Source organism: Haemaphysalis longicornis, unplaced genomic scaffold, assembly GCF_048455015.1.
Source record: "Haemaphysalis longicornis isolate Haplotype H1 unplaced genomic scaffold, Haemaphysalis longicornis Haplotype H1 scaffold_9, whole genome shotgun sequence".
NCBI classification, from domain to species: Eukaryota; Metazoa; Arthropoda; class Arachnida; order Ixodida; family Ixodidae; genus Haemaphysalis; species Haemaphysalis longicornis.
In genome coordinates, this window is record NW_027526460.1 from 77,759,653 (window position 1) to 77,817,801 (window position 58,149).

General features: G+C 47.8%; 1 protein-coding gene and 1 long non-coding RNA gene across 2 annotated transcripts; both read right to left on the reverse strand.

The window, feature by feature from the left end:
- Positions 1-5,109: 5,109 nt before the first annotated feature.
- Positions 5,110-36,874, reverse strand: LOC144152758 (fatty-acid amide hydrolase 2-A). Its single transcript, XM_077684191.1, has 8 exons — positions 36,303-36,874; positions 19,315-19,534; positions 16,172-16,381; positions 15,163-15,282; positions 12,667-12,824; positions 11,599-11,697; positions 10,718-10,861; positions 5,110-8,660 (listed from the first exon to the last, which is right to left on the reverse strand). Exons 1-8 carry the CDS (start codon positions 36,483-36,485, stop codon positions 8,208-8,210), a joined length of 1,587 nt encoding a protein of 528 aa, XP_077540317.1. The 5' UTR covers positions 36,486-36,874; the 3' UTR covers positions 5,110-8,207.
- Positions 36,875-47,454: 10,580 nt separating this feature from the next.
- LOC144153086 (uncharacterized) lies at positions 47,455-48,571 on the reverse strand. The gene is made up of 3 exons (XR_013319310.1): positions 48,228-48,571; positions 48,036-48,144; positions 47,455-47,927 (listed from the first exon to the last, which is right to left on the reverse strand). It is a non-coding gene; the product is annotated as an uncharacterized LOC144153086 (long non-coding RNA).
- Between the last annotated feature and the right edge of the window lie 9,578 nt (positions 48,572-58,149).

The window sequence follows — 58,149 nt, forward strand, 5'->3', positions numbered from 1 at the left end:
TCGCTCATTTGTGGTCTGCATGCCTGTTGGAACTGAAACGTTGTCGCCTAACGAGAAAAACATGCGACGGTCCGCGTTTTCAGTCGGGGAACCACCTGCCACGACCGGCCGCCGACATCGCCGAGGCAGCAGCCATTTTGAAAGCAAGGGGCCTCCCAGCAGGTCCGCAGCGCCCCGCAAGCGCCCCGGAGCATACGCTCCCAGCCGTTGCGTGCGTAGCACCGCATCGCCGGGGCGTTTACGTAGCGTACTGCGCATGCGCAGTCGCGAGCCGCCCCGCCGGGGCGTACGCTCGTCCGGAGCGCGCGCCCAACTAAATCTGTCTATTATCAATGCCGGCACTGCCGAGTTGCTGCCTTGCCTAGAGGTTCGACGAAGCTCTCGGCCTCCAGCACACTTCAGGTTAAAAAAAAAATGCGGCACTGAAACGACACCGCTCCGAACATAGCGGCACCAAGCCAGCAGACTTGTACAAGCCGCCATTTTGAATAGGCATGCCGCCATTTTGAATAGGCTCGCTCAGTGCGGCAGTACGCCGCACTAAGCGAGCCTATTCAAAATGGCGGCCAGCCACTTGCGCTTTGCTTGGCTACGGCCGAGGATACTAGTGGCTACAATACTTCTTTTTTTAGCGGAGCTTTTTGGCGGCGCTTAAACTTGTGAATGAGCAGCCGGCGGAAACTGCTGCACCTTGAGCATGTGGCGCAAAAGGCATTTCTTCATGAAAACTTGTGAATACAGCAAAGGAAAGCTGTGTGTAATATTTTGCAATAAATGTTCAACTGGTAATAGTTTTACACAATGCTGTGCCTACATGAGTTCTTATTAGAAAAAATTGTGTACATTAGTCAGGTCACAAGTTGCTCATTTGTCTTTGTGATTTGTAATGTGCACTATTCGAACTATTCGATTCGAAATTATTCGACCAAACCACTATTCGCTTCGAATTCGCTTCGAACCTCAAAATCTATATTCGCCCATCCCTACTTTCCTTACATTGAGGCTGAACATGCATGGGAGTCAGTAGGCATGTAAATATTGTTATTTCACCATATCGAAGTTCACTGCATTAGGGTGTAACAATTACAACTAGCGAAACACTCAACTTCGGTACCAAGGGCACACTCGGCAACTTGCTTGGTTCACATAAAAAAATTTTGAGAGACGATGCGTACCATGAACCAACTTGGTGTACACAAACACCACGCGTCACAAACGCAGTGGTTAGCGCGTTGCAAGATGTCTCGTACTTGATGAAGCATCTTAGGTATTCTCCCCCAGTGTTTCTGTTAAGGGCAGTATTTCAACAAGTTAGACAGGTCAAGCTCGTAAACAGAGTCGTTACGTCTCATCGTTTAATCCACTGCGATAAGTGTGAATGACAAGTATGGTTCACAAGTGTGAGCATATTGTACGCAGTCTACAGGAAGGTGAGGACTAGAACCAGAGTTACTTGATATAGGAGTTGCGCAAGGAGGTTAGTACAACCTCCTTGGAGTTGCGAAACTCCCCATAGGTCCCATGCATCAAAAAGTGGCCCTACGATTGGTCCACAGCTTTGGATCTTGTTTTACAGTGGCGCCACCTTTTGGTGACAAAATAAACTATAAAACTTGCTTCGCCGCTCGACAACCTTGGCGAGAAATGGTATTTGAGTGCTTACGTAAATTTGTTATGCCAAAGGAGCCCAATGTGTTCAACTATGCAAGTGTTTTATATACATACAAAGCAAAAGCAGTAAAAAGAAATGCGACCATGGGGTCAACCGTCGCTTGCGCACTGTCTTCGGTCTTCTGGCGGCAAAAAAATAAATAAGTTGCTTCGACGGCTTTATGCAAGCTGAAACTGATTATTTAGAGCCGCTTGATCGGCTACTAGATTAGTTTTGGCATACAATGAGCTGCAGACCAAACGACAACTGCAAATTTAGTACTTCAGTTCGGACCTATGTTGTGCCAGAGTTCCCGCACAAGTGCCAATTGGTCGAGGCAGATGCACGGACACAGAAACAATCGCAACCTAAAAACCGGAGTTAAGATAGCAATGAATAACTTATGAAAGCACAAAAATAAAGAATTATGAACTCTAAAACAAAATTTAACGTAAAATTGTCAGTTTGAATAATTCGTTTGTTTTTGGGATAGTGCATGCGGCGGCCACAGTGGCGCCACGGTACGCACGATCCAAAGCAGGGGGGGTCGAGGTGCGGGCCCTTTTTTGAGGTGGAGTTTTGCAACTGCTTACATCGAAGAGCTCTGGACTAGAACGACATTTCAGCCACCCCGCACACACACATGCAAGTTCTTTTAATCGGAACGCAATCACAAAGGGCGAACTGTCGAACTCTCCAGTGTCGTCTACGCCCCCTCACTTAAAGATGAGGCAACTCCAATCGCTTGCGAAAATGCATTCCTCCATGTCCGCAAACGCCACCAATGCCGACGGAAGAGGTCGACATATCGCAAGTAAGGTGCGTAAAATTCACCAATGCACAATGGAGTCGCAATAAGATGCAGCATTCGCAATACGCATAGAGTTTCATACTAATATATACTAGAGGGAAATCTGGCGCTGCATTCGCGTGCCGCCGCGGGCGGCGCCATTGCAGCTAGCGACGTTCCTCGCCTCCTTGGCTTGGTTAGCCACATGGCTTCTTTTTCGTCTTGAAGCCAAAAGGGGTAACATTGTTTTTCTGTTCATCTTCCATGAAGCTTCTAAATAATCCCTAGCAAATTAATCTTTATGGAGCTTTTATTTTTTAATAACAGAACAAATTCGATTGATTTTCTGCAGTAATATTGTTGCATTTTTGCAGCCAAAGCCAACTTTTCAGCCTGTTCGTGAGCCATGCCAAGGACAAGTGGAACGTGCCTGCCCGGTACATGACGGCACGCTCGCCGAAGCGCGGCTCCCCTAGACGGTGGCGCCACATTTCCCTCTAGTGTATATTAGTATGAAACTCTATGGCAATACGTGACCTGCCATCGTGTGTAGACTGCAGCAGTAGCATTAAGTGGTTGTCCACATTACATACAACGTACAATGAGTGCAAAACAAGTCAAAGGCACGCCCAAAGGGTGGGGTTCTACAAATTGCGCAGTGCGAGTAAAAGTGTCGTTGGGCTCAGGGCGTAAATTTCAAATATTTTTTGCCGCAAAAAAAGGCGAGGAGCACTTCAGCGCCACACGAGGAATGCACTACAACAAAAAAGCAAACATTTCAGCAAGATTTTCTGATTTAGTTGCGGGATATTAAATTAAATGGACATTTCTCGAGTAAAAAGAAAACCAAGCTTGCTTAAATTGTTATTAAAAAGCAGTAGGACCAGATACCACAGACATCTTTCCTGCACGTCAAGTTTCTGTGGATACGAGCGTTTCACAAAATACACGGCATACATGCAACGCAGTTCAAAACATTGATTTTGCCCCCTTTACACGTGCAAACCCACCACTTAATTTTCCGTTGTTCTACCAGTCCTTCACTTCCACATTGCAGTGCATTGGAAATGTGGTGCTTAATTTCAGCGAAGGCTTCTCTTTAGAAGGAACAAGAGGGGGGCGGGGGAGGGCAGTAATGTGGTGGACTGAATACCTTCAAATATCATTTAGTTTAAATAAACTCCTGTTTTAACAGAAGCGTCCATAGCTAGGGACAACTGGGAAGTTTGATCACCACAAAGTTAGTTGGTCACATTACCAAAAAAGGCACGAGACATGACGATAACTTGGAGAGGAGCAGGACCAGTGCAAAGTCTTAGTTTCTTGTTTCTAAGCCTTTTTACCAATGTGGCAAAATGCTACCTTACCCAGTTTGACAATTTCACTTTTCTTTGTCACTTTCTTTCAGACATACTTCCAAACCTTCTTTTGTAGCTAGCAAAAGAAAGAAAGCTATGGCTTAGAGAATATATACTGCAGCTGCAATTGCAAAAGAATAAAAAAAAAAAAAAAAACATGTCTGCAATGTTGAAAACAAACACCGTAAAACGATGGCGGGCAAGGTTGCTGACCTAAATGCTATGGCGTTCAATGAAAGCGAGTATCAGGCCAGTAAATCCAGATAAAGCACTGACACCATGCGATCTAAGGTCCAAGCGAGAAAGTTAATCGCAGGCAACATTATCAGGATTGCACCGGACAACTTTTTCAATACAAGTTCAGTACATTTCACGGATCGCTTCCAGAGCAAAACTACCTTGTGAGGCAGTTGGCTTTCCAACTGAAGCTGACAAGTCTGAATTGTCAATAGACTCCGTTCTCGTAGGAAGCACAATAATTGCCATGATGCGCGCTGCGTGTTACATTGTTAAAAAAAAAAAAAAAAGGAGGGGAGCAGCTTCTAGGCCAAACAGCTCACTCTGTCCTCTGTTGCTGTCTTTGCAGTGTTTCGATCACCCGGTATACTGTCTTCATTTGTTCAGAAAAAGTAAGTTTGAGAATAAAAAGTAAATGAAAAAATTTGCCAGAAGAACACCTATCTCACGAGGCATGCTACAGAAATGGAGGTTGTCAGGTTACCTCATACTGCACTGGGCTGTTAAGAATGCACTAAACACTGTCTGCTCAAGCAGACTGCTTGTACAGACAATTCAGGAAACAAATATTTCTCGGGACTCTTCTTTGTTTTATGTTCGCAGAAGCAACGCAAACATTGCAATTACCCAACAAGAGACAAATGCCAAAATACAAACAGCATCAGAAGCCATCGTTTACAATCCATCAATGTAGCACAGAATAACTGTGGTCGCTTCGTTACGTCACATAGCTTGTTATAACAAAGGTGAACTATTTACGTAGCAATCAGTGAATGCACGTGGCAAATAATGTCTGATCAAAACTATCACAAACCGCAAAAGTAAAAGAGGATTGGGCAGTAACAACAGTAACAAGCAACAACAACGAGCCACATATCACACAAGGGCGAAACAAAAACAGCCAAAAAAATTGTGGCAACAAAACAAAGTGTAACCAGAAAAACATGCCAGTACAAAAAAAAAAAAAATTTATTTTGGAATTGCCAAAAAAAAAGCGTTACTTGAAGATCGTGCATCCAAACAATAAAAAGGAGGCAACAAAAGCAATCAAGCAATCGCAGCAAACTGATACATACTCTCTTCGCAAGTAACGTTGAGTAAACAAAAACAAACAAGCTTGTCTTTTGTGAAAGGAAATACTAGTGCACGAAAAAACACAAGCGTGAAAAATCTTTAAAATATGGCCTTCTGGACACAAGCAAAACCAGCAAGCATTCGTCCGTTCTCATTCTACGAGAGATAAAACGTGAACAGCCTGATCGCAAAGTGACTAATCAAAAAATATCACCGGGGTTCTTGCTTGGGCAACTGAGTTGAACGAATTAAAAAATACAAATGTGGAAAAACAAACAACAAAGGAGGTTACACCACAACAGAGCTTGATTTTACAACTGAACTGGCTGTCGCCATAAAGCTCTAGATAGTTTTTCCAGTGCCTTCACGACTGGCACAACAATCTTCATTAAAAAAAATGTGGTGTGAAAGAGGAGAAAGTTCAGATTTGATGTCTTCTTTTGCGTTAGCTTCCTGTCTCGCACTTTCTTTCTCAACTGAGCATAAAAAAAGTCACATCATCATTATCATCATCATAATCAACATGCTATAAACAGGTGCCTACTATGGTGAGAAGTCAGGAGGGCGACCGCGTTAAATTTTGCCCTCCTGACAGCAGTATCAAAGAAAACGTTCACCAACTTTTCACTTCCACCAAAAGAGGGAAAGAGAATGCTTTTTAGAATTCGGACTTAAGTGCTAAAAAAGCATTTTTGGCGCAACAAGAGACATTTTCAGAATAGGAGATACGAAAGAAAGCACTTTGGCGCACCGCCTCCTCTCTTGTCGTGCCTTAAATGGTTCCAAGCAATCAGCACCAACTAGCCCAACAGCAAGTATTACTGAACTTGTGAAGTGTTTCTGCAGTCTACGGTTCTCCACCTCTAGCAGCTTTAGGAATGGCTGAAAGCTTCAAAAAGGTTTGTAACCTGCAAAAAAAAAAAAAAAAAAAAAAAAAAAAAAAGCTAGGGGCAATACACAAACACCCGGCTTACAAATAGACGTGTAAAAAGATACTGACAATAATCAGGAAAGTGCACACCGGATAGCAAGAGCTTGCTTGGGCCATACACAGAGCATTGTAACGTTTCATCAGGCATTAACATTTGCCTCCACCTGTTCTAAGCTGCCTTAATATTGACGAACGTGCCATCTTAAAACCGCATGACACAGAACCTTGACAAAGGGGACGACACAGAGCCAAACATGTTCGGCATGTCTTGGTCCGGGCTACTGTTTTCGGACCCTGTTCAATTAGGACTTTAATCCAGCTCACTGCAGGATATCGACGAGACAAATGCCACTCAATGCGCAGTAAGGCTGGATTTGAGCTCCGCTTTGTGGACATCTCCGCTTGTTTTGCACTGAAAACCTGGTCGGACTTGCAGACAGACCACTGCCTTGATCTGTTCACCACGCATCAAGCTTTGCGGCAGAACTACAGCCACTATCACGGGCTACGAGTCAGACACTTTGTACGCTCTGCCACAAATCCAGGAAGGTAGATTCACAGCTTTGCCTTTGATCTGCCTGTGAGAATGCACTAGTATAAACAACATGCAACGTGCACATTTCTTGAGCAAACGAGTCTAGAGGCAAGCCCTCTTGAAACACCCAAAAGCACAGAGGTATATTCCGCAACGACCTTGGAAAGGATGTGCATTCAGCTTCTTGCTGGTCTAGACAACACGCCTAAGACAATCCTTTCAGCCCGAATTTCTTCGTTCACACATTGGACAGGCGCAGGTGTTTTCAAGAATGAAGCCAGCAAGGTACCATTTGACAATATTCGAAATTTTCACACTTGACCCTCTTCCACACAATGTCAGCAAGTTTCTTACTTTCTTAACAAAATCTCCTCGTTTTTTTTTTTTTTTTTTTTTTTTTCCATATTTTAACGGCATGCTGGCATAATATGAGGCTCCCGCTAAAGTCTTACGGCGGACCAAGCTCCACAAAGCCACGGATATAGATTTCTTTCCCCATGGTATACCAAAAAGGTGTATAGGCATAATGGTTTCTTCTAACACAGTCACGACTATTCACAGACTGGGGTCACTAAAAAGCCTTCTGCCTCCTCTAAAAAAAAAAAAAACGAAACGAACGAAAAATCACAAAGAGCATAAAATCATGTGCACGCGTGTGGTTTCTCACATGCTGAGGAACAACTTTTGTGTTGGACGCAACATGTGCACCATAACTGGCACGAGTGTTGGAGGCATGGACCATCACAAAATACAAAAATAAATGCGCACTGACAACGTCCCAGACTGCAGACAGTGCATTCGGAGTCCCTACACGAAAAGGGGGAAAAAAGTACAGAATGTAGCGGTCGACGCTGCAGTCAGAAAGGAAGCACTGCTTTCAATACTATCACGACGGAAACAGAAAAGAAAAGGAACGCAAGAAAACAGCCTACTTTTGTAATGGGCAGAGACACCACCCAACAGCCTGCTGATGGAAAGTTTATGGAGCACTGGAACAACGCAAGACACGCAGCCTCACATATGGCACCACTAACATTTGACACAGGAGGGGGGGGGGAGGGCAGAAACATTCCAGAAGCAACACTAGATGCTGGACACTTCGCACACATTGCAGAGCACAGATCACGAACTGAAGACGAAACTCCAGGAATTGTCGAATGGAAGGCGCAGACAGACAGGTGCACAGCACTTGTCAGTCATCATCTGCTTCACCCACGGCTTATCAGCCCGACACTCGACTGACTCTTCTGCGGTTGAAGTCGAATGGCGTCACTACAGGCAACAAGGTACGTAATCAGCACTGAAATGGTCCTTGTAAAGATACAGAATGCAATCGCCTTCACGGAGTCAGCTGTTGGTCGAAATCACCACAACGGACCAAGTGCGTTCTTGACAAGACATCGCCGCACTTGGAACAACTCAATCTTGTCACTGATGAGTGTCGAAGAAATCCGCAGCTGAGTCAAAGCCCAGCCAAGAGAGCAGCAGGCAGCACTGCTCATACCCACAAAGTGTCTCGACTGTCCTGGACACGATAAATTGTGAACCCAACAAGTCAGATATGCACAGTTGCAGTGGGTGCCCGCCCGCCCGCTTCCAGAAGGTCTCCCCACCGCCCCTCCCAGTGCCCTCTACTTGGTGGGGGGTTGGTGCCAGCCTCCGAAGGCCCGCTCAATCTCGCAGGCGCCCTGGAGGCAGAGGTGGTCCTTGTGGAAGCCCGCCACCAGTTGCACCCCGAGGGGCGTGCCCATGCTGGGCGACAGCCCCACAGGGCACTGGCACACTGGGTAGCCCAGCACATTGAAGATGGCCGTGTAGGCAAAGTTGAACGGCTTCAGGATCGGCTGGTAGTGGAACGGTGCCGGCTCTGGGTGCGACGGGTACACAAAAATGGCTGCCCCGCCGGCCAGGAGGGCGTCCATGCGTTCCTTGAGGACGTCGGCGCGCGCCAGGGCCCGCTGGAGCACGGGGTGCCCGCGCTTGGGCGACAGCCACTCGAGCAGGCAGAGCATAAGTGCAGGCAGCGTGTGCGGGGAGCGCCCGAAGAGCCAGCGCACCAGCTCCCGCCACACGGGGACCTTGCCCTGCACCACCAGAGCGACACCAGGGCAGTGAAGTGTTACACTGGGGCAGAATCTCAAACAGTTTTTATAGCATCTGCAAGCAATACTCAAAATACTGTCAAGTCCAGTTACAGTTGAACCCCATTATAAGAGACATGTACTGGGGAGCTGTTTTTGTCTCTTATAGCAGGGAACCATGTTTTCGCTATCTGATCAACCCCTAGTTCGATGCAGGCACTGTACGACTAAAATAAGCTCAAAAGGACACTACCGCATGTTGCAAAAGGTTTATTATACCTTATGTTTTGCCTCCAGAAATTATGAAGTGGTTATGAATCTTTGTTTTTGCTTCATAGTTGTATTTACACTGTTCTTACAAGCTTCTACAAGCTTTCTCTTTGCTTACTCTTTGCAGAAGATAAATAGTAGATGTCAAGTTCACCAGCCTGATGGATAATCACAGCTGACACTTTCTTCCGCTGTGTGCTCTGGCTATTCATCACACTTGCAGGACTCAACATCTGCGATGCTTCTTAATTGGGAGCTACGCGATTGGGATTGGGAGAGGCCACTGCACACTCCCAGTATTCTTGGCTTGTGCAAAAGCCTGCATGTTTGGACATGCTTGTTTGCTTGGCAGTAAGCTTTAACCACTTCTGTATGTTGCATTTCCATTGGCAGGGCTTGTCGTCATCATTTCATAGCTAACTGAACCACTGCGTGCTTGCTGAAGCAATAATAAATAGCAACTACAGGCTTCTGTCATCCCCTTTGACTTTACAAAGGACACAACTGCAGTTAGTGACCGGTGGCACCACAGTCTCTTACAGGCGATATTGTTGACCAAAACTCAAGGATAACTTGGGCTTCAGAATCCGGGCTTTGCACCACCCAGATTCTGAAGCAGAGTTTAGCAACCGCTGCTATAGGGAGCGTGTAACAGAACATTGGCGCCGCCCTCGTGGGCACTTCCCACACTACGTGGTGGGCAGCCCAGCAGACAGCCCTGAGGCTGTCACGGACAGACGGTGACTTCGTGATGTCGCATAAGAACTTTCTGGTCGTGAACTGTACCCATTCTTACACTAATTGCCTGAGAGGAACGAAGTTTTTCGGTTTTCAACACAGTCATGCCTTCAATCCAGCGAACGCAATGGATATGCTATGAGCGCTGTGTGAAGGAAGTGGTTGTTGATGTTTTCTTCCGATTATGTCTGTGTATGGAAGACGACAATAAATATTTTTAACCTAGTGCTGATGCAACTGAATGACAGCCACTCTGTTACCCTTAATGACCAGCGGTTATCTTGCCTTCGCGTTACATGCCCTGCCCACGTCCATTTCTTCTTCTTAATCTCTACTAATATGTCCTTAACACGCGTTTGTTCCCTGACCCACTCCGCTCTCTTCTTGTCCCTTAATGTTACACCTATCATTTTTCGCTCCATTGCCCACTGAGTCGTTCTCAATTTAATAAGTTGAACCCTCTTAGTGAGCCTCTAAGTTTCTTCCCCGTAGGTGAGTACCGGTAAGATGCAGCTGTCATACACTTTCTTCTTCAGGGACAATGGTAGGCTGCCATTCATTATCTGTGAATGTCTGCCGTATGCACTCCACCCCATTCTTATCCTTCTAATTATCTCTACCTCATGGTTGGGATCCGGGGTCACAACTTGGCTTAAGTAGATATATTCGCTTACCACTTCCACTGCCTCACCACCTATCTCAAACTGCTGTGCTGTTCCAAGGTTATTGATCATTACTTTGGTTTTCTGCATATTAATTTTCAGGCCCACGGTTCTACACTGTTTGTCCAGTGCGGAAAGCATGCTTTGCAATTCGTCCCCCGAGTGACTTAGCATAACTACTGCTAAGAGTCAGAGTTACTGCATAACTACTACTAATGTAGGACTATTTTTTTCCAACAAGGCCAGATAAAGCTTCACATCATGACTGGCTACTCGGAGGTTGGGTATCAGGAAAAGACTAGAACGGCCAATGCTGCAACCCTGCTTCTGCTAGAATACTGACATAAATGAGCAAAAAAAAAGAATCGATTAATTAAATGATTCCCCTACCTTGAGCAGGGCCAGCTCGGAGGCGAAGGAAGGCACACTGGCTGCGGCCAGCCGCGCATTGAAGATCTGGGCCGAATGACGGAACTCTTCCAGGGCTACCTCCGCCACGGGGCTGCCATGGGTCTCCCGGAAGTAGCGCACCACCTGGGAAAGGGAGCGAACAGCAGAGGGGAGAGAACAGTTCCTTTGGGAACACCCACACACAGACAACTGCTCTTCATTTATGACCACTGTGAATCCAACTACAGCACTGAGAGTTACTTCAGTCAGGCCAAGAAAAGAAAAGAGCCTGCCAGTCGAAGTTTCTCCATTACCAACTACAAACCACACACCACACCAGGGTGGCAAAGATTTACCGGAAAAGCTGCATTCATGCTGGCAGTGCACAGCACATTCCACGTTTTTAAAAAAATTAATTCACTGCCATTCACATCAAGGTGCAAGACCCTTGAGTGCTGTAATAAAACAAAATGTGATGGTGACTGATTCACATGCTGTGGCCACCGGACTGCAGTGCACGACCATAAGCATGCTGGCCTGCCAGGTAAGCTTGTTGTTTGGCCTGTAGCGCAACATCCTCACTCTCCACACTGTTACACATCCCCAATGCAAATGATGCACTAGAAAGCCTCCTTGAAGTAGCACCCTCGAAGCATGGTCTCACACGCTGTTGCAATGCCTTTTATGTAATGCGCTGAATGGTGACTGATGGCGACATGCCCAGTCAGCCCGACGGCTTCGTTACCTCTCGCCACACAGGTGAACACGAAGTTTACTGACCCCACCCAGCACCCTTTTCAAGATGCCCAGCATCATATAAATTGTCAAAGCAAGAAGCCATCACTGAAAGCCTGAATGTCTGAACAGGTGGAGCAGGGCACCTTGCGGACGGCATCCTTCATCTCGGGGTGCACGGGTGTGCAAAGGGCACCACCCATGTCGTCCACCATGTAGTACACCGTCACCTTGGACCAGTCAACCTGCACAAAGGGTGAAGAGAGCACAGGCAGCAATGAGTGAGAAGCGACAACACTCCCATCTTGGTCAGAAAGTGAATGGGAATACAGCCAAGGCCATCACACTTATCCCACTAGGTGTGCCACCTCAAACGCTCTTTTGAAAGTTCTCAAACACAGTTTGCATGGCACATGGTTTATGTCAGGGCATCGGAAGACTCAAACTTTTCTGCGACCGACTATTAATAGCTTCAAAAAATTAAAGACGTTCCACTCAATGTGAAAGCTGTCGGAAGTGCAGAGCAGTGATTCGCCATAATGGGCTGTAGCGCCGTTATCCGCTCACTCCTGCCACCCATCATGCTCTTCGTCCCCCTGTCCCAGTCCTCTCCTGATAAATTCAACAGAGGTTCGTCCAACGCATTTCAAATTTCCCGCCTTCGCAGTGCTCGCACGCCCCCTGCCTGAAACTGCCCCAGTGGGAATTTCTGTTCTTTTTGTGCTTGCTTTTCCTCCCGCACGTGCCGGCGTTGCAATGCCACTTTTTTTCGCTTACCCTCGCAAAAACCAACCCAACGAGCATTCATAACTAAATGAACGCAGGCGCTGCCGGTTACTTACGTATATTTTGCCTCAAAAGTACCTACACTTTTCTTTGCGCTAAACAACGGGGAGATGTATGACAAGCGCAAGCGGTTCACGAGTTTTGAGCGCTTATGACTATATAAACCGCTTGGCTTTCGAAACCTCTGTGGGACGCCGCGACGACAGCCGCTACGACGGAACGCCGTGTGGCTCTACTAGGGTCCAGCGAGCGAACTACGACGACAAGGTGAGCCCCTGAAGTGCTCTGCACTTAAAAGCCCAGTTTGTCACTCTAATTGGCAGATGCTTCCCTTTGGATAAAGGCACCACAGATTGCCAGTACAAAAAGAAAGTCCTTCTATTGCAAGCGCAGCAGGATATCGAGCAAACACAGAGGCCAGTTGGTACCTTGGTATCGAAGGGCACCAGGGACTGGCGGGGTCCTGCCATGACAGCCAACATGGGTGCCAAATCCTGGGCATACCGGCACATGGGACCAGCCACAAGGCAAGCATCCAGGGAGTCATCGCGCGCCGGTGGGTACTGGCCCTTGTTCGACACCAACCCTGCAAAAAACGTGTAAAAAAAAAAAAATAATAATAAGACCATTTAAGCTCCAAGGCATGAATGGATAATCTGGCCACCCTGGTGTGCAACAACCTCCCCGTGGTTCAAAAATTTTTTAGGGCACTTAAAGGGACACTGAAGTGATTTGTAAACAATGCGGGATTACGAGCGCGAACTGTAGTCCGGAGTCCCTGGGCCTTGTTTCGACCACTCTGTGCGCGTTTACGCGAATTTATTTAGTAGAAAAATCAATTCGAAAATGCTGTCCTCCTCTCTTTACGCTCGCCCATTTTCTGTGGCGTTTTCGTGTGACGTCAGCAGGAGAGGAGCTGACAATTGGCTGCGCTACTGCACGGCTCGCCGACCTTCCGCGACCGAGTCAGTCGGCCCACCGTTTAGTCCGCCGGCCGCCAACGGGTCGTCGCAATTCGCTCGATCCGTTGAAACTAAGCCACAACACGTTTGGGAATGGAAGAATGCGCCTTTATTTACTTCATTAGTTTGTACACTGTATCTAGCTCCAAGTCAAGGTCGCTTCACACAAGCGCTGCACAAGCGCACATGCGACGCTTCGCTGACTGGTACGCCAGTAGGAAAATATAAGGCCTCTTGAAGGGGGAGAAGAGTGAGCGAAGTCAATATAGGTACTAAGGAAATAAAATCAACTGATATTTTTACCGTACAGCGTAAAACTAGGGTGCGGGAAGCACTTTTTTGCGCTGGGCGAACAAGCAGAGCGGTCAGCAGCACGACTACGCATCTGCGAACGCTTTCCCGTCTACGAAATGCAATTGCTAGACGTGAGCTATTGTGGAAACTCGGGGGACGCTTACTGCACGAGCGTAATACAACAAATAGTCACCTAAGCAACTTGAAATACTAAAACTAAATAAAAGTGTAAACTGGTTATACATTATATACCTTATCTTTTCCATCGCCGCCAGCAGCCGCCTGTGGCCTAGTCGTCTGGGGTGCTAGGTATGTCATCGCAAGTGTTTTGCCAGTCACAAGTTCGAATCGCCGCGGGTACATGCTTTCTTTTTTTTATGAGTTAACTTTTTTGTTTTTCGCCGATGTTTTCTATACTGAGTTCACCATTTTTTGGGCCGCAACGTTCATTGCTCCACGAACTAGTCCACAGAACTCACGCAGGCTGGCACTGCCGCGCTAGCGAGTTCTCGTTGGCGTGCTGTTGCCATAAGCACCGACTGCTTGCGGGCAGTGGGCACAGGCCAGAATCAACAGACCCTTGGCCTGGTGCGAACACGCTTTTTACGATACAGGCATGAGCGAGGCAAGCTCCAAATATGGGGAAAAAGCGCATGCATTTGAACGTCTGCGGGGACGCGGAGGGCGTTCATGCACTGCGTAGGCCTCAGATAGTGAATGCTACGATTCCAAGCCGTCCTGGGAGGCTTATCTTATGCATTTTACAGCCGACAACATGGCAGAAGCGCGCAGTACTACGATAACTGGGATATTGAGAATGCCCATCCAACGACGCCATCGAATGTCAAACATGTTGTTTTACAAAACCGAAACCGAAACCGAAACTTGTGTGATTGCTAACCTTGGGCATCGTCCAATCACGGCGCCCCCTCCTCCCAACGTCACAGCTTAGTTTGTGCGGCCGCCGCAAACCGCGCATGGTAGTTTTTCTTCTTTCGCGCTTTGTAAAATATTTACCGATTTGTCAACCGGATAAACGATGAAAAGTGTGCTAATTTGAGCCAGTCGACACAGTGCAAGCAAAAACGGGAGCTTGACAAATTCACTTCAGTGTCCCTTTAAGTATGTTTACGTGTTTTGTAAGTGAAAGCCTGGCAGTACTCATTATTAAACAACTTATTTACATACACATCGTATATGCGTCTCCGCCCTCACTTTCGTTTTCTTGCTCGCTGCCACGCCGTCTGCGTGGCGGCGAGCGGGCACATAATAGGCGTTTCATTTTTTCAGAAACTTACAATTTTAGTTCAGAAATTATGCAAGAACACATTAAATATAGTAGTTTAATAAAGTTCTTAGCCCCCTTGTTGTGCAAGACTGTCTACTAGGCTGGCCCTTACCCGTACCCCGGTCTTACGACATTTCGCGTGGTCCCTTGAAAGTCGTACTATCGGGGTTCCATTGTACATTTTTTTCCGTTTTAAACCTCGCTTTACTACCATTCATACTGGACCACAATCGCGCCTTGTAGCTCCCCGCTGCCGTGAGAATTGCATGGAGACTTTATGATTGCACTCTGCTCTCGCTGCGCCCACGTGCACGCGCACGAGTAAGGTCTGGGCACTCTTGCAGCACAAGACAAAGCCGAGACAAGCCAAGCGGACCAACCTCTGGTGGGCTTGTGGCCAAAGATGCCGTTGAAAAATGCCGGCATCCGAATGCTGCCCCCGATGTCGGTGCCCACACCAAACACGGAGCCGGCACTGGCAATGATGCAGCCCTCTCCACCTGCAAGGGATACCATGCTACACATTGCACCAATGCCGTACGCTAAGAAAAATTCAGGCAGATCATGCAAAAGTAAACTAAATCAGCATGCACACATGACAAGAACAGCTGAAAGACTTTGGCAGACTGCGCACGGGAGCTAATAGTTCAGCTTGTCTAAGTGTACCACATTTACTTGAATCTAGCATGATATCATTTTTTTAAAAATGTGCGATCGGAAGCTCGTAGACAGACTTAGGACAAGCGTGCAGCAGATGACGAGGATCCATAGAACTGGGGAAATTACTGAAGCCCCTAAAACCTCGCAAATCAACTTAATTTCCCAGTGTCATACAGAGCTTTTCTCGAGGTGGCAAGAGCAACAACTCCACATGGCAAATGCTCTCAGGCTTGCCTGTGCCAGAACTGCTATCACCACTCCAATTACACTCATTAGATCCCCTACCACCATTGTGAGGACGTGTGACCAAGAGAGAGAGGGAGAGAGAAAGCAAAAAGGAGAGAGAAGGGGCGATAGAAGGAGAGAGAGGAGGATGGGAAATAGGGAGATATGGATGGGGAGAAAGGGGGAAGAGCAACAGGGAGATGGAGAGAGGGTGATATGGGGAGAGGGATGGAGATATATAAAGAGGGAGGGAGAGCAATGTGGAGAGGGACAGGGGAGAGAGGAGGGTGGGCAATAGGGAGATAGAGTGAGAGAGATAGAAGGAGGGAGAGCAATGGGGAGAGGGAGGATGGGTGATATGGAAAAGGGGAAAAGGGATGATAGGGAGGGGGTGATAGGAAGAGGGGATGGAGGGCGATAGTGGGAGAGAGGGAGAGATAGAGGGAGGGAGAGAGGGAGATAGGGAGAGATATGGAGAGAGGACCATAGAGAGAGAGAGAGTACCGCTGGATCCCCCGCAGATGCGTCGGCTGTCGTAAGGGTTGTTGGTGCGTCCGTGCAGGTGGTTGTACGACTCCCACCACATGCATAGCTCCGACACGTTGGTCACCGCCAACGGGATGGCCCCTGCCGCCCGCAGCAGGGCCATGGCATCCGCGTCCTGAGGGGCACGGAACCCCCGCCGAAGCACCAGCCCCGAGTCCTGGAGCATGCCTGCAGTAACGGTGTCAGAAACGGTGATCTCTGGTAGACACGTACGCACCCACAGACACCCATCAATGCATCAACTATGCTTTTTGAAAGCGAAAGCTTTCTTGGTGGAACCGATGGCGTCCTGTCAAGAAAATCATGCTATTCCCGAGACGAGCTGGTTGACTGAAAGGCTCTGATGAGATCCTGAGCACACGGCGCGTGTGAAACCAAGCTTCCACAGCGTCAAAACGGTTGCTTAAAAATCACAAAAAATGAATGATTCTAGATAAGACAATACACACATCAATCATGGAGACAGAGTACAACATAGTATACAGTTAAACCTGGACGTAATGAACCTCTATGTAACAAACTCCTGCATTCAATTAAGTTGTTTAATTACCCATTGCCACCCCCACTGAAGCCCATATGATTGTGACCTCCATGTAACGAAGGTATGCAGTGGTTAACTTGATGTAGCGAACTCGCTAAGCTGATCAGTCATTTCCTGCAGTTTTGTTGAAAACGCAGCCGGAGAAATGAACGACTTTGGTGAATACTAGGACTATTCTAAGGAGTCAGAAACTACAAAAACGTCTAGAATTGCCTAAAAAGGAATTTTTCATCATGATGATGATGATGATGGACAGAGGGGCTAGCGTCATCTAGTGGCTAACAAAACAGCCACTTCAAGTTTCGCTTGTGTGGCATGACATCAGGTAGAAAGAGTAACTACACTCCATTTTTTTTTGCCCGCATCGCAAACTACAGTGCATTTCCGCGAGTGAGTGTGGTTCGGTTCGAGACTTTTACTTTTGAGGTGCTAGGCCTACCTGTCCGCTTGTAGTTGCGCGTATCCACTGCTATCTGTGGTGTCGGTTCGTCGGTGATGAGCTCTTGTGCCAGAAAAGGAAAAGTTTTCTTTTCAAAACAGGCTCGCAATTTTAAACGCCGTCTCCGCCGACGAGAAAGAAGAATGTCGCTGCCCGGTACCGCATCCCAGGTAGCAGCCTTTTATTAAGAGTTTCGATTGCGGAAAAGAGCATCAAGTTTGCAAAAAGGCATCCTGTATGCATAGTTTTGGTTCTTGAAACGCGCTAAGGCCCCGAAAAGCGTCAATAGGCAAAAGTGATACTAAAGTTACGTTTCTGAATAGTACATGGGTAAGTGAGCCTGCTTTTTTGGAGCGCCATGTAGTGCCAAACTTGTGCAAAAACAGCAGCCGCAAACGACGGGAGATTTCACTGCGGAATAAATCGTTGAAGGGTGAGTTCATCTTCATTATTACCTAACATTTTGGTTTCATTCTGCTTCCTTCATGCAAGCCTTATCTTGGAACCTGCATGGGACAAAAACCTCCAAGTAACGAAAAAGTGTGAACTTTTGTCAAATTTGCTACTATATCCAGGTTTAATAACTGTACCTTTACCTCATAAACCACGTATCGGCATACATTTAGATCGCTCGTAGATGCATTTACTTGGTGCGTGAACGACGAACCCACGCGAAAAATCGTCACACGAGTTCGTTCTTTGTTTGCGATTTGGGTCTTTGGAGGTTGGATAATCAATTGGACGCAGTTTCAGCGAAGGTGAATATTCTGATGCACTTTCGACGCAGTTTGGATGCGAGAAATCTTTTGTGCTTCTCCATGCAACTTTCTTCAGGAAGGCATGGTAAATTTTATATTTTTGCGAAGGCATGCCAGTTACGCATTGGACAAGTCGCACTGTAGTAATAATCCTATCAGTACACACCACGCAAGGCTTTCGACCCTAAAGTAAGCAGCTGGGGAGCCAGGACGGCGCACGTTAAGGAGCTCGCTGCATTGTTGCACTTGACTGCGCTAAATGTATGGCACACCCAATTTCAAGGTTTTCTGACTGCATTCAAACAACTCTGCATTAACTCCTGATAGGTCGCTTACAATGCTAACTCTAAGAAAACTCAGAGGCACAAGTGGTGGACCAGCTTTCCCGAGTAAAAATCAGTTGTCACAAAATGACAGGTTTCCCTATTCAAAAAAGGGAAAGTTCTCAAAAAGAGAACCCGAATGCAAGAAAACATAAAACAAGGTCTCCAGGCCCTACCATACAAACGAACAGCACTCTAAGTGGTGTCTAGCCTCATAGATCAAATCAGTGGACATTCATCAGCACTACTAGGGCTGTATGGCAATTCTTAAAAGCCAAGAAAGAAAAGGAGAAGGTGGCATTTTCTGTTTCAGCATCATCTTACCCCCCCCAAAACCATAGGAGACAAGTCCCTTTCTCTACCCTTCTTGCAAAGCGTACACACAAATCGAGCCGATTAAAATTTTCACCAATATCGAGCTTAAAGGTCGGATCAATGGCTGGGTTATTCAGAATGCCCGACAGCTGAGCTCTACTCATTTATGCACTGAGGCCTGTTTAACAGGTCCTAGCTTTGTAAGCACAGCAACAGCCATGCCTATTCCTCGCTACTTGTACCAGAAAAGCAAATTATCTACTAAGCTGGTACTTCCGGCGCATGAAAAAAAGACGTGCACAAGCAAGGCGAGGCTAACCACAAACTTCCAACTGAATTTTTATGAATGAGGATGACGCACGCATACGACTAAAAAGACAGAATTCGAGAGATACACAAAGCATTAGAATAAGAAACCAACTGGTTATTCTAATGTTTTGTGCATCTGTTGACTTCAGTCTTTTTAGTCGTATGCATGCGTCATCCTCATACATAAAAATTCAGTTGGAAGTATGCGATTAGCCCTGTCTTGCCTACCTGTGTCTTTTTCTCACACACTGGAAGTACAATTCAGTTTAGTAAAACTTTATTGAAGTTGGGGAAGGGATCAAAGGGAGAAACTTGGGTGGAGTCCTCTTTCCAGGGCCCCACACAAATATGGAACACCAACTAGCCCAAACCCCTGTAGCCAAGCCAAGCCAAGCCAGCAGCACAACGGAGCTAACCCTTGACGGCATAGCAGTCCTTGGTGGTGAGGGGCAGCCCCAGGAAGGGCTTGTCCTTGGCCAGCTGTTCGACGGAGACCGTCCTGGAGGCCACCAGCTGGTCTGCGGCTTCGGCTTCGACTAGAGCCTCTTCCAGCCGGTCCTCCACCACCGCGTTCACCACGGGCTGCACCTCACGGATGCGTTGCATGTACCGCTGAACAAGGTCGACGCTCTTAAGCTGCACAGGGAGGGGAGAACCAAAGACTGAATTTAAAACCTTTGTCCATGCAGGGCAATATTCCTTGGAGTAATTTAATTTATTGCTAAACGAAAGCAAAAATTAGCGAGTCAGTGCACAAAATCCTAGCTCAACCAAATTCAATCACAAATTGTAAATTAAAATTTGCAAAATGGTGAGAAGGATGGCTCAAGGAGTGACGGCCCTGGCCAACAGGCTGCTAGCAGAGTATTGGAACATTCTGCACAGTCCCCAGTGAAAACACTAGCTATGCACATGTCAACGTGCGGGACCTAAAACAGTTTTACATGCCCTGTGTCTTAAAAATCTCTCTCTCTCTCTCTCTCTCTCTCTCTCTCTCTCTCTCTCTCTCTCTCTCTCTCTCTCTCTCTCTCTCTCTCTCTCTCTCTCTCTCTCTCTCTCTCTCTCTCTCTCTCTCTCATGCGCACGCACACACACAGGCAGGCAGACAGACAGACAGACAGAAAATTATATGCACAGAAAAACAAGCTAGACAAGGTTGCCACCACACTTCCTCTTCTGATGATTGCCACGCACAACATGAAAATCACAATAGGCAGCGTGTAAGGAAGGCCTTGGATGCAAGATTTAAGAGCGTCTCTGTTACGCAAATTTCCTTCCTGGAAGACACGAAGCAAACTTCTTTTTCCTCATTCCATACATCGCCTCCCACAGGGCTGGCACGCACAATAGCCCACTCAAAACACAATCGCTGCAGGCCATGTTAACGACGCGTGATTGGGTTTTTCAGTAAACTTCAAAACTTGAAAGGATTCAGTAAGCACAAAAAAGAGAGAAAGCTTCAAGAAAGAAAAAAAAAATCTGCAAGTTTCAGTTTGCGTGGTCACAATGGTATCACGGGGTCTTTTTTCCGCAATGCGCAATTAAGAGGCCATTTGACAATGAGACGTGTACGTGCAAGCAACTCCCTGCCTGTAATTTCCTAAGGCCCCACTTTCCTTTGCAACATGCAATCTGAGGGTCTCAGTTTCTGCAAAAAGCTATATAATTCCAAATGTGCAGAAATAAGCCCGTCTGCCCAGTTTACGGAGAAAATGGAGGTAAGTACAAGACCTACCATAAGTAATGCAATGGCACTGCAACTATATAGAGTCCATGGCAAAATTTTCTAGGCCATGCCAAAAGTTTCAGGGCCCTGAAGACTTCAAAGTACAGCTGGACCCCTTTTTAATTAAGGGACACATACCAAACAGCAGTTTCTGTCTCTTATATGAGAGGCCTCTTACAAGCAGAACACCATGTTTTCGCTTACTGATCAAACCGTAGCTCAATGTAGGCAACCTACAACAAAAATAAGCACAAAAGAACACTACAGCATGTTGCAAAGGGTTTATTATAACTTATGTTTTGCCACCACAATTTATGAAGTGATTCTGAATCTTTGTTTGCTTCATGGCTGTATTTACACTGTTTTTTTACAACAGCTTCTTCAAGCTTTCTCTTTTGCTGTATGCAGAAGAAGAAGCATCGTAGATGCTGAGTCTGCTAGCCTGATGAATACCTAGAGCGCACAGCTTCTTCTGCTGTGTGCTCTGGGTATTCATCACGCTTTCAGGACTCAACATCTGCAATCCTTCTTGACTGGTAGCTATGCGATTGGGAGACGCCACTGTGCGCAACCGGTATTCTTGGCTCTCACAGACGCCCACATGTGCAGCCGCTATCGTACACTTGGCGGTAAGCTTTAATTATACTTCTGTACATTGGGTTTCCATTGCTTGGCTTCTCGTCATCGCTTCATAGCTGACTGAACCACTCCGTGTTTGCTGAAGTTATAATAAATAGTGACTGAACAACGTCTGCCATCCACCTTTGTCTCCACAATGGATGCAACTGCAGTTGGTGGCTGATGGCACCGCATATAAAGTTGAAACATCTGTTATGAGCGAGATTGTTGACCAAAATTCAAGCATAACTTGTCCTTTATGAGAAACTATCCTCTACATCCGATGCCTGCTATAAAAGAGGTCAAATTAATGGGAAAGATGGGGCGGCCAACCATGCGGGTGAATAGTGTCTCTTATACCCGATTTATCTTACATCCTTTGTCTCTTTAACAAGGTCTCTTTAACGATGGTCTCTTATAACGAGGTTCAACTGTAAAAGCTTAACCTTCAAGTGCGACGGAAATATTCTGACAGTAAGAAAGATGCTTCTGCCAGGCTTCTGGCATAAAACATTTCAATCCCACTCAATAGGTAGGCTTGTATTCTGAAAATTTTTGTGGGCTATTAACAGGCGGTATAACTTTTAACAAAGACTGTACACATATGGTGAAGTCTGATTTACAGAAAATGCGTAGTGGCTGAAAGTAAACAGGCTTATATATGCAAGCAGTACAAGGCCCCGTGATCCTGGTGGGGAAAAAAAGCCTGTGGGGATAAAAAAAATTGGCTCCAGTCATTGGTGCCTGAGAGTGTACAAATTGTACCACGAGGTACACATCCATCAAATTACTTCTCACGATTACTTGTGTACGACAAAAAACACGTCAACTTTATAATGGTGCGTACATTTAGAAGCTCATAAAAAACACTGTACATTTTTAAGCTTCTTATCAACGTGACTAAAAATATGATGGTAAAGGGGGATGAAATTATACAATCCACTTGCTACTTTTTGGCCCAGTCTTCCTTGTCCCTCAAAAAATCATACTCATCATGGCTTTTATGCATTTGCACAAGCAACCTTTGCAACCAGAAATCAACTTCTTCAGCTCCATAGGCCAAAGAAAGACAATTCCGTGAAACAGGATCAGAAGCAAAAAAATTGAGATATTCCTCTTGAAGGGTTCTTCTCGGAAACACACTAAACTTAGAAAGTTGTACAGGCAACTTTCGGTGGTTAAAATTAGGATTGCTCAAATGTTCGAAATTTCAAATACGAATCAAACAATTCCTGTAATCCAGTTCCTTTTCATTTATTTATTTAAAGAATTTGATATTTTCAATAATTTTATTTGGCCCAAATGTTCGGTTGTTTGTATACTGCAAATATTCAAGGCTGCATCAGCAGCTAAACCCGCCACAGACTGTTGCTCAACACATTTTAGCTTAAAAACTGAGCCTATGAGACTGAAATCCTGCCGGTATGGCAACGATGGTGACCATGCATGGAAACGGCAAATGCATATACGCTTCCCAACTAAATTTTAACAGCGGAGATAAGCTTTTAGTTCCACCGCGGAGTGTTACCAGAAAACAATCATCATCTGCAAAAGGGAGAGGGTGAAAATGATGGGCCAAGAAGTGTGAGGGGAAGTGGCAAGGAAGCACGCCTCAAGGAAAAAAAATTAAAGCCATTCCACCCAGCATGAAAGGTGTCGGAAGTGCAGAGCAGTGATTCACCATAATGGGCTGTAGCACCGTTATCCCCTTACTGCTACCACCCAATGCAATTCAAATTTCCCGCCTTCACAGTGCTCGCGCGCCCCCTGCCTGAAACTGCACCAGCGGGAGTTCTGTTCTCTTTGTGCATGTTTTTCCTCCCGCATGCGCCGGCATTGCACTGCCACCTCTTTTCGCTTAGTAAAAACCAACCCAACGAGCGTTCCTAACTACGTTTCTAACTAAATGAACGCAGGCACTGCAAGTTGATTACGTATATTTTACCTCAAATGTACCTACAGCTTTCTTTGCGCTAAACAACAGGGAGATATATGACAAGTGCCAGCGGTTCATGCGTCTCGAATGCTTATGACTATATAAACCGCTTGGCTTTCGAAGCCTCTGGGTTACGCCACAATAACAGCGGCTACGACAGAACGCCGTGTGGCTCTACTTGGGTCCAGCGGGCAAGCTATGATGACAAGGCGAGCCCCGAAAGTGCTCTGAACCTAAAAACGTGGTTAAGGAGGTCTCAAGAATCTAACCCAGGGTCTTTATGCCCGTGAAACCGGCAACTTATACCACTGGGCCTCCCCAAAGGCCTGATGAGAGGTACGCAGTTTTTGCAGCAGCAGGGAACAATAACATGTGCAGCCAATTGGAAAGAAAAAAAAAAGGTTGTGTTGGCACACAGTGCGCAACACCTATGAGGAAACAAGGCCAGATAGGAGTTTTCACAAGTTCTCGAGCCAAGTGGGTTAATTTTGAAGTGAAAAAAAAAATAAAATAAAATAGCGGGTAAAAACCATATCTCGCCTTCCCAGGTCACCACATTATGAGACGGGAAGGCAAATGCACACATGGGTTTGGGGAAGCTGGACATAAACAATAAAATGAGAAAATCGATAACCTAACCCCCGAAATTAAGCACAACAGAAAACAATTAAAACATTGCCACCACGTGAAACAAAAAGAGGCGAACCAGGGGTAAAGACGCTTCCTGTGGTCGCAATCTAACCTGAGTCTTTCGCATTATGAAATCGGCTTGTGTGCGATTGCGTTCGTGGCGTCATATCTTTTGCGCGCTGTTTTCCTCACCAGTTCGCGTGCGTTCACGCCTGAAGTGGGGAACACAGGCGCCAAGTTGGCGAAGCCCGTTGCCGCGGGTTCCAGCGCATGCTAATGCGGTACACTTTGGGAGAGATATGAAAGGGTGAGGACAAAAGATCCAGACCTGACTGCCAGTCACGGAGAACTTTCAGCGGCAAGTTCGGAAATCCATGTGAAGAGCAACAGCCGGGTCTTCAACAAAGGGAGAGGGGCCGCCAGCTCTGCTGTTGCTCCACTAGTGCATTGCACCATCAGTGCAAGCTTCGCCAATTTTTTTGGGGTGTACACTGGGTGTACACTGTACACTAGGTGTACAAAATACGACAATTGAGCGAAACAAAGCTCAGCACTTAATTCGGTATTCAAAGCCGGTTTATTTCTTGAGTTGGGGAAGAAATTTTCTTTATTTTTGAAAAATAAACTAATTTAATGTCACTGCGGGCAGGCAGATATGACAGCAAGAAATTTTAACCCATTAATTACCCGCCGCGGTGGCTCAGTGGCTAAGGCGTTGCGCTGCTGAGCACAAGGCCGCGGGTTCGATTCCCAGCCGCAGCGGCCGCTTTTCTGATGGAGGCGAAAAGCAAAAACGCCTGTGTGTTCGAGATTTCGGCGCACGTTAAAGATCCCCAGGCGGTCAAAATTAATCCGGAGCCCTCCACTACGGCGCGCCTCATCACCGCTGCGTCGGCGCGTTAAACCCTACAATCAATCAACCCGTTGATTTTCCACACTCTAGGGTTAGCATTCCAGAAAATAGCACCTCCCTAAATCCTTACTTCCCAGGAGGTAATTTCTAGTTTTTCTGGTCCAAACAGCTTGAACCCACCATCCTTTTTTATTCTGTTAAACGGACTCAAAGCACGCATTTTATTAACTTTTTCGCAAACTGCTGTAGCAGCAAGCAGCTATTCAACGCCTGATTACTGCCAACCGCCTACCTCAGCTGGAACAAAGGATATTAAAAACAAATGCATAGTGGATCTTGCACTGCTGCCTCACAGTACAAATAAGCCTGATAAGCACCTTATCTAGTATCAGCCACCTGCCATATTGTTGAACAGCTTGCTAGATACTGCAAAATTACTTTTTATGACTCATTCCGATTGTTGTACCGACAAGCGAAACACTATCAGCGACACTGTGCAAACGTACGTGCGTTGCAGAATCCAAGAACCTAACAGCAGCAGCCAACTGAGATGGAACACAGAGGGGTAAAAGTTGACAGCGGAACCAATAAATTCACAAGAGTGTCTAGTTTCCGCCCCACTCCTTTCCTTTGTCAGCAGCTGATAACAGACGCTCTTGTAGCTATAGTCACCTGTGTGAGCGTGAGTTGACCTAGCAGCGCCCGATAAGGCTTTACAGGTTGCCCATGTAGCCAAGTGCATTTGCACTTAAAGCAATGTGAAAGGAGAACGAACAGAAAGTGGGTATTTTCCTGCGGAAAGGTAGCTGTCAGCTCTCGCTTGTAGCCAATCAGCAAGGCTCACCCAGCACAGCAAGTGCTTCTAATTAAACGATGCGATACCTTCCGATCTCTTTTTCAAAAAGCTAAGACGTCCCTCAACACTGAGACTAACAATGTGCAAAGCAACGTCAAAATCTTTGCGTCGAGCTGTGTGTAGTCATTGTTAACATCAGCTAAGTCAAGATATATCAACACATGCACAGCGTCCACCTTCAGTCATGCAGTCAAACTGCTACGAGGGAATTTGCATGCTCCAGTCGAATTCCACAGGCCTGGATTCAAATCCTATCCAGACCAAAATTTACCCAATTTTCTCTCCGACTCAATTTTTTTATTTTTATTCTCTTCGCACCATTGGCTGTTTCAGGAGCCATTTCACTGCTGCAGATGCGAACACTGGCTTTTCCACTCCATAGGCCACTGAATGCTCTCGCATTAAAAACAAAACAACAAGGAAAAACAGTAAGGCAGCTAGCTGGTGCAATGCCTTCCCTGTCTCTTCTCCCTCACACTTTCAGTGCCAATACGTATACAGTTAAACGTGGATGTAACGAACCTCTATGCAACTAATTCCTGTATTTAAAGAAGTTTTTAAGTTTTTCAATTCCCTATTGCTAGCCCCATTGAAGACCATGTGTTCGCGACCTCGATGTAACGAAGGCGTTGTGACGGCTAACCTCGAGGTAACGATTTCGCTGCGCTGATAGTCATTGTTTTTTGCCCTTTTTCTGAAAAATCTGCGGAGGAAATGTACTGATTTAGCGAATTTCGCCCGCACCTAAAACTACCGTGTGTTTTCACGTGCGAGTGCGGTGCTGGTTAGGTGCTAGGCCTGTTTGTTGGCGTGTAGTCACACAACAACTCTCCCGCTATCTGTGGTTTTGGTTTTTCGGTGATGAGCTCTGCTGCCTGAAAACGAAAAGTTGTGTATTTTCAAGATAAGCTCACAATTTTAAATGCCGCCTCTGCCTGGTACAGTGTGCCTGAGCAATCACCCTCTCAACAATTTTGAGTGCAGAAAAGAGCATCAAATTCACGAAAAAGCGCTCCTTCATCATAAGCTTGGTTCTTGAAACGCGTTAAGGCACCAAAAAGTGTCGAAAGGCAACATCGATACGTAAGTTACGTTTGTGAATGTGGGGGTAGGTGACCTGGCTTGTTTGGAAGTAGTTACAAAGCTCTTGGGAAAGCAGCAGGCGCAAATGATGCAGTTTTTCACTGTGAAATAAGTCCTTCACGGGAAAGTTCACCATCAGTGATGTCAAGCATTTTGGTTTCATTTCTGCTTCAATCACGCGAGCCTTAACTCGAAACCTGCATGTAACAAAAAATTGCGAATTTTTGTCAACCTCGTTATATCCAGGTTTAACTGTGCCGCATTTTCACCTGTATAACCCGCACCCAAAAATGTGTCAATTTCAAGGGTTAACTAGAGGTGCGGATTATACTGCAGATTATTATGCGAATTTAATCCGGATTCCTGTAGGGGTGCGTGCGTGCGTGCGTGTGTGTGTGTGTGTGTGTGTGTGTGTGTTATATGCGAGGTATTTCCTTCGGTGCAGCTTCACGGCAATGAGCGTTATGCTGTGAGGCCCCTTCAGAAGCAATATCGACTAAGCCACTCTTATCGCACTGATAGCGCTCATTTTTCACACACAGCTCAAGAAAATAATAGAAAAAAAACATTGGGCAAGTGAACTAGTGTTTTTTGCAAAGCAAAAGTAAATAGTGCGAGTGCCAATACTCAAAAACACTGTTGAATTTTGTTGGAAATGAGATGGTGGCTTCTGCCGCACCACTGGTCTATGTTTTGATGCTTAATTTAAGGTACACTGTTTCTAACTTTTACCTTTTCGTTGTATAATAATTTTATTCTGCATTCATACATGAATGATAGGTGGTGACATCTCTTGGATGTTTCATTGAATAGACCATCTAGCCTCTTTGTGTTTCATTGAACAGATCATTCAAAGCACACTTCAAGTGTTTTTACGCTGAATGGATGGCTGCAGGCCGACTGGCCGCCTCCGTAGGCCTGATGCTGCGCTGTTTTGTAAGTAAATCATCAAGGCATGGAAGGCAATTCCAATTGAAATGGTTCACAAGAGCTTCAACAAATGCTGTGTTACAAACAGCATGAAGGGAACTGAAGATGATTTTGTGCATGACAGTGACAACTACAGCCCACGCAATAGCTTTAGCGAGGGCAGTGACACTGAGTGACTGTGGCTAGGCCGTGCAGAAAATGTATTCAATATGCAAAATATGATTTTTTTTTTTTGCTTCAACAAATGTGCTGTGTTGTTTTAGTAGCTCTGGACCAGCCTTTCCAGTATATAATGGGCAGGCAATATGCGGGGATAGTCATTACTTTCTTTTTATTCGTGGACTGAAAGTGGGGGTGCAGTTTATATGCAGGGGCAGATTATACGCACAAAAATACGGTATTCCTTCTAAGTAATTACCATGCCCGCTGAGCACATAGCTTCAGGTGATATACCCACCCTTTGCCCTTGCTGGACTGAGCGGGAAAAGCCAGCAAGTTGCTTGCATAGCTGGGTTTTTGAAACATCTTGCACACACGCTTGCCTTGCTTGTATTCTTGTCTTTTTCCTGTTTGCTTTCAAAATTTCTCTGTGTGCTTTCTCGTCTGGCCCGGCTTTTCAGCAAATATCCCTTCCCACACTCCCTGCACCACGGCTTGCTGCTTAATCTTCATCATGCCAGCCAGCACGCTCCTTTTTTCCTTCAGTAAAGTGAACTTTGGTCCTGAAGGTGTCACTCTGTTTTATGAATGGTACAGAAATGACCGCACGTTGTGCCGCCTACTGGATTCCTACTAGTGAAACTCTTCTGACCAACTTCAAAAAAATGACCTGCCATTCGAACTTTGTGGCCTTGAGGTAGAACTCTCTAGTTCCCATTGCAACTGCCTGTTGTTCAAGCACCCGCGGGCCTACGTTTTCGTTTTCTTTTTTCAAATCAAGTGATCTTTACGGAAAAAATTCTACGGAAAAAAATTTTAGGGAAAGTGTCAATGCGAGCTAGTCGGTATGCCATCAATGAATTCAGTTTAAGCGCAAAGCACATTTTCAGGAAAAAAAAAGGGGGACTTTGACACGACAGAGACGATCAGTACTAATCAATGCTTGCACCTGTTATTTTCACAGATAACAATGGTTCAGTACGTTTTAGATTGCTTCAGATGCAGTGTGCAGCCTAAGTGATCCAGTACTTCCACTTCTTGAAACACAATAACAGGTAATGAACATGTTCTTTCTTTCCCATGCTCAAGACAACGCTAAATGCCTTACACCTTCAAGCCGCTGCTCGGACTGCAAGGCCTGGCATAGGAGAAGTGAAAAAGTCAGGTTACCCAACAAGTACATAGCGCACCGATGTTTCTGGTTCTGATCCTTCAGACATAAATAAAAAAGAGGTTGAAATGCTTTGCAGTACCTGCCTGGAAATTCAGTGTGTTCAGTTCTGTTTTTGCTAAATATTTATCAAATCAGTTTCCAGTTTTCGTTAGTCTGACATGACACATTACTGCATGGAATTTGCATTCTTGAACGCAGTATACAACTATTGCGTCTGCAACCAACATAAAAATACTGGAGTTAAGGTGCTACAATTGTTACACCACAGTGGAGCTACACAGCTAAGTTCCAGCAGCTCAGCAATTTCACTTAGATGCGCGGTTTAGTGTGTTCCTTATAGTAAAAATTCATTAGTGTTCTTTTGTATATTACTAAGTTTGACATGTATAACATTGCATTACCTGTTATTCTATTTGTCTTCTTTGTTTTTTTCCCTCATCAAGTCCGCCCTAAATATACTACTTATTTTGTATTTGCTATGCTGTCAATGTTTTTTCATAAATTATATTACTACTCTGCAATACATATAGCTCTATATGCTACTGTATTATACGATTTTAGCTGCTTTCACTGTGTTTTATTCTTTTACGTAATAATTAACCGAGGGTCCCCATGCAGTGTCGACTATGGGACCCTCGTCTGCATAATTCTGCTTTGTTACCTTCATCTTCTTGTAAGATTGAATAAACTACTTCTTCAAGAAGCAACAAATTTATCTGCCACATCTAATAACTCCATTCAACAATACCTTTAACAACTCAAGGCTCTGAAAACACGTCCCTAGCAGCTGCAAAGAGGTGCGGCAGACCTTTACGCCATCCCCCACCAACTCGCATTAGAGGGATTGAATCAGCGAAGATCACCAATCAGGATGTCCATCACATAACGTCGGGGATCTGATTCACCACTGTCTCCAACGCCGCAACGTCACAGACCTAAATCAGTTAAGTGCCCTTGCCATCTCCCCCGCATTCTGATGAAATGACCTCCAAGAACCGATCTCTTGGCCAACCTTTCTGCTTGTTTTAGTTGAAAACACCTACCTTCACAGATTCTACCAGAGGAGATATCAAATCTCACCCAGCCATACCTGCGCTAAAAACCTGTTCTGAAAGCACTCAACGCAGCAGGATAAAAGTGAGTGCTTGGCAATTTGCTGCCCTATAGCCCCTTTTCAAAAAAAGAAAGAAAACTTCAGGTCATTTTTCTTTTATTTAAGTTGCTTCGATCGTTGAAATAGGGATTAAATAAACACCACAGGGGCTTGTAAGGGGTCACAAATTAAGCTCCGCCAAGGAACCCAAAAAAATAAAAGGCTCAACCAGAACAAACGGCAGAAGAGAAGGTTTACACACAAGCATATCGCAGATGCGATCTCTGAATTAAAATCCAGGACAGTGTAATCATCCGGAGTGGTAAATTTGTTCTTTTGTGTGCATGACTTAACCTCATCTGGAATCATACAGGAAGCCAAACACGCACAACTCTCACCACACAGTAGAAAAAAATAGGGCAGCGACGCGCAGGTGTTCAGACAGGCTGCATCCAAAACAAACACTTTTCCTTGTGCCGTGACTTTGGCCAAATTTGCTATGCCTGATGGCAGTGAAGCGTACCTACTACGAAAACAACGCCCGATCGGGACCACTTTCATATAACTATGAAAAAATAAACATTAAATACGTATTCAATGAAACTGTGAAGGGATTATGCTTTACGAAGAGGGGAACAGCGCAACACAGACGAAGCACAAGAAGAAGAAAGTGACAACCACGAGCGCTGCAACTATGCTTTATGTTTGAACAGACAAAAGAGAGCAGTCAGCCCCCTTTTAACTGAAAACAACTCCCATTTTGCTGTTTTTGTTACATTCATTTGATTTAGGGGCGTGTGTAGGGACTGATGAGCTGCATTTGAGCAAGTAAGGCTTTCGAGAGTCTGATTAGCTTGCACCCAAAAATTGTTCACGAACGAAGTGACACACAGTTTGACACGGGTATGAACTCTGAGCTCCAAAACGGTGAAGTGATTTTTAACAGCGTCCACAACTGTCTTCAACGTTCCTAGCTCTAGCGTTGCTTGAACAACACGTACTACTCAAAAGTAGCTATTCGGGCGTATTGACAGCACAATTCAAGTGAGGACAGTAGCAGAACATCTGTAGGCAGAAGTAGAAAAAAAGTAGAACACAAGCACTTCTGTGTGTCACGTTTTCACTTCGTCTACATCCCAGCTGCGATTTTTTTTTTTTTTTGATAATTATGATGGATTGCTGCAATGTCACAGTATACACGGCCAGCACAGTGAGGTCCCTCAGAATGCGGAAAACGCAGGGTGCAAGAAGGTGGCCTTGAGGCAGCAGCTTCAAAGCAAGCAGTTGGATTTTCGCCAACCCTCAGCGCATCCTCGCAAGTTACGCAACGTTCTCAGTAGTTGCGCTATGTGCCAAGCATGCCTGTAGGTTAAAGCCATTAAAACACATATGTTATCACAGCACTGAAGAACTAGCCTTCGGTAAAGTTCCATTCCAGCCACTAAAGCCAGCTGTTTTCTTATAGCCAAAAAAATGCAAGAAATGTTAAGTAACCAGCAAATTTCGCGCTACAGTGACATAATAGAGAGTTTTAGCATAGCGGCTAGCGGAGGCTGACGCTGCTACGGTGGCGGGTTACCGGGACCCGACCGCGCATGCGCGCGCAGGGAGTGCGAGGAAGTTGCCCCTCAGTGAAGAGAAGGCGCGGGCAGGGCGAAGGCCGGCCGGCGGAACTACCGTATTTACCCGATTCTAACGCGCTCCCGATTTTCCTGGCAAAAAAACCGAAAAAACTTGCACCTGCGATTGTAACGCCCATGGAACTTTGTGACCCAGACAAACGAATGCCAGAGAAGTGGGCGATTTATTTCCCGAAGTAATCTCACTCATCTCACTCCTTGTCGCTCTCCGCTGACCACAACATCTCGGCCTCGGTGCCTTCAAGCGCGTTCGCGATGCCACACTTCTGAACGAACGTTCAACCATGGTCTATGGGATCATGGCCCACGCCTCGCACGCCCATCCCGAGAGCTTCTCCAGAGGTGCACGCTTCAGCCGACCGCTCGTTTTGAACGCGTGGGCGTCGCTGCTGCCATTGCTGTTATCAAGCGCGCAAGTGAAACGATTTGACGATTTGTGTGAACATAGCCTAGGCGCCAGGCTTGCTGCGTCCGAAAAATCGTTGCTAAAAGCTTTGGCGCCATCTTGAAATGGCGATGGCGATGGGTGGGGCAAAATTTACGCTGTTTCGGCAGTTCCGGCTTTGTATCCGATTCTAACGCGCATGCGATTTTTCGGCCTTTTTTTTTCGAAAAAAAAGTGCGCGTTAGAATCGAGTAAATACGGTAATCCCCCCACCGGAACGAATTTTTCACCTTCCCAGTCGGCCCCGCTACCCGCCGCCGTAGCGTTAGCGGACGGTACCCGGTATGCTAAAACTCTCTAATACAGGAATGGTGGAATACTCTGTGCTTTTTGTATTTTTCGGCCCACTACTTTCGCTTAAAAACTCGTGTAACCTTGTACTTATCATGCCACTCCTGCTTGGCCTTTGTAAACGGACGCGGCGCGATATGGGCCTGCACCAAAACCGTAAAGCCTCCTCGATTGCCCGAGACGCGATGCGGCGCTCGATTTTCCCATGTATTCCCAAGGGACTTCTAGTATTCTAGTTCACTATACTTCCGGTCCGAACGCAGTCCTCGGACTGCCCGCGGAACCAGGACTGGTAAATCAAATTTTTGATTTACCAGGACTGGTAAATCGAAAAGACCCACTAATAAGTATACATGCCTCCTCAATTTACCAGTCCTGGATCCCTGGACGGTCCGTGGGCAGTCCGAGGACTGCGTTCGGACCGGAAGTCCAATGAGAATACATGGGAAAATCGAGCGCCGGATCGCATCTCGGGCAGTCCACGGACTATCCGGGACTGATAATCGAGGCGGCCCAGAGTGTTCGAAACTAGTCATGTTTCTTGGCAATGACCTAGGACCGTAGGACGGCAGCCGCCAATCGCACAAACAGGGTGACGTCATAAACGAATCTAATATCTTCATTATTTTCTTGAAGTTCCCGATAAAATCGGCGTCCCTGTTATCGGGACAAAGCAGCTAGTTTTTTTTAAGGAGCCAAACTCTTTGTGGCAACTTTAAAACAAATTTACCCAATGACGATTCAATATTTCGCTAAAAAAATGAAGGGTGCACGCAGAAGAATAACGTCAAATTGCATTGCGAATGTTCACAGCAGTGCTTTCATCGAACGACAAACTTCAAGGGACCAAGCAAAATGGAAGTAAATACTTCACGTGAGAACATTTCAGAGAAGGGATGTCAACACCTTCAACTGATGTCTGTTCAAGTAAACCTTTTTTTCTTCTCAATCACTCACATGTAGCTCACTTTACAGAAGGGGTAATGAAAAAAAGACAGTGATGCAGCTGGTTGGTATGGAGAGACAAGAGCGGGTAAGCGGCAGACAAAGCAGGGCTAAAATTTGCACATTTAATCAACGTCCAGGCAAGTAGAACGGAGAGACAGGTTCGGCTGCACAGCTAGCTACCAGCCGTCCTCATTTGCACCTCACAACAGCTGTAGAAACGGGTGACAAAATATCACCAACGTAATTATTGTCAATAGGGCAGGCAATCTGCTGTTAAACATGCATGCAGCCATTCTTTTCAGAACGCGCGACTTTTCATGAAAAGTCATGCGTTATGGATGCAGTTGCCTGCAGCTCTGCATCCATAAAAAATAAAAAGAAAACAACTGTCTGGGCATTGCAAAAGAGTACTGTTCCCCAGCACACGTACCCATATTGGAGCGCATCTAGTACCTCTACAGTTAATTTTAAATGCAAGAACACTCCTTCGTAATTCACCCTCTTAAAGGGACCCTGCAACACCTTTTCTGACTTTTTTCTAAATCTTAAATGCTTTCAGAACGTACGTTGTACACAAACAGATCCAGTACTTTAAATAGGGGTTCACAAAGTACCTCAGCCAAAAATCCAACAGATAACTTGGAAACCTGTTCAAAAACTTTTTTCTCCCTTTCCAGTCCGGACTTTTTTGAGCGCTCAACTTACGCCATCACAGCAATGTAGCGGACAGTTCTGCTGCGACAAGCTAATCACACACTGCCGCTTTGTGCTGTTGATAAGCATTGGTGGTGAGCGCGGCCACGGGCAGCGCTGGAAAGCACGTCTCCGTAGAATTCCTGTATATAGCTCCCAGGAACTCTGTATAGCTATAATACAGGAACTCTACGTTTCCGTGTTTCTCGCATCTGTCGTCTGCTTCACGCGGGCTCGCTCTCCCTGCTGTTCCTTTGCGCCCGGTTGACTTTGGTGCTTGTCCGCACCAGATTTTGTGTATGCGTAACTATTTATCATAACAATAGACTTAAAGCCGTATACACTAGCTCAGGGCGTGATTTAAAGTATAGTTTTTGAAATACCACTCCGGAAGAAACATTGCCCGCGTCGCCCCGTTTGATCCTTGCGGAGCCGGTCCTGTGCACTTTGAGGAGGCCAGGTTTACCAGAAAAGACAATCATTGTGAAGCTGCAGTTTCATTATTATCGTGCAGTTTTTAATGTGGTTTGCAATAATCAAATGTCAAGTACTGTCAGGGGTAATTAAGTGTCTGGTAGCAGTTTTTATTGACTGACAAACTTGTCCCGAATGGTTCAAAATGAACAAACCAGTTCTGCTTACCAAAGAACCTACACAACACCTATGTAAAAGAGGCGGTGTATTAGACACTGCCAATTAACTATCTCAATTTAATTGTATACAAATCACATATAATTCAATCTATGTACAAAATTTCAACGTAACGTACGTAGCAGGCAGTGTAGTGTATATCTCTTAAAGTCTTCACAAAACCACCGCAACACCAACTGCCACTGCTGAGGGCTCGGAAAACGAAAAACTCACAACTTAAAAATAACCAGTCCCAAAAAGAAACAGCCCGAGGCAGTATGTGAACTATCAGATTTCCTTCCCCCCTGCATATACCCTTGACAGCCACCTCCTCCCCCGCCCAAATTGCCCAGCAGCGCTGCTAGCTATCCTTGAACGCGTTTCCACATCTCCCAAACACGTCACCCCGCCGAAAGGGTTGTCTTCACCGTTGAAGGCGCCGGTCAGAAAAAGACCGACAACAAGAACGACCTAGTCTACGTTCTCGCCGGCCCTGGGACCCCGCAATTAGCATTTCAGGTTTGTATCCGCCGCCGTAAAGTATTTCCAAGGTCGGATGCGGTGGTTGCCGCCACTGTTTTGGCGGCGTCCGCTGCCCCTTTCCACAAGGCCGCTTCTCTTTGCATTTTCATTTCCCCCACACGTTTCCGCTCTTTCACGCCTTCTCGGGCGCGCACGCGAGGCGAAACGAGTGTGTTCGCGGATGAGAGCGCACCGCGCGCGGTGTGCGCTGGTGCGTGTTAAAAGGATTCATACATACATATCGAGTGGCGCGCGACTAGATTTCCTCAAGTGAAACGTACGCTGACAGGGGACCTTCGCGAACGCTCCTCCAACGACACATGTTCGAGGAATCAGCGGTTTCGAAAGACCCCGCCAAGGCAGCAAGCTGCGCAATAAACGGGGGCTATTAATACGCCACCGCGCCATTAATTCGACGTCGTTTTCCTCAATTCGACGTCCGCCGTCGTCGGAACGAAGGCATGCCGTTTAAAATTTCAGTTCACGGCGAACCAGCGACAACACGACACACGTAGTTTGTCGGTGATCCGCAGATGCATGCACACCAACACAGCGAGCACGCGGTAACTACGGACAATGGCCCCACGGGACGTTTGTTTACCCAAGAGTACGGAGAGCGTATGCGCGCTCGCGCGTCTTTCACCGATGACTCCGCGCGGAGGCGAAACAATGCAACGCTGAATCAACGTAACGTCCGCGCGACTGCGCGGACTTGAAACCTTGCCGCGATTACACATTCCGTTCCGGGAACCCGTTCGTCGCTGCGATACGGCTATCATATGAAGCGACAACGCCGTAGCTGGCGCAATATGGGCGGCGCGCTCAAGGCGGGAGACGACAACAGCTATCTCAGCTGCCAACCTAATGAACGCCTTCTCTGTGTGCGATTCACCAGCTGATACGCACGACGGACATGCACGTTGGCCCAGCTGCCGAGCCAGGGCGTGTTTGGCGGCAAAGCCACCACTACGTCGACGGCAAAACGGCGGCCGCTCTTTGCTGGCACGATGCTGTTATTGGGATCATCGCGCGGTAGTTTTCTCGGGATCACGATACATATATTGAATTTAAAAACGGCACGAAGTCTATCGGTTCGCAGTTTGTTAACCGCGTCGCACCACGGCCGCGCCAACAAAGAAACGGCACGGTTCGCAGTCGAAAACGAAAGTGATCTCACCTTTCCAGTTCTGATCTCTTCGGCGAGGACCGTTGCTGGTTTTAGCAGTATGTCATCGGTGATCGGAGGTAGACGCTTCGGCTTGCCATGCATGAAGGCAAAGAGGGATGTCAGGAAGAATTCGTTCAGCATTTTCACGTAACGAAGGGCGATCAAGAAACATTTCAGGGCCAACTTCTTCATCGCGGCGGCCGTTGCGTTGAGTCGTCAATGGATAAAAACGTCCTGTCGACAGACGATAAACGCACGAAGCCCAGCACCGGGCAAAGTTCATACGCCGAGGACACAGAAATTTCGCTTCGTGACAACGGTCGTTCTCGCCGACAACTCGAGAAGTCGTCGGCACAGATGGCGGTAACCTGTCCGAGGCGCAGCGCGACGTTTTTCCTGACGCCGTATCCGGACCCCGGCAACCGGCGCTAGCTGTGAACGCCTGTCCCGTGCTTGGGCATCTGCCGCCGTTTAGCGCTGCATCTGATGCCGCTGCGGTCCGCTGCGTTGGAGCGCGTGCTTGGGCGAGAGGAAACGGAGACAACGCAGGCCGGCGGCGAGAGAAAACGCCATTTGCCGCCGCGCGTGACCTTGGGGCCGTTCGATTCACTCACGATATGCAAGCGATCCACCGTGACGTCACAACAGCAAAGCGGGAAACTATTTTGAGTTTTAAACGCTTAAAAGCGACGCACGAAATATTTTAATAAATAGTAAAGCACTCCTCGGTTGAAATATTTTTTTTTTCAGTGAGCTAGCTACACTGCAAAAGACAAAAACACGTTTTTTTCTTTTTTGTTTATAGCTATAAATTTCTATGGTTTAGTGCTGCAAATTTAAACAGTGCTCCCGCCAGAGTTACTGGATCTGTGCTCCCGCGTCCGCCTCAGCGCCGTTACGAGAGATTTGGAACTGTGCACGGAATCAAAACCGCAACAGCCTATGCTAATATAGTTATTTTGCTTTTGACGTGTTTACGTACATTTTCCTGCACACAATATTTATTTCTTTTTGCTTCTTTTTAGCGCCCTTCTTTCCAAAACCCGCCAACCACGAAAGTTGGCAAATCTGACACAAATCTAACGAGTATGACATTTTACCAAGCTAATTTTTTATATTTCCGTAAAAGAATGATAGCCGTAAATGGGTAAATCAACTTGCGGCACGGCCATATAGTTTATGCATGATTACCATGGGGAATACTCAATCTCCTCCGTTGAGTAAATACTTGAAATTTATTACTCCAGGAATGATTGGGCCAGATCAACATTGGGAACATTGGGCCAGATCAAAATTGACTCCTGCACTGCGAGTGATACCCCTCCAAAAAAAAAAAAGGCTTTACAGTCTAGTCCACTTATATAACAATATCCGAGTACCAAGGAAATCCCATCGTTATAACCGATAATTGTTATAAGCAGGTTGCGAAATAACAAGACGAAACAGAGCTCAAAACATTTTATTCGCATGCCAGTGAGGCCGTACTAATTAGCAGAAAAGAAGCCACAGTCGGTCACCTTTGTTTGCCGCGTGTGAAGCTTTTCCAAGAGCATCTGTGCTTCACCTAGCTGAGGTAAATGTCCTTGGCGGAAACAAAGTCCCCGAGGGACTGTGTCACGCATTGGACCTCCTACGAAGACACTACCTGAGTAGGCTGCGCAACTGCATCATTAGAGTCATCACTGCTGCACTTTTGGTGCATAATATAACCGGACTCAATCGTTATGTATATCCGATATCGTGGCACTGGAACATTAAATTAAGCGGTTTTTTTTAACACAGAAAGAATACAAAAGTTGATGGTGCCATGGCTGTTCATCGTTATATCCGATATATTGTTATAAACGGTATCGTTATAAGACTGGACTTGACTGTATGCCTGTTTTGCCATTTCAACCTTTGACTCTGCCTGTCGCATGCTGTTCTACTGCAGCGAGTTTTGACACTAGTTGAAGTAAGCTAAGTTGATGGTGCGAATGATCGTGGTAAGAGTTATACATTTTTATTTCTTTCTTGGTAAGAGTTAAGACATTTTTATTTCTTTCAGCTGCGAAACTTGGATAAGCCTCGACTTCCATAAAGCTCGATGCATGCACTTGACCAATATCGTCAATTGCATCACTCTTCGTAGCTGGTCGCTCCTTTTTCACAGACGTGATGCCAACAATCTTTCTGCTCTACAAGTTTCGTTACGCAGTGTCCGGCTCCATAGTTTTATGGTATTATAAATTCAGGGAAATGCCAATTGAAGGCAGTACTGGCGTCGCAACCCATAGAGATATTGAACTTTACTAGCTAAGCTCAGTTTCGCTCAAAATGCCCAAACAAATAAATTCTTCCTTTCAGAATGGCTGAATATTTGCGAGATTACTTGCGACTCTTCTGTACATCGACCTTTCCCTGTCGCAATGCGCACCAAAGTTTCAGGGCTCTTTCGACATTGTCTATACTAAGCTACTTTACTTCAAATTTGAAGTTCAAATTTGAGGCTCATCAGCATGCGACAATCAAGTGTTGCTATGAGGCACAATGTTGTGGAGGGCGGCGGATTTTGGACCGAGGCGCACCTACACCGCACCCGCGTGGGTGTCTTCAATCCAAGTAATGGCTGACACACCTTATTTCTGAGAAGACATGATGTCGTGAACAGCAGCACAAGTCTTAGCAACCTTGACTAACAGTACGCTGCAACAAGCTTGCTTTGAGCCCAACTTTCTCCAAATTTCTAATATGTTGTGAAATGTTTCTTAATCAGTTCTCTAACAGCTAGATATGCGACTATTTCTTAACACACCATGAGCAGCAGCCCCATTTCTGGCAAAATAACAAAAAAGGGGCATTGTCACTCTGATGTTACTTTACGATTTTGGCTCCGTCAATGTTTTACGAAGGCACCTTACATTTCATTAACTTAACAAAAGCTTAGCAGTGTAATTTAGAGTGATGTTGTTGTTGACTTTAGAAGGGCACAGCGCAAAGAGTACATTTTACCCCTCAATGCAGCCAAGCCCAGGTTACTCGACGAGCAGTAATGCCTGAAAAAGCTTCAATACCCTGTGGACATCCCCAAGATGCCATACAAGCTAGACTGATTACAAATATGGTAGCTGAAGTCAAACCTGAAAAACAGAGCAAAAACAAAAACATAAAAGGAGGATACAAACATGCCAACTGAACGTTTATTTTTCCACACGTGGTATAAATACCCACACCTGACGTGTTCTGAAGTGATGCGTCTCTGCAGTGATTAGTATCACGGGGTTTGTGTTTTGTATTTTCTTGAGACTGTTATTGTACAGCTTCTCACCTTTCCCTAGTTGCTGATAACGTGGGTGTATATATGCTGCGTGAGAAACAATAAACTCTCAGTTGTGAGTCAGCGCCATGATTGTGTCCTTCTCCCTGTTGTGTTTTCGTCTTTGCACAGTGTTTCCCATTCGTGACAAACCAACTTGCCCAAGCTTGCATCCTTACGACCATAACAGTTTATAAAAACGAAGACATCTTGGCTACTCTGTACACTAGCCTGAACTGTCATGGTCAAAGTCAGTTTTTAAGAATGGTATCTACCAATGGCAATAACAAAAAACACTTTAAATATGTTGTTGGCTCTTGTACTTCAACTCAAACCGCCCACAAATACTGTTCCAATTCAACATCACGTTTTCAACAAGCCCAGCTGATGATTAAAATGGCATAGTGCCATTCTATTGGCTGTACAGTTGAACCTCGGTATAGCGAACACGTATATAATGAACTATCGGCTATAGCGAACTAAATACGAACTTTGGTTGGTCAGACTTCATTTCGATGACACTAATTCTTTTATAACAAAAGTGAAACTGTGAGTACTTTGCTGGAGTGCAGCAGATGCTCAAATACAGGGCAAGAAGAAACAAAATTGCCGTCCCCCTTAGGCCTTACCGTGCCAGATTGGCAAGTGTCTGGCAGCAGCAACATGAAACAAGATGACGCAGGCCAAATTTCGCAAAAAAGTCCCGGGGACTTCCCAGACATCTCTGGCAGTTCTGTTTAGAATTGCAAATACCTTTTTTTTTTTTTTCAACTGGCCACATTTCACACAACTTAAACAGAATAGTCTAAGTTAGATGCTTAGGAAGGTTTTGTTATTAGCTTCACAAGCGTTGGCTTCGTCTTTGCTTCACATGATATTTACTGTGAAAGAATGCACTGCTCTGACCCGTAGTGCAAACTTTTCAGAGGCTCCATATTTCATCGACCTCACCTTTAACATACATTTCACACGGCTACCCATGCCTTTTCAAAACAAAACAAACTTGGCAAAGTTTTCAACCCAAACAAAAGAAATTTGCCTGTTGTCTTTAACACAAAACTTTTCTGGTTCTTTTTTGAAGCCTTTGAAAGGCCCTGAACACAGCTGGGAATAAAAACTACTTAAAAAGAAAGCATGACATTCTTCCCCTCAAACCACAAAAAAGTAACTTCAGCATTCATTTACTTATTGAGCGCATTTCTTCTGTTACTGGCTGTCAAGTGAACGGATGGTGAGGTTGTCTTGACCAGCTCAGAGAGATGGACGCAGGAAAGCCGTTGACATGTTTAACACAACACATAATTTAATGCCCATGAAAAAGCCCTCAAGCAAACCACTTAATAAATCAAATGCACTCAACCAATAAACACTCAAATCCAGAACTAAAAATCCCAAAATACAATTCAAATCAAAATTCAAAAGTCTCTACAATAAAGTCCTACACCATTAGTTCAAATCCACTCAAAGAATCACCTTCTAGGTGACCTCTCTACCACCACAACACCCTAGTCGTGTCCTACGACTGTGTCTCCATTGGACTGGCCTACCCCGGTCGTTGGGGCAGACGTGTCGCACCCTTGCATGGCCGCGACTCGGTGGTAGCCGTCGTCGTCTCACGTCGATGCCGGCGCTCGATGCACGCGGTCGTTTCTTGGGCGGCGTGGGCTCCGCCCGTCCTGACGGTTCCTCTGTGGTTACCCCCTGGTAGCCACTGCCGCTGGAGGTTCCAGGTGGAATCGGCACGAACGTAGCCTTTCGGGGCCGTCGAAACGAAGGTCGACGGAGCGTAGACGTTGGCCGCAAGTGCCCGACTGCCGCCGCTGGGGCCACGAAGACACGTTCATGGTGCGCCTAGGTTGCCACAGCCGACACGAAGTCGGCCCACTCCCGCCCAGGCTTGGTAGGCATAGTCGGTGGTCTGGACGCGTCCCCCAGGCTCATTCCTCAAAGCTCACGTGCTCCTTCCGCCTCCTGGTTTCTTGCCTCCCCTTTTCACTTTCTGCGTCCTGCGTTTAACCGATCGCGGCACACTCTCATTGGCTCCTTGCCTTTTCACGTCCATATGTCGTCGTCACACCACTGGTCTCCTGCGCGGCATTCTCCAATTGACTGACCAGTGCGCTGCCATATTTGACCATGATGCCTCGGGGTTTCCGCGCGGCGTTCGTTCATTGGTGCGCTCATGGCGCGCACTTGAAATTGGCATTTCTTTGTTCTTTTTTTCCCCCTTTTTTTTTGGGGGGGGGGGGGGGGGGGGTGATGCTATCAGGGAGTGCCCTGACACATGGCAGTGGCATTAAGTTGTGTCCTTAACTTGTGCACCTCTACTTCGAGCGCCTCCTTTGCCTTCACCAGCCGCGCTTTCGACCGGGCTAGGCAACGGTGCCTGGCGCGCAACCCGTCGATCTTGGCCTTGTCCGTAGAGCCGAGGGGAAGCCGTATCCGTTTAAAGTCGTCTCCTTGAGCCGCCCGCTTCTCAGCGCGCTTCTTTTGGGTGCGCAACACCGTCACTAGGCGGCAGCAGAAGCGACACCGCACTTTTTGTGGCTCGTCCAAGACCAGCAAGCATCGCTTGTCTCTCCACACGCCAGTCCGGTCGATCCCACCACACTCGGGATGTAGGTCGGCATGCTGTTCTTTCACAGGCCAACCAGGGCACACAGGCTTTCTGTCGAACTCACAGAGGCGGCGGGCTAGTTCGAGTTTCTCAACAAGCGGTGGCAACGACAGCGGATCGTCAACGTAGACAAGCTCTGTGCTAATGTCTTGGTCCAGGACACGAAGCTTGATCTCGAACCCCTCTGGCCGTCGCGTGATTTCGACGCTTTTTCTCGCAAAGAACGGAGCTGCAGGGTTGTTTCGCCTGAGCTCGACGAAGCACACGGTTTCGGTCAATTCGTGGGTGATGAGGTGACGGTTCCACGCCTCGTTGGGCATGGGAACTTCTCCTGTGTTTATCAGCATGGACAAACTCGGCTCTATAATCGGCAGTGGTCTGCTAGCTTTGACAGCAGTGAGCCCTTGCACGTCTTTCTTTGTCTGCACCGCATTTGCTGGGGTGTGGGAAGGCATTTTGACTAGGATGAAGAAGTTTCCCGAGTTGTGCGGGGTGTCCTTGCTGGTCGACAATTCACAGCTGTCTGAAGATTGGCTCTTTGCACTGAAGCCCGGTGGTGGTGTCGCCAGTGTCGTGGAGTTTGAATTACCCGGCACGGAGTTATCGCACTCGAACGCCATTGATTCATCGATGCTCTGCGACCACGAGTCGTCGCACTCTGGTTCCTCCTTTACGCACACGCTAGCGGCGAGTGAAGACGCAGCATCACAATTAGTCTCACTCACAGCCTCACAACTACTCACATTCCTGTCGACGGCGTCCGAAGAAGCATTTGTCAATTCCGGTTCAATCTTTTCCTCGCTTCTCTCGTCTTTGACGCACACTTCTCCAGAAAGCACAGGGTCATCCTCCCCCCTGTGTTGAAAAACATTGCCAGCTGACATTTTCACGATCGACAAAGGCCTTTCGACTGCAGCGTTTAAACACACATCATCGCCGTCTCCTTCTCGTTTGATGCGCACTATCGGAGTTCGGGAAGGCAGGCTTTCTATACATCTAGAGGGCAAAACAGTTCCACTGTCGTTTCCACGTTTCATAGGCACGCTCGCATCAGCAGTCATTGGCCTGCTGCCATCGTCTTCCCCTGTGCCGTTTGATATTTCATTCAGCATGGTTCCTTGACAAAATTTGCTGCTCTCCCCTTTAACCCGCACAAAACGGGAAGGCAATGGATTGCTGTCAGGGCAGGTAGATGAAACTCGATCTCCGGTAGCTGTTCCAGCTTGCTTTCGCGAGCTCTCCTTCACAGGCGAAGGTGCCTGCTTGCAGATAAGTGTGGGCACGGCGTCCGGCTTGAGCACAACCCTCTTGGGAGTGTCTAAGATCACAATGCCACAGTGCTCCGCAAAGTAGCGCCCTCGGATTAGCATGTCTTCGGTGAAGTGCTTCTCGCATACCAAATCGCGATCCGTCAGCCGCTTGTCCTGGCGGCCGATGGCGCGGTCCCAGGCGGCCAGACGCTCGGGGTCCGAAGGCGCTTTGAAGCTGCGCACTTTCTCCGGACACGACGCATAGCCGCTTTTGCAGAACTGCACGTAACATTTTCGACCCATTCTCTGCTGCGGAAGCTGAGCGTTTACCGTAAAATCACCGCATATCGCGTATGAGGAAAACCTGGGAAAACACCGCGAGAGAGCTCCAGGTCAACTTACGATAATGATGCTGATGATGATGCTTAGCTTTCCCTTTGTAACGGGGTGGCGTTGCACAGCGGCCGTAGCTGGCCGTAGTCGCAACGCCACTGTACAATCACCTCGTCAAAAAATACAAACAAAATAAATAAAGAATGATATCAAAATAAAAAGGAAATACTTTTACGAAATTTTTGTGCTAGTCTGACTTCTTTGTTCGCATGTCTTCCCTGCTCTTTTCCCACCAACATTCTACCTTCTTTTACTAACCCCTACTGCTGTCCAATTCACTTAATTTTCCGCTAACCTTAAAGACAAGGGACTCCGGAAGCTAGATGGCTCCCTCACTGAGGACTCAGACGGATATTTTTGCACTCCGTTACAATATATGTCGCATGGTTTCTGGATCCTTTCCGCAGCCTGCGCATAGTTCTTCCCAACGTTTTTAGATTAATCTAAAAACGTTGGTTTTTCCTGTACCGGCTCGCGGATAAGCGTGTTTGTCCGCAAGCAACCCACCCGGGCTTCAAAAAGCAATTGATGCACTCCCTTTTGTATTATCGAATAATTTTTCCCTTGTGATCTCCTGCTTCCCGATGCTGTAGATATCTAAGGCTTCTTCGCATCCATCCTCCTTTTCCAGGTCGTTGTCTCTGATTCTTTCACTTCATTTTTTTTTTTTTGCCTTGGTCGTTTCCCCTGCACTTCCAGGTTTCATATACTCCTGAGCCTTCTGGTTCTTTTCCTCCCCTGTGTGTCCACGCTTTTGTAAAGATATACCGTAACGCTTTGGCCGCCCATCTCTAGTCATCAATATTTCTAAGTCGTTCTTCAAAATATATTTTGCTCTGTGCTTCTCTCACTTCGAAGGATGCCATCCCATGTATCCATGCACTGCCTCACTTGTTGTTTTACTGTGTGCTCCTAATATGCCAACCGACCTACCGCCCTCTGATTTACTTCTAGCCCTGATTGAATCTCTGATTTGGCACACACTACTTCGTTTGAAAAGGTGAGTGCTGGTACCATTACTCCCTTCCAGATTCCTCTCACTACTTATTTCATATCTGTTATAACCCCACAGTGCTCTGTGCTTCATGATAGAGGCGTTTCTTTTGCCTTTCATTCTTAAATGCCCCTCATGAGTTTTTAGATACGCCTGACCTTCGTTTATCCATATGCCCAGATATTTGTATTCGTTAACCACGGTATTGCTGCTTGTTGAACGAATACCGGTTCGTTACGGGCGTTGTTATTAAAGCCAGAACTCCCGACTTTGTTGTGCTAAACCAGCTAAACTCTAACCCCAGTTCAGTGGCTTCTCCCCCGCAGATGTCTGTGAGCTGTTGCAGACACTGTTTGCTATATAGTAGTAATATATGTCATCTGCATATTTATTTATTTATTTATTTATTTATTTATTTATTTATTTCAAGTACCCTCAATCGCACAAGCATTGAAGAGGGGAGTGGGTTTTGGAAAAAAAATACAAGTAGCAAGTAACAGCGGCAAGAATGTAACAGACTACATATGCTGGTAGGCAACTAGTGGTTCTTCTGGACGAATGCGTAGAAATAATCGTGTTCTAAACTACAAACGGAAAGCATTTGTCGGCTACATGTACAAAGCAAAGTATATACACAAACTTTACACAGTACTACACAAGAAATGCGCAAAACATGCGCTCAATTGTGAACAGTAATTCAAGAGAAATGAAAATAAGCAACATAAGCAAAAAGAAAGAATATCACGTGGAATCACTACACCCGGCCGGAAAAGGCAAACAACGATCGGCGAAAAAGATTTGAATCGGCTATTGATGCCATATCACCGGGAAGGTGGTTGTGGAGGTTTGCGGCGAAAGAATAAAAAAAAATGAGTTTGTGTGGCAAAAAATGTTCGCGACTTTGTAGGCGTGGTCGACACGTGAACAGCGATAAGATGGCCTTGCAATTAGTTCGCTGGCTAAACACTAAATATATGCATGCAGTCCCGGGATATGACGTTCCACGTACTTCCTGTCCTTTGCGGCAGATTGAAACCTATTTTACTGCCTTCAAGCTTTCTTTCTAGTCTAGCCATGTACAGCATGGACAGCAATGGCGACAGAGAACAATTAAACCTCTATTTGTTGTCACGATTTAGTCCCGCGTTCGTGAACCTGGGAGGGTAGGGGTACCCTCCAGCCGAGAGACGACATGCAGCGTGCTGGTGGTGACGGTGACTGACCCCCGAGCAGCCGTCCTCGGAGGTGTTTATTGCCCGGCCACACACAAGGTTGCCCACCGAGCCTGGTGGGGCCACTGAACTTAGCGGCCAACGAATATCAGGGATGGGGGGCGCCACACACTTGTCACATTTGTGACTATCGGTTCCGTCCACTTTTGGTCCTCTCAGGTAATTTGCACCATCGCTCTCATTGTAAATTCCCTGCAACAGCTGTATAAAGTCCTGGCCTAATCCCTCCCGCTCAAGTATGCTCAAGTATACCATGTAAATGTTAGGATGTGATATGTGGTACCACATCCTGTCAAGAAAAAAGGCGGTTCAGGTGGCGGTGATTAACCAGACAAACACGATTCGGAGTATCCCAGGTAGCACAAAAGAGCTTAAGGACGTCTACTATCAGGGTTTTTTAGGACGAAAGAAACGGCTTACAAACATCCCAGACAATCCGATAACGCTTTCGTGGCGTTTTAGAAAGGTCTTAAATCACGTCTAATGTCCAGCGGGTATTACTATTTCTAGACAACTTATTTACCCGCTTTAAAACGTCTTTGGAAATCGGTCTAAAAGTGGGATTTTGCAAGAGCTGTATAAGTCCGTCAATGTGGCTTTTCAATCGGCATTTTAGATGGTTTAAAGACGTCTCAAAAATTACGGTCTAGAAAAGGGCTTTGGAAAGACGGTAAGAATCCGTTTCCTGGGATATTTAGAGCCGCATTTTATGCGTATAAAATACGGCTGCATAAACCCGCTCTCCTATTACCCCCCCTCCCCCGGAGGTGATGCTAGGCATGGAGGCATCCATGATGCTAGGCCTGAATGCGGCCATTTTGCTGCACGCATTCGCAATAAAAAGGCCTTTCCCAAGGAACCGCCGGACATCCGTCGAACGTCCGACGTATGTCCGCTCCGGCTCTAGCGTATGTCCAAAGGATGTCCGTTTGGGAGCCGATTGACATCCCCTGTACGTACGACGGACGTCCGGTTTTAACACTTCCGTACGTCCTATCGGACGTCCGGAATTGGATACGTCACCGGACGCACTTCGGATGTTGCGTACGATTTTACGGTATCATGCTCATGTACAATTTAAAACATACACAGTGTTTTGCAGCAGTTAAACTGCCATAAATGAACACTTTATTCGCCTCTAGCATCCAATTCACACATCATAACATCTTGCTTCGGCCATTTGTCCACATTTTCTTGAAGCCAAAGAATGTCATATCCTGGAGTTGCTCTTGCTACAATCAAACATTTTTTGGGTGCCTGAGGAAAAATTAAATGTGATGATAAGAGAACAAATACAAATGTTTCTTTGTAAAACAGTATACGTGCAACTCAGCCGTTTGCTTTTTAAATGACGGAAAGATATCGTATGTGTTTAGCGGAAAAACTAGCAGGGTAGGGGGTGGGCCGCATTTACCAGGATTTCGAAACAATCCATCCCTAGAAGAAAAAACACAGGCAAATCAGGCGCAGCAGAGTAGATCCGCTCAAGGAATTGAAGTTTGGACAGAGCAAAGTAAACACCATTCTGGAGGTGACTCCCATACCAGCAGCTGCAAAGTTGCCGTGAGGAGAAGACATTCCATAGCATTTCCACCTTTAGAGTTGCCGAACTTTCCACACCGTCCACCCAAGAGTACGTTGTGCCACGGAGCGCTAAGAAGAAAGGAAATGAAAAGCACAGGTCATTTCAGCCAGAATAAAACAGTCAAAGGTTGTCGGGGGAATGAACCACTCACATGAAAATAACTGCCGGGTTGCAGTGGGCACGACGAATTCCACGAAAACCCACGATGTTCAGGCTCTCATTACTGTCTGCTCGGGCTGGGACTGCAACACCACTGCACAGTGCAAACCTAGAAGAAAAAAAGACGGGCAAATTAGGCGCAGCAGAGTAGATCAGCTCAAGGAATTGAAGTTTGGACAGAGCAAAGTAAACACCATTCTGGAGGTGACTCCCATACCAGCAGCTGCAAAGTTGCCGTGAGGAGAAGACATTCCATAGCATTTCCACCTTTAGGGTTGCCGAACTTTCCACACCGTCCACCCAAGAGTACGTTGTGCCACGGAGCGCTAAGAAGAAAGGAAATGAAAAGCACAGGTCATTTCAGCCAGAATAAAACAGTCAAAGGTTGTCGGGGGAATGAACCACTCACATGAAAATAACTGCCAGGTTGCAGTGGGCACGACGAATTCCACGAAAACCCACGATGTTCAGGCTCTCATTACTGTCTGCTCGGGCTGGGACTGCAACACCACTGCACAGTGCAAACCTAGTGCAAACCAATTGGTTTTAGGAAACATTTTATTTGAGACCAAGCACCGGGGGAAAGTACTGAGCACAAAAATACCATTACCATTCAAAACACACAATTCAGTGGGAAAATCTTGCTTGCACGTGCCAGAAGCATCATTATAAAAAAACACTACATTGGTTATTTTAACGGGAGAATTCAGTGCAAATAAAACATTGAACAAAAAATATCAATTCAAGAAACTTGTACTAGCATGTCCACAAATTTCCACTTTCTTATTTTTAAAGCAAGAATGGAGCGCACACAAAACATTGAAAACAAAACGAAAAGAATCAATGCAAGAAACTTGTACGATCAGGTCCACAACTCTGCGCGTTTTCTTATGAATATTTGGAGGCAAGAATGCAGCACAAATAAAACATTGTACAAAAAAGGGTACATGCAAACAACTTTGTAAATTTGCGTATGGTTATTTGAAAGCAAGAATGCAACACAAATAAAGCACTGACAAAAAACGGTCAATCCCAGAAAATTTTACCATCAAGTTCATAACTGTATACATTTGCTTTTCACGCTTAAACAATAAAATTCAAAAACAACTGGTTCTGCAAAAAATGACAGTCACTTAGGAAAGTGAAACAATTAAACTGAGTTTATTTAAAAGATCCCATTGTAAAGATCATGTACAAGAAAATCACTAGGCAGAATGCCAGTGCTCACCTGGCGCCAGCAACGTTAAAAACCTTTTTTAAACAAATAAAAAGCCATGTGTAGCCTTTTTCTCCTTGGAATAAGCACTATAAGCACTGGTTAAACCCCCTTCTAAAAAATGACTACTGCAAATAGCACTTGCTAACACAGCATAAAACGAACATTTACTGGTCTGGATAACACAAACTGAAACAGTGCCGAAAAGCGCACGCAATGAAAAGGTAAATGAATAACTGGACAAGTCAAATACGGATGACAGCCACTGCAGCTAAACAAATGAGCTTCATTCATGTGCACTCGCTACCACCTTGGGTTGCCCCGAATAATAAGGGCACGAAAAAAGAATGCCCACTTGCATTAGAGCAAACAGCAGTGTAGTCAATTTTCCCTGCCCCGTCATTTAACGTTACACTGTCCACGAGGTTGGTACAATTCACTTACTTGCTGTGCCAAATACCTTTTGAAGGAAGGGTCCGGTCGGTCAAATTGAGTAATTGCCTTTTTTAGCCGTGTTGTGCTGTAGGCGACCGGCCAAAAGCAAATATTGTCCCATACCCATGAATAATGTACCGCCTCCACTTCATCAGTCTTCAGGAACCGCACAACTGTAAAAGCTGCAAACAGGCACGTTGCATCACTTCCAACACGGAAGACTTAAAGTTTTGCCCATTTAAGTAAACTGGCGTTTACTGAAATTTGAGCAGGAAGTAACCTCCAGTTGTGAAATTGAAGAAGTCAAAAGCGCACACATGAGAACAATGATGAAAGCTTTTTAGCAGCTGTAAATAGACAGAACGAAAATGAAAAATTCAACGCTCGCATGGATGGAAGATTAATAATGCTTCGAGCTGATATATTTTATAAATCGCTTAAAATATTCAAGAATAACAATCCCAAGAAATTTTCGCACTACTTTATTTTAATGCTGCCCAACGATCGAGCCTTGTCGCAAACCGGGTTTTGTCGTAATTACAACGCTTACCACGTCAATCATCGGGCTGGGACGGGATGTCGCCATGTCGACGTCGGGTTCTCAGTTCTGAGACAAAGCAGGTCGTGGTTGGAACCTGCGTACGCAACAGCCGGCAATGCGTCGATTTGAATTGTTGCAACAAAAAAAAAAGAATAAACAGGCGCAAATAAAAGCGCAGTTCCGCTTAGAGCAGGGAGACACGCACGTTGTAGACGGTTTGCTGAGCTTTATCGGCATCAAAACACGGACACCTGAAGCGCTATACGGCGCGCTAAAGGCCGCGTGCGTTCACCCACGATGCCCACGACGCCTTGCCATGCAGGCACTGCGTCACGTGGTACGACATAATTCTCTCATAAGGAGTGAAACGAACCCTGACCAATGGTTCCAAGATAGAGCACAGGTTGTCGCTCAAGTAAACCAAAACACTTAACAAATGTTACAATGCGAACAGTATATTCGAGGTGCATGCAGTTGCTTGCCCAAACGCTTCCTGCTTATAACTAGCCACGGCATTTCAATTTCAATACTTCACAACAGCGCGAAACTGCACACATCAAAACAACGTAACGGCGCTTGTGGATGGAAACAAAATAAAGCTCTCCTTCGCAATCACTATCATATCAGAAACATTTGCGGTTCATAGCACGGCGGTCACATCGGGCGGAACAGATTCTAAGTAGCATTTCGGCTGGCGTACCCGCAAATTTTCCCGCCATTTTTTTTTTCGCGGGGCTACCATGGTTGCCAGACCAGGAATGCCCTCCCCGCTAAAAGAGCGGCTGCAGGTGATCGCCACATTTCAGTCCGCTCTGGTTACAAACCCCTGCGCGCTCGCGCCGCGGGCTCTGGCTCGGGCCTGTCAGTCCGCTCTGGTTGCAAACCCTTGCTCGCTCGCGCCGTGGCTGCTCGCTCCCGCCACGGCTCTGGCTCTGGCCCGGGTTCGTTCTTTTTTTTTTTTCGCTTCGTCCCTTGGGGAGGTACTACAAACGTATGGGGCCCGTAAAGGCCGCGAGAAAAGATCGTAAAGGCCGCGGGAAATTGCGGGAAAATTGGGTGAGATTGCGGGAAAACCCAGGCCAGAGCCCGAGCAGGGGTTTTCAAACAGAGCGGACTGACAGATCCGCGGCCTTTACGGGCCCCAATACGTTTGTAGTACCTTCCCTGGGGACAAAGCGAAAAAAAAACGAACCCGGGCCCGCGCCAGAGCCCGCGGCGCGAGCGCGCAGGGGTTTGTAACGAGAGCGGACTGACAGATCTGCGAACATAAACTGGCGACAACCTGCAGCCGCTCTTTTAGCGGGGAGGGCATTCATGGTCTGGCAACCATGGTAGCTCCGCGAGAAAAATGGCGGTAAAATTTGCGGGTACGCCAGCCGAAATGCTACCGATTCTAAAGTACGGACCCGGCACAAACTGCAAATACTTACAAAAATCCTCCCGGTTCTCTGCGCGTACTATGACAGCGATGCACAAAGAGGCTCCACCACAGCGTCGGCGTCCCAGAACAGCGCTGCCGCCAACTCTGGCCTTTGGCGCCAAAACTGATTACTCTCTAACCAGAGCGCGCCCAGACCATAACTTCCATACGCAAGCAAACGCTGCCAACGCGGCGGAGGAGGCAGAGGCGGAGAGCAAGGCTTTAATGTGAATTCTCTCCCACCGCCTTCTCAGTCACACGAGGCTACGAAAAATGGCGCGTTAAGGCACTATACCCTCGACAATAGTATTGCCATGGGATCTTACGGACGGCTACAAGAAAGCCAGAGGAACAACTGCTTAAAGCAGTTGTAAAAATACGTTTTAAAGACGCAGTTTTCGGAGGGGTCTTATCCTTGCAATTATTGACTTCTAGAAGCCGTCTTCTCCTGCCTAAAATCCCTTTCTGACGTTTAATGCACGAATACGACGTTTTCTAGACATTCTGTGCTGCCTGGGATACCGTTTTTCTCAACCTGGCTTTATTGCCAAGATTTTTATTCAAGACTCTGCAACGGGCAAAGCAGACATACATCAGATGATTTGGTCTTACCAAGCACTGAAAAAATATATATGCCCTTCCACGCTGCGAAAAGGGATGACCTGCGAACTGGGTGCAGACGAACTGCCCGAAACAAACATAGTGGAACCTCTGTGATGATAGTCGTCCTATATGGGTGAATTCAGTATTTAGAGAACGCTGGGTTTGCTGCGAGATTCAATTTTGTCGTCGCGACTTTTGACGATGCCGCTCAATTTTCACGCTTGGCTTCTTCCTCTAGAAACTCGGTATTTGCGCGTCGTCGGCACTTCCGTCTGCCGTTCTCTGGCGCGCTCCCGACCGAGTCGACGTGTGCGCTGTTGGGAATGACTATCCCACCGCTGCCACCACTGTTGCGACTGGCCACCCGAGCGCAGTCACCGGTGTAGCGATGTTGCCTTGCTCCGTCCGCTATCGACGCGGCGCAGAGCAGAGCGACGAAGTCCTCGAGCCGACGAAGAGTTGAAGTAACATTTATATACAGTATTTACAGGGTAAGCAAACGTTACATCATTCGCACAAAGGCGACAGCACCCTTTCACTCGGTGCTTCCGAAGAGACTGGTGCCGGAGAGAAGCCGCCGAGGAATGCCGACGATGAGAGCCGCGGGCTTCTTTTATAGCCCGGGAAGTTCGTTGTGGCCCCAAGAAGTTCGAAAAGCTCCAATCAGGGCTCTCGCTGCCTGAAGTTCGAATTCAGACGAATGGTAGCGAAGCGGTGGGTCAGCTGCGCCGCCGATGGGGAAAGGGAGAGCGATGCCGCCGCCGTCTCCGTGACCTCGCCTCTGGGCGTAGCGACATGCCCTTGCTTGGTCATTCGCCGATGCGGGATTCGGCCGCGCCGCAGCGTTTCGAGATGCAGGAGTCGGCCGCGCCGCAGCGACGAAAGGGAGAGGCGTGACTCAGCCTCGCTGTCGGCGCGTCGCCTCGTGCAACGCCTTTGGGCCAGGCGCTCTGGCACAACAGCGCATGCAAGGAAACGTGTTTCGCGTGGATCTCTTCCCAATTTGGCGAAAATTCTACGACCAACCTGTTGAAAGCTCCGTCATCGGGTTCCGAATACTTCCAGTTCTTTGACTAACTAACTCCTACAAATTCCGGCCCGGTGATAGGCTTCTTACATCTATTTCACCGAGCGGGCACGCCGCAACAAGCTAACCCTAACCTGCGCTTCGGTACCGCCGCCGTGCCTACCGACGGCGCCAGGCGCCACGGGCCGCGGGGAGGCCGCCGCCCTAAACCCCGCCGCTGGCTTCGTCGTCGTGCACTATATGGACGTCGTTGAAGAAAAGAGACTATTTCACCCGAACACTTCGAAAATGATGCCGGTCTCGAGTCACCGAAAAAGAAGTGGCAGGGCACTCGCACAGCTAAACCTAACCCAGAACAGCTCCCAGAGGCAACTCTGTTGGGGCTACAGGATGGTCTGTTGTACGACAGGAATCTCTGTGTATAACTACAGAATGTCTGTCGCACGACAGAGTTTTCTGTTACAAACGACAGAATGTCCCATTCCCTGCGCCAATATACGTATACCATCGGTTAGGAAAACTCCGGAGCCAAAGTGCAAGAAAACAATGCAGTTGCCGCGCCAGCCGCTACCGAAGGAGGAGAGAGAGAGAGAGAGAGAGAGAGTGTGTCACTGGGAGGGTAGGGGTACCCTCCAGCCGAGAGACGACATGCAGCGTGCTGGTGGTGACGGCGTGACGGTGACTGACCGTGCTCGGCGGTGTTTATTCGCCAGCCACAGACAATGTTGCCCACCGAGCCTGGTGGGGCCACTGAACTTAGCGGCCAACGAATATCAGGGATGGGGGGCGCCACACACTTGTCACACCCCTCACCCCCAAGTTTGTTTGTCCTACGCAAACACCAAACACCTGTCACCCCAGCGGGTAACGGTTCGGCGGTCTCCGCTGTCTCTCACTCCGCCGGAGCACAGGTGTCGAAGCAGTTGTGGCAGCACTGGGTGCTGCATGTGTCACACTCGCACCAGCAGTCGGCCTTGCATGTGGCCCCGGACTTGCACGTGGCGCCACAGTGGCGCGAGTAGCACCAGCCCCTGGTGCTGTGCTGGCAGCGGTCGGTGTAGCTGGCTCCCATGCCTGCTGGCTTCCTGAAGGGGCGGCTGAGGTTGCCAGGCGAGGCCTCACATGGTCGGCGTGCGACGTGGTCCCGTCCGACATGCGAACGAGCAGTGACGACGCACTGCCAGGAGAGACCACGTGCCCGGCAGACCAGGGTGGACCAGGCCGGAAGTTCCTGGCAAAGACCGGAGCCCCAGACTCCGGCAAGGGCCCAGGACGGACACCTCGGTCAGCCGCCAGCTTCCGCTTCAGCTGCTTCAGGAGCGCTGTGGACCGGAGGTCTGGGTGCAACATGTCCAACGGTATCTTCACCATCCGGCCCAACAGGAGCTCGCAGGGGGCACGGCCCGTGACGTCGTAGGGTGTGGTCCGGTACTGGAAGAGGACCCGGGCAACCTGCGTACGGAAATCCCCAGCCTTGCTCTTCTTGAGCTTGTCCTTCACTGTTTGCACCACCCGCTCGGCAGCACCGTTCGACGCAGGGTGATACGGAGGAACCATCATCCGGCGGATTCCGTTCTTCGTCAGCCAGGCCAGGTACTCCTCGCTGGCGAAAGCGGGACCGTTGTCGGACACGATGACGTCCGGCAACCCTTGGGCTGCGAAGACTTGCCTCAACGCCGCAATGGTTGCTCCTGCCGAGGGAGTGGTGACTGACAGTACCTCCATCCACTTGGAGAAGGCGTCCACCACCACCAGGAAGTAGTGGCCCTTGAAGGGGCCCCCGAAGTCCACGTGCAGGCGGGACCAGGGCCTCTCCGGGAACGGCCAGGGGGTGATCTCCACATGGCGCGAGGCTCGCTGGTTCTCCTGACAGACTTGGCAGCTCTGCACCATGTGAGCAATGTCCTGGTCCAGGCCAGGCCACCAAACGTGGGACCGGGCCACCATATTGGTCTTCTCCACGCCTGGATGACCCGCGTGCAGCAACTGCAGGACCCTGGACCGCAGGCTCTGTGGAATCACCACCCTGGAACCCCACAGCAGGCAGCCCAGCTGCAGGCTCAGCTCGGCGGCCTTGTGGCTGTATGTCCGCTCAGCCAATTCCTCCCCTCGGGACACTGCCTTGACCACCTGCGACACGACTGGGTCCCGGCTGGTTGCCTGCGACACTGCCGATCTGGACAGCACCTCCGGGTAAGCGTGCTCCAGCATGAACACTTCGGCAGGTTCAGGAACTGCAGCAGGCACCTCCGGCAGGGGCAGTGGGCTCAGGGCGTCAGCAGGTGCCAGGTCCTTTCCCGGACGGTAGACCAGCCGGTAGCTGTAGGCCGCGAGCCTCAAGGCCCAGTGCACCACTCGAGGCGATGCCTGCACTGGAACCGCCTTGTCAGGCCCCAGCAGTTCCAGCAGCGGCTTGTGGTCCGTGACCGCCTCAAACTTCCGGCCCCACAGGTACTGGTGGAAGCGCTCGACCCCGAACATGAGGGCCAGGCCTTCCTTGTCCAGCTGGCTGTACCGCTGCTCTGCCGCATGAAGCCGACGGGATGCAAACGATACAGAGCGTTCCTGGCCATCCTTCTCCCGGTGGGCCAGGAAGGCTCCCACGCCGTACGGTGACGCATCTACAGTTAGGACGACAGGCTTGGCCGGATCGAAGTGCACCAGCACCGGAGCCTTGGTGATGAGCTCCTTGCTGCGCTGGAAGGCCAAGTCCTACTCCTTCTTCCAGGCCCACTGCTGTCCATCTCGAAGCAGAAGATGCAGCGGCCGCAGATGCGACGATAGGTTCGGCAGGAAGCTCCTGTAGAAATTGATGAGGCCGAGGTAGCTCTGCAGCTCTTTCTTGTTCCGGGGCTTGGGCGCCTTGAGCACAGCCTCAACCTTGCGGGGTGCCGGCGCCAGGCCTGCCTGGGAAATGACGTGGCCCAGGTACTCAACGCTGGGGGCCAAGAACACGCACTTCTCCAGCTTGAGCTTCAGCCCGGCATCCTGCAGTCGTGCCAGGACGTTGTGTAGGTTCTGCAGGTGGTCCTCGTCGTCTGTACCGGTCACCAGGATGTCGTCCAAGTACACCGACACGTGCCTCATGCCCCTGAACAGGTTGTCCATCCCCCTCTGGGAAATGGCAGGAGCTCGGGGCAACATTGTGGGTGGCCGGGGAATGTGTCTCGGCGTTCTCGGTGGTGGCGTTCACAGTGGCTTCGGCCGCTCCGCGGGCTTCTTCCCTCGTCGCCAGTGTCACGATTTAGCTCCGCATTCGTGAACCTGGGAGGGTAGGGGTACCCTCCAGCCGAGAGACGACATGCAGCGTGCTGGCGGTGACGGTGACTGACCGCGAGCAGCCGTGCTCGGCGGTGTTTATTCGCCAGCCACACACAATGTTGTCCACCGAGCCTGGTGGGGCCACTGAACTTAGCGGCCAACGAATATCAGGGATGGGGGGGCGCCACACACTTGTCAGAGAGAGAGAGAGAGAGAGAGAGAGACACAAAACCTCTATTACCGCAAGGGCTGATTCGGGGGAGGGGTGGTGACCGAGGGAGGAAGGTCCCCGGTGACTTTGGCAGCCCGGGCGACGATGGCATCTTGCACCGCCGAATCCGAGCTGCCCAACGCCCTCGCCCTGTGCTCACCGTTTCGATATGGGGGGAATGGGTTGTGGGGGCATTGCCAGAGGAGGTGATCCATGGTTTGGACCACCCCACAGGCGGGACAATGGGGTGAGGAGTACAGAGTGGGGTACATGCGGTGCAGGCCTGAGAGGCCCAGGAAGGGTGTACCGGGTGTACGTTTGCACTGACGTCCTTCGGTGTGAGAGAGCGCCTGCACGCCCGGCGCTCTCTCACACCGAAGGAGGATATAGAGATCGTCGTCCGACTGCGGGACGGACTTGACGTCACAAAGCTGAGTGACGCACAGATCAAAGACGGCGTTCTCTGCGCCGCAGCAACCAAGACGGAAGAAGCCGATGACGATTTACTTCGGTCAAAAGCCCCAAGAAAAACATCGTAGTCGTGAGCACCCCGAAGATGGCCCATGCTCAAAACTACAGCGGGATCCTACAGCTCTGTTTCGGCGAGCACAGTTACGAAATCACCGCATACGCCCCCCCCCCTCCCCCGGAGGACACTACCAAGGGAGTGATCCACAATATTCCTGACTATGACACTGCTGACGAGATCACACGCAGCTAGCCTCGTTCAAAAGAAGAACCCAACGGTTCTACAGGCCGACGCACGGATAAAACGAACTCGGTCATTACAGTCTTCGAGGGTCGCCGCGTCCCATACTACGTCTACGCAGAGTATCGCTGCTTCCTTCATAGCACGAATTCTGCCCGACCTGTGGTTGACTCGGACACCGCGCGGATGTTTGCCCCCAACCTTGCAGGCAAGGCCTTCTGCAAGAGCTCATCAGAACCCGCCATACAATCACGTTTGTGAACTGAAGTCTGCAGTCTATGGCAAAGGCCACAAGACTGGCGACAAGAAGTGCCGTAAAGGTTTAAGACTCATTTACTCCTCAGACAACGTCAATGGGTGAAACCGCATATCGGGGTTCCACGTCCAACGACAACTCTACAGACAAGCGCAGCACCGACAACAGTGCCGGCCCGGAAAAACACCGCCAAGGAGCGAGCATCACGGAGAGGAGGAGGACAGCCCGTTTCCTCGACTCCCTTCTTCGGCCATCGAGAAGGAGAGCACAGGCGGTCCGCACAGATCCTGTTACAAGTCTGATCGCACGGGGGCGAAGCGCAGAGTCGTGCTCTGCCCAAGGAGGTTGGCTCTGCCTCGCTATCCCGACTGAACGAAAAGTCTACGGTGAATCAAAGCATGGTGAGCTGGGCCAGCACGGTCTCTCGTACTCCAAACAACAACACACAGCACAAGGCAGGGCTCCCTTCTGCATTGAAGCAGAGTTAATGCAAAATGCCTGAGTTAGTTATTAGAGAAAAATCTGCACCAACTCAAGGCCAAAAACCTCCCACCCCGCCAGCGCAATCTAACGGCCTCAATGCTGAACCTGTAACGCCAATCCCAGTGTTCGTTAAACCTGCTGCGAACTCGGTGATCCGAGCTCGCAGTTC

Bases quoted from the DNA above. Each gene is read 5' to 3' on its own strand.
- LOC144152758 (XM_077684191.1), bottom strand. From the start codon at position 36,485: ATGAAGAAGTTGGCCCTGAAATGTTTCTTGATCGCCCTTCGTTACGTG. The intron at 19,535-36,302 runs GTGAGATCACTT...CTCCCTGTGCAG, and splicing joins AAGAGATCAGAACTGGAAAG to CTTAAGAGCGTCGACCTTGT. The intron at 11,698-12,666 runs GTACCAACTGGC...CCCTTTGTGCAG, and splicing joins TGGTGCCCTTCGATACCAAG to GTTGACTGGTCCAAGGTGAC.